The sequence below is a fragment of the Salvelinus alpinus genome, chromosome 31 (genome assembly GCF_045679555.1).
Source record: "Salvelinus alpinus chromosome 31, SLU_Salpinus.1, whole genome shotgun sequence".
Classification (NCBI taxonomy): Eukaryota; Metazoa; Chordata; class Actinopteri; order Salmoniformes; family Salmonidae; genus Salvelinus; species Salvelinus alpinus.
In genome coordinates this window covers 34,626,736-34,691,735 of record NC_092116.1, presented here as the reverse complement: position 1 = coordinate 34,691,735, position 65,000 = coordinate 34,626,736, and the positions used below count along the sequence as shown (strand labels likewise).

The 65,000-nt window shown below is 41.8% G+C and overlaps 2 protein-coding genes across 2 annotated transcripts in view; both read left to right on the top strand.

The window, feature by feature from the left end:
- LOC139561252 (lecithin retinol acyltransferase-like) overlaps window positions 1-14,710 on the top strand; it is a 28,058-nt gene extending 13,348 nt beyond the window's left edge. Inside the window, exon 5 of the mRNA XM_071378235.1 lies at window positions 14,143-14,710. Coding sequence (XP_071234336.1) covers window positions 14,143-14,298 — 156 coding nt within the window. The 3' untranslated portion in view covers window positions 14,299-14,710. The remainder of the gene's footprint in view (window positions 1-14,142) is intronic.
- A 1,192-nt stretch (window positions 14,711-15,902) lies between these two features.
- rbm46 (RNA binding motif protein 46) lies at window positions 15,903-43,351 on the top strand. The gene is made up of 15 exons (XM_071378833.1): window positions 15,903-16,094; window positions 17,720-17,764; window positions 17,857-17,992; window positions 18,090-18,193; window positions 18,758-18,810; window positions 21,393-21,522; window positions 23,948-24,050; window positions 26,129-26,210; window positions 26,635-26,759; window positions 26,960-27,093; window positions 37,864-37,938; window positions 38,215-38,313; window positions 39,355-39,476; window positions 40,538-40,640; window positions 40,944-43,351. Exons 1-15 carry the CDS (start codon window positions 15,950-15,952, stop codon window positions 41,147-41,149), a joined length of 1,662 nt encoding a protein of 553 aa, XP_071234934.1. The 5' UTR covers window positions 15,903-15,949; the 3' UTR covers window positions 41,150-43,351.
- Window positions 43,352-65,000: the final 21,649 nt, after the last annotated feature.

The following is a 65,000-nucleotide window of genomic DNA, read 5'->3' as shown; positions in this document are numbered from 1 at the left end:
CTGCGTGTGTGTGCGTGTGTGTGTGCGTGTGTGCGCGTGCGTGCGTGCGTCTGTGTGTGTGTGTGCGCATGCGTGCGTGTGCGTGCGTGTGTGTGCGTGCGTGCGTGTGTGTGCGTGCGTGTGCCTGTGTGTGTGTGTGTGTGTGCGTGCATTCTTGGGTCTAAATGACTGCATGGTAATAATCACCATAGCCAAACACATTGGCCAATTAAATGTTAAGCCTCTTGTGTGGTTACAATAGACTTTAGTTTGGCAATTTACTCTTTTTTAATTAAATCCATCTTATAAACAGAACATTCTGGACCAATTAATCCGATTTCTAGTCAGACAGAAAGTTTGTCTTTGTGAAATTAGTGTATAGTAACAGGTAAAGTAGTGTATAGTAACAGGTAGTGTATAGTAACAGGTAGTGAATAGTAACAGGTAGTGTATAGTAACAGGTAGTGAATAGTAACAGGTAGTGTATAGTAACAAGTAGTGTATAGTAACAGGTAGTGTATAGTAACAGGTAGTGTATAGTAACAGGTAGTGTATAGTAACAGGTAGTGTATAGTAACAAGTAGTGTATAGTAACAGGTAGTGTATAGTAACAAGTAGTGTATAGTAACAGGTAGTGTATAGTAAGTAACAAGTAGTGTATAGTAACAAGTAAAGTAGTGAATAGTAACAGGTAGTGTATAGTAACAGGTAGTGTATAGTAACAGGTAGTGTATAGTAACAGGTAGTGTATAGTAAGTAACAAGTAGTGTATAGTAACAAGTAAAGTAGTGTATAGTAACAGGTAGTGTATAGTAACAGGTAGTGTATAGTAACAGGTAGTGTATAGTAACAGGTAGTGTATAGTAACAGGTAGTGAATAGTAACAGGTAGTGTATAGTAACAAGTAGTGTATAGTAACAGGTAGTGTATAGTAACAGGTAGTGTATAGTAACAGGTAGTGTATAGTAACAAGTAGTGTATAGTAACAGGTAAAGTAGTGAATAGTAACAGGTAGTGTATAGTAACAGGTAGTGTATAGTAACAAGTAAAGTAGTGAATAGTAACAGGTAGTGTATAGTAACAGGTAGTGTATAGTAACAGGTAGTGTATAGTAACAGGTAGTGTATAGTAACAGGTAGTGTATAGTAACAGGTAGTGTATAGTAACAGGTAGTGTATAGTAACAGGTAGTGTATAGTAAGTAACAAGTAGTGTATAGTAACAAGTAAAGTAGTGAATAGTAACAGGTAGTGTATAGTAACAGGTAGTGTATAGTAACAGGTAGTGTATAGTAACAGGTAGTGTATAGTAAGTAACAAGTAGTGTATAGTAACAAGTAAAGTAGTGAATAGTAACAGGTAGTGTATAGTAACAGGTAGTGTATAGTAAGTAACAAGTAGTGTATAGTAACAGGTAGTGTATAGTAACAGGTAGTGTATAGTAACAGGTAGTGTATAGTAAGTAACAAGTAGTGTATAGTAACAAGTAAAGTAGTGAATAGTAACAGGTAGTGTATAGTAACAGGTAGTGTATAGTAACAAGTAAAGTAGTGAATAGTAACAGGTAGTGTATAGTAACAGGTAGTGTATAGTAACAGGTAGTGTATAGTAACAGGTAGTGTATAGTAACAGGTAGTGTATAGTAACAGGTAGTGTATAGTAACAGGTAGTGTATAGTAACAGGTAGTGTATAGTAAGTAACAAGTAGTGTATAGTAACAAGTAAAGTAGTGAATAGTAACAGGTAGTGTATAGTAACAGGTAGTGTATAGTAACAGGTAGTGTATAGTAACAAGTAAAGTAGTGAATAGTAACAGGTAGTGTATAGTAACAGGTAGTGTATAGTAACAGGTAGTGTATAGTAACAGGTAGTGTATAGTAAGTAACAAGTAGTGTATAGTAACAAGTAAAGTAGTGAATAGTAACAGGTAGTGTATAGTAACAGGTAGTGTATAGTAACAGGTAGTGTATAGTAACAGGTAGTGTATAGTAAGTAACAAGTAGTGTATAGTAACAAGTAAAGTAGTGAATAGTAACAGGTAGTGTATAGTAACAGGTAGTGAATAGTAACAGGTAGTGAATAGTAACAGGCAGTGTATAGTAACAGGTAGTGTATAGTAACAGGTAGTGTATAGTAACAGGTAGTGCATAGTAACAGGTAGTGTATAGTAAGTAACAAGTAGTGTATAGTAACAAGTAAAGTAGTGAATAGTAACAGGTAGTGTATAGTAACAGGTAGTGAATAGTAACAGGTAGTGTATAGTAACAGGTAGTGTATAGTAACAGGTAGTGCATAGTAACAGGTAGTGTATAGTAAGTAACAAGTAGTGTATAGTAACAGGTAGTGTATAGTAACAGGTAGTGAATAGTAACAGGTAGTGTATAGTAACAGGTAGTGCATAGTAACAGGTAGTGTATAGTAAGTAACAAGTAGTGTATAGTAACAAGTAAAGTAGTGAATAGTAACAGGTAGTGTATAGTAACAGGTAGTGAATAGTAACAGGTAGTGTATAGTAACAGGTAGTGTATAGTAACAGGTAGTGTATAGTAACAGGTAGTGCATAGTAACAGGTAGTGTATAGTAAGTAACAAGTAGTGTATAGTAACAAGTAAAGTAGTGAATAGTAACAGGTAGTGTATAGTAACAGGTAGTGTATAGTAACAGGTAGTGTATAGTAACAGGTAGTGTATAGTAACAGGTAGTGTATAGTAACAGGTAGTGCATAGTAACAGGTAGTGTATAGTAAGTAACAAGTAGTGTATAGTAACAAGTAAAGTAGTGAATAGTAACAGGTAGTGTATAGTAACAGGTAGTGAATAGTAACAGGTAGTGTATAGTAACAGGTAGTGTATAGTAACAGGTAGTGTATAGTAACAAGTAGTGTATAGTAAGTAACAAGTAGTGTATAGTAACAAGTAAAGTAGTGTATAGTAACAGGTAGTGTATAGTAACAGGTAGTGTATAGTAACAAGTAAAGTAGTGAATAGTAACAGGTAGTGTATAGTAACAGGTAGTGAATAGTAACAGGTAGTGTATAGTAACAGGTAGTGTATAGTAACAGGTAGTGTATAGTAACAGGTAGTGTATAGTAAGTAACAAGTAGTGTATAGTAACAAGTAAAGTAGTGAATAGTAACAGGTAGTGTATAGTAACAGGTAGTGAATAGTAACAGGTAGTGTATAGTAACAGGTAGTGTATAGTAACAGGTAGTGTATAGTAACAGGTAGTGTATAGTAAGTAACAAGTAGTGTATAGTAACAAGTAAAGTAGTGTATAGTAACAGGTAGTGTATAGTAACAGGTAGTGTATAGTAACAGGTAGTGTATAGTAACAGGTAGTGTATAGTAAGTAACAAGTAGTGTATAGTAACAAGTAAAGTAGTGTATAGTAACAGGTAGTGTATAGTAACAGGTAGTGTATAGTAACAGGTAGTGTATAGTAACAGGTAGTGTATAGTAAGTAACAAGTAGTGTATAGTAACAAGTAAAGTAGTGAATAGTAACAGGTAGTGAATAGTAACAGGTAGTGTATAGTAACAGGTAGTGTATAGTAACAAGTAGTGTATAGTAACAGGTAGTGTATAGTAACAAGTAGTGTATAGTAACAGGTAGTGTATAGTAACAAGTAGTGTATAGTAACAAGTAGTGTATAGTAACAGGTAAAGTAGTGAATAATAACAGGCAGTGTATAGTAACAGGTAGTGTATAGTAACAGGTAGTGTATAGTAACAGGTAGTGTATAGTAACAAGTAGTGTATAGTAACAAGTAGTGTATAGTAACAGGTAAAGTAGTGAATAATAACAGGCAGTGTATAGTAACAGGTAGTGTATAGTAACAGGTAGTGTATAGTAACAAGTAGTGTATAGTAACAAGCAGTGTATAGTAACAAGTAGTGTATAGTAACAAGTAGTGTATAGTAACAGGTAGTGTATAGTAACAAGTAGTGTATAGTAACAAGTAGTGTATAGTAACAGGTAAAGTAGTGAATAGTAACAGGCAGTGTATAGTAACAGGTAGTGTATAGTAACAGGTAGTGTATAGTAACAAGTAGTGTATAGTAACAGGTAGTGTATAGTAACAGGTAAAGTAGTGAATAGTAACAGGCAGTGTATAGTAACAAGTAGTGTATAGTAACAGGTAGTGTATAGTAACAAGTAAAGTAGTGTATAGTAACAGGTAGTGTATAGTAAGTAACAAGTAGTGTATAGTAACAAGTAAAGTAGTGAATAGTAACAGGTAGTGTATAGTAACAGGTAGTGTATAGTAACAAGTAGTGTATAGTAACAAGCAGTGTATAGTAACAAGTAGTGTATAGTAACAAGTAGTGTATAGTAACAGGTAGTGTATAGTAACAAGCAGTGTATAGTAACAAGTAGTGTATAGTAACAAGTAGTGTATAGTAACAGGTAGTGTATAGTAACAAGTAGTGTATAGTAACAGGTAGTGTATAGTAACAGGTAGTGTATAGTAACAAGTAGTGTATAGTAACAAGCAGTGTATAGTAACAAGTAGTGTATAGTAACAAGTAGTGTATAGTAACAGGTAGTGTATAGTAACAAGTAGTGTATAGTAACAAGTAGTGTATAGTAACAGGTAAAGTAGTGAATAGTAACAGGCAGTGTATAGTAACAGGTAGTGTATAGTAACAGGTAGTGTATAGTAACAAGTAGTGTATAGTAACAGGTAGTGTATAGTAACAGGTAAAGTAGTGAATAGTAACAGGCAGTGTATAGTAACAAGTAGTGTATAGTAACAGGTAGTGTATAGTAACAAGTAAAGTAGTGTATAGTAACAGGTAGTGTATAGTAAGTAACAAGTAGTGTATAGTAACAAGTAAAGTAGTGAATAGTAACAGGTAGTGTATAGTAACAGGTAGTGTATAGTAACAAGTAGTGTATAGTAACAGGTAGTGTATAGTAACAGGTAGTGTATAGTAACAGGTAGTGTATAGTAACAGGTAGTGTATAGTAACAGGTAGTGCATAGTAACAGGCAGTGTATAGTAAGTAACAAGTAGTGTATAGTAACAAGTAAAGTAGTGAATAGTAACAGGTAGTGTATAGTAACAGGTAGTGAATAGTAACAGGTAGTGTATAGTAACAGGTAGTGTATAGTAACAGGTAGTGTATAGTAACAGGTAGTGCATAGTAACAGGTAGTGCATAGTAACAGGTAGTGTATAGTAAGTAACAAGTAGTGTATAGTAACAAGTAAAGTAGTGAATAGTAACAGGTAGTGTATAGTAACAGGTAGTGTATAGTAACAGGTAGTGTATAGTAACAGGTAGTGTATAGTAACAGGTAGTGTATAGTAACAAGTAGTGTATAGTAAGTAACAAGTAGTGTATAGTAACAAGTAAAGTAGTGAATAGTAACAGGTAGTGTATAGTAACAGGTAGTGTATAGTAACAGGTAGTGCATAGTAACAGGTAGTGTATAGTAAGTAACAAGTAGTGTATAGTAACAAGTAAAGTAGTGAATAGTAACAGGTAGTGTATAGTAACAGGTAGTGTATAGTAACAAGTAGTGTATAGTAACAAGTAGTGTATAGTAACAGGTAGTGTATAGTAACAAGTAGTGTATAGTAACAGGTAGTGTATAGTAACAAGTAGTGTATAGTAACAAGTAGTGTATAGTAACAGGTAAAGTAGTGAATAATAACAGGCAGTGTATAGTAACAGGTAGTGTATAGTAACAGGTATTGTATAGTAACAAGTAGTGTATAGTAACAAGCAGTGTATAGTAACAAGTAGTGTATAGTAACAAGTAGTGTATAGTAACAGGTAGTGTATAGTAACAAGTAGTGTATAGTAACAAGTAGTGTATAGTAACAGGTAAAGTAGTGAATAGTAACAGGCAGTGTATAGTAACAGGTAGTGTATAGTAACAGGTAGTGTATAGTAACAAGTAGTGTATAGTAACAGGTAGTGTATAGTAACAGGTAAAGTAGTGAATAGTAACAGGCAGTGTATAGTAACAAGTAGTGTATAGTAACAGGTAGTGTATAGTAACAAGTAAAGTAGTGAATAGTAACAGGCAGTGTATAGTAACAAGTAGTGTATAGTAACAAGTAAAGTAGTGAATAGTAACAGGCAGTGTATAGTAACAAGTAGTGTATAGTAACAAGTAGTGTATAGTAACAAGTAGTGTATAGTAACAAGTAGTGTATAGTAACAAGTAGTGTATAGTAACAAGTAGTGTATAGTAACAAGTAGTGTATAGTAACAAGTAGTGTATAGTAACAGGTAGTGTATAGTAACAGGTAAAGTAGTGAATAGTAACAGGCAGTGTATAGTAACAAGTAGTGTATAGTAACAGGTAGTGTATAGTAACAAGTAAAGTAGTGAATAGTAACAGGCAGTGTATAGTAACAAGTAGTGTATAGTAACAAGCAGTGTATAGTAACAAGTAGTGTATAGTAACAAGTAAAGTAGTGAATAGTAACAGGCAGTGTATAGTAACAAGTAGTGTATAGTAACAAGTAGTGTATAGTAACAAGTAGTGTATAGTAACAAGTAGTGTATAGTAACAAGTAGTGTATAGTAACAAGTAGTGTATAGTAACAAGTAGTGTATAGTAACAGGTAGTGTATAGTAACAGGTAGTGTATAGTAACAAGTAGTGTATAGTAACAAGTAGTGTATAGTAACAAGTAGTGTATAGTAACAGGCAGTGTATAGTAACAGGTAGTGTATAGTAACAAGTAGTGTATAGTAACAAGTAGTGTATAGTAACAGGTAGTGCATAGTAACAGGTAGTGTATAGTAACAAGTAGTGTATAGTAACAAGTAGTGTATAGTAACAGGTAGTGCATAGTAACAGGTAGTGTATAGTAACAAGTAGTGTATAGTAACAAGTAGTGTATAGTAACAAGTAGTGTATAGTAACAAGCAGTGTATAGTAACAAGTAGTGTATAGTAACAAGTAAAGTAGTGTATAGTAACAGGCAGTGTATAGTAACAGGTAGTGTATAGTAACAAGTAAAGTAGTGAATAGTAACGGTAGTGTATAGTAACAGGTAGTGTATAGTAACATGTAGAGTAGTTTACATAGTTACATGTAAAGTAGTGTTTAGTAACAAGTAGTGTATAGTAACAGGTAGTGTATAGTAACAGGTAGTGTATAGTAACAAGTAGTGTATAGTAACAAGTAGTGTAAAGTAACAGGTAGTGTATAGTAACAAGTAGTGTATAGTAACAGGTAAAGTAGTTTACATAGTAACATGTAAAGCAGAATATAGTAACAAGTAAAGTAGTGTATAGTTACAAGTAAAGTAGTGTATAGTAACATTTAGTGTATAGTAACAAGTAAAGTTGTGTATAGTAACATTTAGTGTATAGTAACAAGTAAAGTAGTGTATAGTAACAAGTAAAGCAGTGTATAGTAACAGGTGGTGTATAGTAACAGGTAGTGTATAGTAACAAGTCAAGTAGTGTATAGTAACAAGTAGTGTATAGTAACAGGTAGTGTATAGTAACAGGTAGTGTAAAGTAACAGGTAGTGTATAGTAACAGGTAGTGTATATTAACAAGTAGTGTATAGTAACAAGTAGTGTATAGTAACAAGTAGTGTATAGTAACAGGCAGTGTATAGTAACAAGTAAAGTAGTTTACATAGTAACAATTAAAGTAGTGTATAGTAACAGGTAAAGTAGGGTATAGTAACAAGTAAAGTAGTGTATAGTGACAAGTAAAGTAGTGTATAGTAACAAGTAAAGTAGTGTATAGTAACAAGTAAAGTAGTGTAGATTAACAAGTAAAGTAGTTTACATAGTAACAAGTAAAGTAGTGTATAGTAACAGGTAGTGTATAGTAACAGGTAGTGTATATTAACAAGTAAAGTAGTGTATAGTAACTAGTAAAGTAGTGTATAGTAACAAGTAAAGTAGTGTATAGTGACAAGTAAAGTAGTGTATAGTAACAGGTAGTGTATAGTAACAAGTAAAGTAGTGAATAGTAACAGGCAGTGTATAGTAACAAGTAGTGTATAGTAACAAGCAGTGTATAGTAACAAGTAGTGTATAGTAACAAGTAAAGTAGTGAATAGTAACAGGCAGTGTATAGTAACAAGTAGTGTATAGTAACAAGTAGTGTATAGTAACAAGTAGTGTATAGTAACAGGTAGTGTATAGTAACAGGTAGTGTATAGTGACAAGTAGTGTATAGTAACAAGTAGTGTATAGTAACAAGTAGTGTATAGTAACAGGCAGTGTATAGTAACAGGTAGTGTATAGTAACAAGTAGTGTATAGTAACAAGTAGTGTATAGTAACAGGTAGTGCATAGTAACAGGTAGTGTATAGTAACAAGTAGTGTATAGTAACAAGTAGTGTATAGTAACAAGTAGTGTATAGTAACAAGCAGTGTATAGTAACAAGTAGTGTATAGTAACAAGTAAAGTAGTGTATAGTAACAGGCAGTGTATAGTAACAGGTAGTGTATAGTAACAAGTAAAGTAGTGTATAGTAACTGGCAGTGTATAGTAACAGGTAGTGTATAGTAACAAGTAAAGTAGTGTTTAGTAACAAGTAGTGTATAGTAACAGGTAGTGTATAGTAACAGGTAGTGTATAGTAACAAGTAGTGTATAGTAACAAGTAGTGTATAGTAACAGGTAGTGTATAGTAACAAGTAGTGTATAGTAACAGGTAAAGTAGTTTACATAGTAACATGTAAAGCAGAATATAGTAACAAGTAAAGTAGTGTATAGTAACAAGTAAAGTAGTGTATAGTAACATTTAGTGTATAGTAACAAGTAAAGTTGTGTATAGTAACATTTAGTGTATAGTAAGAAGTAAAGTAGTGTATAGTAACAAGTAAAGTAGTGTATAGTAACAAGTAAAGTAGTGTATAGTAACAGGTGGTGTATAGTAACAGGTAGTGTATAGTAACAAGTAAAGTAGTGTATAGTAACAAGTAGTGTATAGTAACAAGTAGTGTATAGTAACAAGTAGTGTATAGTAACAGGTAAAGTAGTTTACATAGTAACATGTAAAGCAGTGTATAGTAACAAGTAAAGTAGGGTATAGTAACAAGTACAGTAGTGTATAGTAACAAATAGTGTATAGTAACAAGTAGTGTATAGTAACAGGTAGTGTATAGTAACAAGTAAAGTAGTTTACATAGTAACATGTAAAGTAGTGTATAGTAACAAGTAAAGTAGGGTATAGTAACAAGTACAGTAGTGTATAGTAACAAGTAGTGTATAGTAACAGGTAGTGTATAGTAACAGGTAGTGTATAGTAACAAGTAAAGTAGTTTACATAGTAACAATTAAAGTAGTGTATAGTAACAAGTAAAGTAGTGTATAGTAACAAGTAAAGTAGTGTATAGTAACAAGTAAAATAGTGTATATTAACAAGTAAAGTAGTTTACATAGTAACAAGTAAAGTAGTGTATAGTAACAGGTAGTGTATAGTAACAGGTAGTGTATAGTAACAGGTAAAGTAGTGAATAGTAACAGGCAGTGTATAGTAACAGGTAGTGTATAGTAACAGGTAGTGTATAGTAACAGGTAGTGTATAGTAACAAGTAGTGTATAGTAACAAGCAGTGTATAGTAACAAGTAGTGTATAGTAACAAGTAGTGTATAGTAACAGGTAGTGTATAGTAACAAGTAGTGTATAGTAACAGGTAAAGTAGTGAATAGTAACAGGCAGTGTATAGTAACAGGTAGTGTATAGTAACAAGTAGTGTATAGTAACAGGTAGTGTATAGTAACAGGTAGTGTATAGTAACAAGTAAAGTAGTGAATAGTAACGGTAGTGTATAGTAACAGGTAGTGTATAGTAACAAGTAGAGTAGTTTACATAGTTACATGTAAAGTAGTGTTTAGTAACAAGTAGTGTATAGTAACAGGTAGTGTATAGTAACAGGTAGTGTATAGTAACAAGTAGTGTATAGTAACAAGTAGTGTAAAGTAACAGGTAGTGTATAGTAACAAGTAGTGTATAGTAACAGGTAAAGTAGTTTACATAGTAACATGTAAAGCAGAATATAGTAACAAGTAAAGTAGTGTATAGTTACAAGTAAAGTAGTGTATAGTAACATTTAGTGTATAGTAACAAGTAAAGTTGTGTATAGTAACATTTAGTGTATAGTAACAAGTAAAGTAGTGTATAGTAACAAGTAAAGTAGTGTATAGTAACAGGTGGTGTATAGTAACAGGTAGTGTATAGTAACAAGTAAAGTAGTGTATAGTAACAAGTAGTGTATAGTAACAGGTAGTGTATAGTAACAAGTAGTGTATAGTAACAAGTAGTGTATAGTAACAGGTAAAGTAGTGAATAGTAACAGGCAGTGTATAGTAACAGGTAGTGTATAGTAACAAGTAGTGTATAGTAACAGGTAGTGTATAGTAACAGGTAGTGTATAGTAACAAGTAGTGTATAGTAACAGGTAAAGTAGTGAATAGTAACAGGCAGTGTATAGTAACAGGTAGTGTATAGTAACAAGTAGTGTATAGTAACAGGTAGTGTATAGTAACAGGTAGTGTATAGTAACAAGTAAAGTAGTGAATAGTAACGGTAGTGTATAGTAACAGGTAGTGTATAGTAACAAGTAGAGTAGTTTACATAGTTACATGTAAAGTAGTGTTTAGTAACAAGTAGTGTATAGTAACAGGTAGTGTATAGTAACAGGTAGTGTATAGTAACAAGTAGTGTATAGTAACAAGTAGTGTAAAGTAACAGGTAGTGTATAGTAACAAGTAGTGTATAGTAACAGGTAAAGTAGTTTACATAGTAACATGTAAAGCAGAATATAGTAACAAGTAAAGTAGTGTATAGTTACAAGTAAAGTAGTGTATAGTAACATTTAGTGTATAGTAACAAGTAAAGTTGTGTATAGTAACATTTAGTGTATAGTAACAAGTAAAGTAGTGTATAGTAACAAGTAAAGTAGTGTATAGTAACAGGTGGTGTATAGTAACAGGTAGTGTATAGTAACAAGTAAAGTAGTGTATAGTAACAAGTAGTGTATAGTAACAGGTAGTGTATAGTAACAGGTAGTGTAAAGTAACAGGTAGTGTATAGTAACAGGTAGTGTATAGTAACAAGTAAAGTAGTTTACATAGTAACAATTAAAGTAGTGTATAGTAACAGGTAAAGTAGGGTATAGTAACAAGTAAAGTAGTGTATAGTGACAAGTAAAGTAGTGTATAGTAACAAGTAAAGTAGTGTATAGAAACAAGTAAAGTAGTGTATATTAACAAGTAAAGTAGTTTACATAGTAACAAGTAAAGTAGTGTATAGTAACAGGTAGTGTATAGTAACAGGTAGTGTATATTAACAAGTAAAGTAGTGTATAGTAACTAGTAAAGTAGTGTATAGTAACAAGTAAAGTAGTGTATAGTGACAAGTAAAGTAGTGTATAGTAACAGGTAGTGTATAGTAACAAGTAAAGTAGTGAATAGTAACAGGCAGTGTATAGTAACAAGTAGTGTATAGTAACAAGCAGTGTATAGTAACAAGTAGTGTATAGTAACAAGTAAAGTAGTGAATAGTAACAGGCAGTGTATAGTAATAAGTAGTGTATAGTAACAAGTAGTGTATAGTAACAAGTAGTGTATAGTAACAGGTAGTGTATAGTAACAGGTAGTGTATAGTAACAAGTAGTGTATAGTAACAAGTAGTGTATAGTAACAAGTAGTGTATAGTAACAGGCAGTGTATAGTAACAGGTAGTGTATAGTAACAAGTAGTGTATAGTAACAAGTAGTGTATAGTAACAGGTAGTGCATAGTAACAGGTAGTGTATAGTAACAAGTAGTGTATAGTAACAAGTAGTGTATAGTAACAAGTAGTGTATAGTAACAAGCAGTGTATAGTAACAAGTAGTGTATAGTAACAAGTAAAGTAGTGTATAGTAACAGGCAGTGTATAGTAACAGGTAGTGTATAGTAACAAGTAAAGTAGTGTATAGTAACAGGCAGTGTATAGTAACAGGTAGTGTATAGTAACAAGTAAAGTAGTTTACATAGTTACATGTAAAGTAGTGTTTAGTAACAAGTAGTGTATAGTAACAGGTAGTGTATAGTAACAGGTAGTGTATAGTAACAAGTAGTGTATAGTAACAAGTAGTGTATAGTAACAGGTAGTGTATAGTAACAAGTAGTGTATAGTAACAGGTAAAGTAGTTTCCATAGTAACATGTAAAGCAGAATATAGTAACAAGTAAAGTAGTGTATAGTAACAAGTAAAGTAGTGTATAGTAACATTTAGTGTATAGTAACAAGTAAAGTAGTGTATAGTAACAGGTAGTGTATAGTAACAAGTAGTGTATAGTAACAGGTAAAGTAGTTTACATAGTAACATGTAAAGCAGAATATAGTAACAAGTAAAGTAGTGTATAGTAACAAGTAAAGTAGTGTATAGTAACATTTAGTGTATAGTAACAAGTAAAGTTGTGTATAGTAACATTTAGTGTATAGTAAGAAGTAAAGTAGTGTATAGTAACAAGTAAAGTAGTGTATAGTAACAAGTAAAGTAGTGTATAGTAACAGGTGGTGTATAGTAACAGGTAGTGTATAGTAACAAGTAAAGTAGTGTATAGTAACAAGTAGTGTATAGTAACAAGTAGTGTATAGTAACAGGTAAAGTAGTTTACATAGTAACATGTAAAGCAGTGTATAGTAACAAGTAAAGTAGGGTATAGTAACAAGTACAGTAGTGTATAGTAACAAGTAGTGTATAGTAACAGGTAGTGTATAGTAACAGGTAGTGTATAGTAACAAGTAAAGTAGTTTACATAGTAACATGTAAAGTAGTGTATAGTAACAAGTAAAGTAGGGTATAGTAACAAGTACAGTAGTGTATAGTAACAAGTAGTGTATAGTAACAGGTAGTGTATAGTAACAGGTAGTGTATAGTAACAAGTAAAGTAGTTTACATAGTAACAATTAAAGTAGTGTATAGTAACAAGTAAAGTAGTGTATAGTAACAAGTAAAGTAGTGTATAGTAACAAGTAAAGTAGTGTATATTAACAAGTAAAGTAGTTTACATAGTAACAAGTAAAGTAGTGTATAGTAACAGGTAGTGTATAGTAACAGGTAGTGTATAGTAACAAGTAAAGTAGTGTATAGTAACTAGTAAAGTAGTGTATAGTAACAAGTAAAGTAGTGTATAGTGACAAGTAAAGTAGTGTATAGTAACAGGTAGTGTATAGTAACAAGTAAAGTAGTGAATATATATATATATATATACATATAAAATGAGTAAAGCAGTATGTAAACATTATTAAAGTGACCAGTGATTGCATGTCTATGTACATAGAGCAGCAGCCTCTTAAGTTGCAGGGTTGAGAAACCAGGTGGATCTACTGTGTGTGTGTGTGTGTGTGTGTGTGTGTGTGTGTGTGTGTGTGTGTGTGTGTGTGTGTGTGTGTGTGTGTGTGTGTGTGTGTGTGTGTGTGTGTGTGTGTGTGTGTGTGTGTGTGTGTGTGTGTGTGTGTGTGTGTGTGTGACCAACAGTTTAGTCTGATGGGATCTAAAAAAGAGATTCTGGAACCTATCTTCACCTGGTTACTAAAATGGAGGCTAGTCTGAACCTAGTCACCTTAACACACAGAGGTGAAGGGATGGATGGATGAATTTAAATGAATTCATTAATTTATAAACACATACACAGTCACAGGGACGACCATACTAAAGCTCTCACCAGAACAGTAGAACTCTAGAATCCTCAGTAGAATACGACAGATTGACCAACAAATGATGTGAAGTGATACTATGGCGCCCTCTAGCGGGCATATATATATATATTATAAAATACATGCAGTGTCCTGAAAATCAATATCCCCTTGGGCACACAGCTGTAGAAAATTAATAATGTATAAAATTCACATCTCTTCCTCTCTCCCCACATCTTTATTTAATCACTTCCTCTATCTCTCTCCCCCTTCTCTCTCCCTCCCCTCTATCACCCTCTCTCTCCCCCTTCTCTCTCCCTCCCCTCTATCACCCTCTCTCTCCCTTCCCTCTTTCTACATCACACCCCTCTCTCTCTCTCTCTCTCTCTCTCTCTCTCTCTCTCTCTCTCTCTCTCTCTCTCTCTCTCTCTCTCTCTCTCTCTCTCTCTCTCTCTCTCTCTCTCTCTCTCTCTCTCTCTCTCTCCCTCCCTCCCTCCCTCCCTCCCTCCCTCCCTCCCTCCCTCTCTCTCTCTCTCTCTCTCTCAGTTCTGTAAGACAGTGAAGAAGTTCATTCTGAGCCAGAGGAGTGCCAAGGTGACAGCGGTGTTAGGCCCAGTACTAGCACTCTATCTGGGGGTAGTGTCTCTCTACTCAGCCCTGGTCATTGTCCTGGTTCCCTTCATTATCTGGATGGCTTCCTAGACTCTTGGAGGAAAGGAAGTTAGGAGGAAAGGAAGGAAGGAATGAAGGAAGGAGGAAAGGAAGGAAGGAACAAAGGAAGGAAGAAGGTTAGAAGTAACGGCTGAAAAATACACATTCTTTGACAAAAATTCTTTGCAATCCGTTAAAGAAAATGGAGTTGAACTGGACACTGTACAAAGAAGCAGTGAATAGGGGAATGTAGCCTACAGGATGACCAGACAGACATAGGGTTTCTTCAATAACTATTAATAATAATTTGCCACTGCTTTATAAGGCCTAGTAATGATGCCAATACATGTGTTTACACCCTGTGTTTAATTTTAATTGATTAATTACATAAGTGTGAATGGTATACTATTTTGACCTGCATAACAGTGAATTATGTTACTATAAATACAATTTTTAAAAATGGTCACCGTTTTCTTCTTGTGATTATTTTATTTTCAGACGGACAAATGAAGTATTCATTTATAGCAAATCCATAGACGGATTTGGGTGCGTTCATAAATCACTCTGGCTGTCTACTCCGATTTCAGAGCGCAGAATAATTTATGAATTTACAAACGCGAAACACCAGTTGAATGTGGCTGGTGTAAGTATGCGTCGGCAAAAAAAGAAAAGAAAAAACGTAATTAAATTGTTTCCGTGCAGCACAGTTACAGTCACGAATTGCTCTAGATAACATGGTGCACAACACAGCCTAATCAACTCTGCTAGGGCGGGTAAAATGGTCAGTGGGCTGGTCTCTCATGTGTGTTTGAAGTAGCTCGCAAGATAGCCAACTTTATACCAGTAAGTTTGGGTGGCAGGTAAACCGAAAGGTTGCTGGATCGAATCCCTGAGCTGACAAAGTAAAAATCTGTCGTTTATTCCACTGAACATGGCAGTTAACCCCCTGTTCCTCAGGTAGACCGTCATTGTAAATAAAATGTTCTTAACTGGCATGCCTAGTTAAATAAATAAAAAATGATTTTTTACAAATGAACTCTGCTACTCCAGAGTTCATTTACGAACACACCCCAATTATCCCGCCTTTCGCACTCACAACACACGCTGATTGGCTGGATGTGGATGATCGCGGTCGCCTCTGACAACTAGAGGAAGAGAGGCCGGTTTTCTCTGAGGGGAATTTGATAACTGACTAACGTAGTTCATCACGGTAGCGAATATATAGACACTATAAATTTATCAAATCCACGGTTTAAAAAAAACAAAACTATAATACATATATTTACGACTGAGGTAAGCAGCTTTTTTTTGTTGACTTTTACTAATTAACCATCGAGCTAGCTATTTGATATCAACGTTATCTAGCTAGCGTTAATTCCCGCCTAGCTAGCTAAAGTAAGTTACAGTAATGTTAATTTAGCCGGTAAATTACTGTAGCTACTGTACTGTAGCTAGCAAAGTCCGCGGTTTATACGAATTTGTTCGCTATTAATACCGGTGTTAGTAACGTAACTAGCTATATATTTATGTTGTCAACTTAATAAATAAAAAAAATGCAAGTTAACTTGCCAGCTAGCTAAACCAAAGACGAGTGGAAAACATGAACAACTTCATTAACGTTAATTCACCGAACTATTTAACGGAATTGCCTAACGTTAGCCAGCCGTCTACACCACAGCCGAGCTTCCAACGTTAGCTAACCATGGACGGAGACGGCGGTAGTCTGATGGGGGAGGACGGGAGGATGGAGAGCCCGAACGAGGCTGCGCTGCTAGCGCTGATGGAGAGCACGGGATACAGCATGGTACAGGAGAATGGACAGAGGAAGTTCGGTGGCCCGCCTCCAGGTGTGGGATTAACGTTATGTTTGTGTGTGTGTGTGTGTGTGTGAGAGAGAGACAGTGTGTAAGTTAACAACTGTTGTTGAATTCAACTGGTATGTCAGAGAGAGAGAGAGAGAGAGAAGATAGTACCAATTGTGTGTGTAAAAGAGTACGGTTACATGCATACAATAACGCGATGAATGTGGACAGTCAGATTAATATAATAGTTTGATTTAAACCTTTGCAAGAAGAACGATTTCGGCCAAATATTCCTATTTACCTGGAATCATGTTATTTTTGGGAAGCATATTTCATTTAGAGTTGGTGTGTGAAAACTACTAAGACGCATAAATTCACTCAGTTGTTCAGAACTCACTGCACTCACGCTAAGGAGGGAGGCTCTCTCGGCTAGTGTTAGCACATGCGCAGATCATATATATAATACAAAGCTGAAAGGCCGACAATATTAGGCTGTCAGGAGTGGCTCCATATCTACTGATAGTTAGATGATGAGGAGGTGTAATGTTAGGCTGTCAGGGGTGGCTCCATATCTACTGATAGTTAGATGATGAGGAGGTGTAATGTTAGGCTGTCAGGGGTGGCTCCATATCTACTGATTGTTAGATGATGAGGAGGTGTAATGTTAGGAATCTGTCAGGAGTGGCTCCATATCTACTGATAGTTAGATGATGAGGAGGTGCAATGTTAGGAATCTGTCAGGAGTGGCTCCATATCTACTGATAGTTAGATGATGAGGAGGTGTGATGTTAGGAATCTGTCAGGAGTGGCTCCATATCTACTGATTGTTAGATGACGAGGAGGTGTAATGTTAAGAATCTGTCAGGAGTGGCTCCATATCTACTGATAGTTAGATGATGAGGAGGTGTGATGTTAGGAATCTGTCAGGAGTGGCTCCATATCTACTGATTGTTAGATGACGAGGAGGTGTAATGTTAAGAATCTGTCAGGAGTGGCTCCATATCTACTGATAGTTAGATGATGAGGAGGTGTAATGTTAGGCTGTCAGGAGTGGCTCCATATCTACTGATAGTTAGATGATGAGGAGGTGTGATGTTAAGAATCTGTCAGGAGTGGCTCCATATCTACTGATTGTTAGATGATGAGGAGGTGTGATGTTAGGAATCTGTCAGGAGTGGCTCCATATCTACTGACATTGAAGTGATGTAAACTTTTCACCTTCCCATTAATAATAGTAATTAGATTATGAATGATTAATACAGGCGCAATGAACTTCAACGATTTCTCTCTCTCATCATCCTCTCTCTCGCTCTCTCCTCTCATCATCCTCTCTCTCTCTGCCTCCTCTCTCTCTCTCCTCTCTTTCATCATTCCCTCTCTCCTCATTCCTCCTCTCTCTCTCTCTCCTCTCTTTCATCATTCTCTCTCTTTCCTCATCCTTCCTCCTCTCTCCTCTCATCATCCTCTCTCTGCCTTCTCTCTCTCCTCATTCCTCCTCTCTCTCTCTCTCCTCTCTTTTATCATTCTCTCTTTCCTCATCCTTCCTCCTCTCTCTCTCTCTCATCATTCTCTCTCTCCTCATTCCTTCTCTCTCTCTCCTCTCTTTCATCATTCTCTCTCTCTCCTCATCCTTCCTCTCCTCTCTCTTTCCCTTTCCTCCTTCTCCCCAGGTTGGGATGGCCCTCCTCCCCCACGAGGGTGTGAGGTGTTTGTAGGTAAGGAACCACATGTAATCTACTTACACACACATCAGTATAAGAGTATAATGACGATAAGAGAATCTTTTGTGGGTTTGGTATCTTAAAAGGTAAGATCCCTAGGGACATGTATGAGGATGAGTTGGTGCCAGTGTTTGAGAGAGCTGGGAGAATCTATGAGTTCAGACTGATGATGGAGTTTAGTGGAGAAAACCGGGGCTACGCTTTTGTCATGTACACTACCAGGTAGGGATTATCCCCCCCACCCCTCTCTCTATCTCGCTCTCTCTTCTCAACCCTCTCTTATCATTCTCCCCTCCGGTGTGTGTGTGTGTGATTACAGAGAGGCAGCTCAGAGATCCATCCATCTCCTAGACAACCATGAGATCAGACCAGGGAAGTTTATAGGAGTATGTGTCAGTCTGGACAACTGTAGATTGTTCATAGGTAGGAATGACTTCAACACTTATCACATCACAATATGGTTGCTATATGAATACATCTAATATTGCAAGACGATATATTGTGATAGTCAAGACTATACTCTATTTGAACTTAACAAATCAAAACTGTGCAGTTTCATCAGTTAGGCTGTATCAAGCTATTCAATTAAGTCTAAATGTATTAACTAAGCCTTATATATTTTTTTGCCATACTAACATTGTTTAATGAGAATGCAACTGTAATATGGTACATTTAAAAAAAAAAATGGAATTATCTAGTCATTAACGTCACAAACCCGATGATATTCGGAGAAGCATATCGTAGAAGAGGTCTGCCCAAATATCGCCTAACCCTACAACTCAACCATAAGATCAGATCAGGGGAAGTTTATAGGTGTGTGTCTGTGTCTGTCTGGACAACTGTAGCCTGTTCATAGGTATGAATGACTTCAACACAATCTTGTCTGAACTCGTATGTCTATTTCAGCAATGGAAAATATCACTCAAATGTGTTGTTTTATATTTTAGCCCATTTACTAATGATAGGAATGCCCTCCCCGCTCTACAGGGTCCATACCCAAAGACAAGACGAAGGAGGAAATAGTAGTGGAGATGAGGAAGGTTAGTGTGCTGACATCACGAGGAAGGTTAGTGGGCTGACATCATGAGGAAGGTTAGTGTGCTGACATCACGCGGAAGGTTAGTGGGCTGACTTCATGAGGAAGGTTAGTGGGCTGACATCACAAGGAAGGTTAGTGTGCTGCCATCACGAGGAAGGTTAGTGTGCTGACATCACGAGGAAGGTTAGTGTGCTGACATCACGAGGAAGGTTAGTGTGCTGACATCATGAGGAAGGTTAGTGTGCTGACATCATGAGGAAGGTTAGTGTGCTGACATCATGAGGAAGGTTAGTGAGCTGACATCATGAGGAAGGTTAGTGGGCTGACATCATGAGGAAGGTTAGTGGGCTGACATCACGAGGAAGGTTAGTGTGATGACATCATGAGGAAGGTTAGTGAACTGACATCATGAGGAAGGTTAGTGTGCTGACATCATGGGGAAGGTTAGTGGGCTGACATCATGAGGAATGTTAGTGGGCTGACATCATGAGGAAGGTTAGTGGGCTGACATCATGAGGAAGGTTAGTGGGCTGACATCATGAGGAAGGTTAGTGGGCTGACATCATGAGGAAGGTTAGTGTGATGACATCACGAGGAAGGTTAGTGGGCTGACATCACGAGGAAGGTTAGTGTGATGACATCACGAGGAAGGTTAGTGAACTGACATCATGAGGAAGGTTAGTGTGCTGACATCATGGGGAAGGTTAGTGGGCTGACATCATGAGGAAGGTTAGTGGGCTGACATCATGAGGAAGGTTAGTGGGCTGACATCATGAGGAAGGTTAGTGGGCTGACATCATGAGGAAGGTTAGTGTGATGACATCACGAGGAAGGTTAGTGTGCTGACATCACGAGGAAGGTTAGTGTGATGACATCACGAGGAAGGTTAGTGGGCTGACATCACGAGGAAGGTTAGTGTGATGACATCACGAGGAAGGTTAGTGAACTGACATCATGAGGAAGGTTAGTGTGCTGACATCATGGGGAAGGTTAGTGGGCTGACATCATGAGGAATGTTAGTGGGCTGACATCATGAGGAAGGTTAGTGGGCTGACATCATGAGGAAAGTTAGTGGGCTGACATCATGAGGAAGGTTAGTGTGATGACATCACGAGGAAGGTTAGTGTGCTGACATCACGAGGAAGGTTAGTGTGCTGACATCACGAGGAAGGTTAGTGTGATGACATCACGAGGAAGGTTAGTGTGCTGACATCACGAGGAAGGTTAGTGGGCTGACATCACGAGGAAGGTTAGTGTGATGACATCACGAGGAAGGTTAGTGGGCTGACATCACGAGGAAGGTTAGTGGGCTGACATCACGAGGAAGGTTAGTGGGCTGACATCACGAGGAAGGTTAGTGTGCTGACATCACGAGGAAGGTTAGTGGGCTGACATCACAAGGAAGGTTAGTGGGCTGACATCATGAGGAATGTTAGTGTGCTGACATCACGAGGAAGGTTAGTGGGCTGACATCATGAGGAAGGTTAGTGTGCTGACATCACAAGGAAGGTTAGTGGGCTGACATCATGAGGAAGGTTAGTGTGCTGACATCATGAGGAAGGTTAGTGTGCTGACATCATGAGGAAGGTTAGTGTGCTGACATCACGAGGAAGGTTAGTGGGCTGACATCATGAGGAAGGTTTGTGGGCTGACATCACGAGGAAGGTTAGTGTGCTGACATCATGAGGAAGGTTAGTGTGCTGACATCACGAGGACGGTTAGTGTGCTGACATCACGAGGAAGGTTAGTGTGCTGACATCATGAGGAAGGTTAGTGGGCTGACATCACAAGGAAGGTTAGCGGGCTGACATCACGAGGAAGGTTAGTGGCCTGACATCATGAGGAAGGTTAGTGTGCTGACATCATGAGGAAGGTTAGTGTGCTGACATCATGAGGAAGGTTAGTGGGCTGACATCACGAGGAAGGTTAGTGGGCTGACATCACGAGGAAGGTTAGTGGGCTGACATCACGAGGAAGGTTAGTGGGCTGACATCACGAGGAAGGTTAGTGTGCTGACATCATGAGGAGGGTAGTGGGCTGACATCACGAGGAAGGTTAGTGGGCTGACATCACGAGGAAGGTTAGTGTGATGACATCACGCGGAAGGTTAGTGGGCTCACATCATGAGGAAGGTTAGTGTGCTGACATCATGAGGAAGGTTAGTGTGATGACATCACGCGGAAGGTTAGTGGGCTGACATCACGAGGAAAGTTAGTGGGCTGACATCACGAGGAAGGTTAGTGTGATGACATCACGCGGAAGGTTAGTGTGATCACATCATGAGGAAGGTTAGTGTGCTGACATCATGAGGAAGGTTAGTGTGATGACATCACGCGGAAGGTTAGTGGGCTGACATCACGCGGAAGGTTAGTGGGCTGACATCACGCGGAAGGTTAGTGGGCTGACATCACGCGGAAGGTTAGTGGGCTGACATGGTCTCGTAATGAGGTAGGGAATTTCTCCTTGATCTAATGGTCAAGATGGTGGTTTCTCCTGTGGGAGACCATGGTTCAGATCATGCCCTTGACACGCACACTCATGACACACACTCACACTGTGTATCAATCGGTGTGTGTTGTCTAGGTAACAGAAGGAGTGGTAGATGTTATAGTGTACCCCAGCGCTACAGACAAGACTAAGAACAGAGGGTTTGCCTTCGTTGAGTACGACTCTCACAAAGCAGCTGCCATGGCACGGAGGAAACTAATACCAGGTATACACACACACACACACACACACACACACACACACACACACACACACACACACACACCAGCCATGGTAAGTCATACCAGATGTACTTGTCCAGGGCTACAATATAAATGTATGTTGTAGAGGACTGGAGTTGGGCTGTTGGGGGACTGGAGTTGGGCTGTTGGGGGACTGGAGTTGGGCTGATGGGGGACTGGAGTTGGGCTGTTGGGGGACTGGAGTTGGGCTGTTGGACTGGAGTTGGGCTGATGGGGGACTGGAGTTAGGCTGTTGGACTGGAGTTGGGCTGATGGGGGACTGGAGTTGGGCTGATGGGGGGCTGGAGTTGGGCTGTTGGGGGACTGGAGTTGGGCTGTTGGACTGGAGTTGGGCTGATGGGGGACTGGAGTTGGGTTGTTGGGGGACTGGAGTTGGGCTGTTGGGGGACTGGAGTTGGGCTGTTGGAGGACTGGAGTTGGGCTGTTGGGGGACTGGAGTTGGGCTGTTGGGGGACTGGAGTTGGGCTGTTGGAGGACTGGAGTTGGGCTGTTGGGGGACTAGAGGACTGGAGTTGGGCTGTTGGGGGACTAGAGTTGGGCTGTTGGGGGACTAGAGGACTGGAGTTGGGCTGTTGGAGGACTGGAGTTGGGCTGTTGGGGGACTAGAGGACTGGAGTTGGGCTGTTGGAGGACTGGAGTTGGGCTGTTGGGGGAGTAGAGGACTGGAGTTGAACTGGGAGTTTAGTCAGTTATAGTAGTAGCAGTACCTCGGAGTTACTGTAGAGGGGGCTAAAACTAAACAATTGATATCAAATTTTATTGGTCACATACACATGGTTAGCAGATGTTAATGCGAGTGTAGCAAAATGCTTGTGCTTCTAGTTCCAGCAATGCAGTAATATCTAACAAGTAATCTAACCTAACAATTTCACAACAACTACCTTATACACACAAATGTTAAGGGATGAATAAGAATATGTACATATAAATATATGGATGAGCGATGGTACAGAACGGCATAGGCAAGATGCAGTAAATGGTATCGAGTACAGTATATACATATGAGATGAGTAATGTAGGATATGTAAACATTATTAAAGTGTCTTTATTTAAAGTGACTAGTGAAGTCCATTTATTAAAGTGGCCAGAGATTTGAGTCAGTATGTTGGCAGCAAGCCTCTCTCTGTGTTAGTGATGGCTGTTTGACATTCTGATGGCCTTTGAGATAGATGCTGTTTTTCAGTCTCTCGGTCCCCAGCTTTGATGCACCTGTACTGACCTCACCTTCTGGATGATAGAGGGGTGAACAGGCAGTGGCTCGAGTGGATGTTGTCCTTGATTATCTTTTTGGCCTTCCTGGGACATCGGGTGGTGTAGGTGTCATGGATAGATTTATAGATGCCATAGCTAGGGCCCTATAAATCTGCATTGCTGGGAACGCAGTCGGTATCACGGAATACAGACATTAAAACAGAATTCAACGATATTCAACAATATATTGAACTTTTTTTTTCTTTTTTTTTTATCGTTAATTTGCCCAAGTTTATCATAAGACATGAACAAAAGACATCAGTGTTTTGTATTTTCCTTCAACTTTCAACGCGGCACCGTCATAGGATGCCACCTTCCCAACAAGTCAGTTCGTCAAATTTCTGCCCTGCTAGAGCTGCACCGGTCACCTGTAAGTGCTGTTATTGTGAAGTGGAAACGTCTAGGAGCAACAACGGCTCAGCCGCAAAGTGGTATGCCACACAAGCTCACAGAACGGGACCGCCGAGAGGGAATGCTCATGTCTGTGTGGTTGGTCTACCACTTTGTGTAGACGTTAGCGAGGATGCGAATGACAACCGTCTTCTGGTAGATACAAAGGTTTTCCCAAAAAACCTTCTCAATTAAATGTTCACTACAAAGTAACCTATGCCTAACTGGCAGAATGATATCATGTTATTAAATCACATTGTATTTGTCACATACACATGGTTAGCAGATGTTAATGCGAGTGTAGCGAAATGCTTGTGCTTCTAGTTCAGCATTCTCGCTAACGTCTACACAAAGTGGTAGACCAAATCACACAGACATGAGTCCCTCTCGACGGTCCCTTTTCCGTGAGCTTGTGTGGCCTACCACTTTGCGGCTTATAGTTTTTTTTGTATCAGTCCAGTGACCATTTGTTTTGCAAACTCTTCAATCACAACGGTCTCTGGCTGGTGAGCAGTTGAATTAAAGGGTACACTCGAAAATATAAGTTCCTTCCATTTTTCCCCAGACCTCAAAAGGGGTGTCCTGATGTAGTTTAAACATTGTAATGGACTTAGAACATCCAATTTTTCTGTTTTTCTATTTAGAAATGTTTGGTTTTGAGAGCGAAAACTTGAAAACGTAGGAAAAAATTGTAACTGAAAAAACTAAATGGAGAAAACTGATTGTTGGGGGGGGGGATATCTCCAGGTACGTTCCAGCTGTGGGGTCACACTATCCAGGTGGACTGGGCCGAACCAGAGAAGGATGTTGACGAGGAGACCATGCTACGTGTCAGAGTGCTCTACGTCAGGTGTGTGTGTGCGTGTGTGTGTGTGAGTATAATGGTCCTATTATGTATGTATAACCGATAGCGACAGGCAATAAATAGCCTGGCGGGTTGGAGCGATGGGCCAGTAACTGAGCTGACAAGGCAAAAATCTGTAATTCTGCCTGTGAGCAAGGCAGTTTAACCCACTGTTCCCCCCGGGGGCGCGGATAACGTGGATGTCGATTTAAGTCTCTGATTCAGAGAGGTGGGGTTAAATGCGGCAGACACCATTTCAGTTGAAGAACGCATTCAGATCTACAACTGACTAGGTATCTCCCTTTCCTCTCATATCTACCCACGCAGTCATAAATCCCCTTAGAAAGTCCGTCGGCTACGAGCATGTCTGTTTGTCTGTAAGCATACGCCGTAGCTTTTTAAATGCAGACGCGAAAACCTTCTCTGGTTTATAGTTAAGAACGTTGGAACTGACATTTTTAACTACCTGTAAAGGAATTGCGCTTCTGAAGCAGGAGTAACGTCCATCACTAGGCGACCAGGACTGTCATTCAAATAATCTCGAGCTCCCTGCACTCTCTCCTACAAAAGTACTTTGATATAGTTTGACTTACCAAGACATTTAGTTGAAAGAAAACATCTTCCACTAGGAATCGACTCCTAAGATTCAATATTTTTTGGAACGGAGGAGACTGATTAGTTGCCATACTTCCCGAGAACACAAACACATGCATCTTTCATAACGAGCTAGAGAGAGAGAGAGGAGAGGGGCACAGTATAGACAGGTCAGCCACCAGACAGACAGAACCGGGCACTGGGTCTATCTATCAGTATAGGTGGGTCAGCCACCAGACAGTCAGAACCGTGCACTGGGTCTATCTATCAGTATAGGCAGGTCAGCCACCAGACAGTCAGAACCGTGCACTGGGTCTATCTATCAGTATAGGCAGGTCAGCCACCAGTCAGAACCGTGCACTGGGTCTATCTATCAGTATAGGCAGGTCAGCCACCAGACAGACAGAACCGTGCACTGGGTCTATCTATCAGTATAGGTGGGTCAGCCACCAGACAGTCAGAACCGTGCACTGGGTCTATCTATCAGTATAGGCAGGTCAGCCACCAGACAGTCAGAACCGTGCACTGGGTCTATCTATCAGTATAGGCAGGTCAGCCACCAGACAGACAGAACCGTGCACTGGGTCTATCTATCAGTATAGGCAGGTCAGCCACCAGACAGTCAGAACCGTGCACTGGGTCTATCTATCAGTATAGGCAGGTCAGCCACCAGACAGACAGAACCGGGCACTGGGTCTATCTATCAGTATAGGCAGGTCAGCCACCAGACAGAACCGGGCACTGGGTCTATCTATCAGTATAGGCAGGTCAGCCACCAGACAGAACCGTGCACTGGGTCTATCTATCAGTATAGGCAGGTCAGCCACCAGACAGAACCGTGCACTGGGTCTATCTATCAGTATAGGCAGGTCAGCCACCAGACAGACAGAACCGGGCACTAGGTCTATCTATCAGTATAGGCAGGTCAGCCACCAGACAGACAGAACCGGGCACTGGGTCTATCTATCAGTATAGGTGGGTCAGCCACCAGACAGACAGAACCGGGCACTGGGTCTATCTATCAGTATAGGCAGGTCAGCCACCAGACAGTCAGAACCGTGCACTGGGTCTATCTATCAGTATAGGCAGGTCAGCCACCAGACAGAACCGTGCACTGGGTCTATCTATCAGTATAGGCAGGTCAGCCACCAGACAGACAGAACCGGGCACTGGGTCTATCTATCAGTATAGGCAGGTCAGCCACCAGACAGACAGAACCGGGCACTGGGTCTATCTATCAGTATAGGCAGGTCAGCCACCAGACAGACAGAACCGTGCACTAGGCCTATCAGTATAGGCAGGTCAGCCTATAATGATTTGTCTCAACGTTAAGGATCCCAATTTCGTTTTTTTAACGTTTAAACTTTTACACCCCTAGCATGTGTAATGTGCGTGTGTTGGGAAAGGGGGGGGGGGACCAACCAAAACGACTCCTCTTTATGTCCCTGTTGACAACTTGACAATAAAGTAAACTTTTTTTTTATTTTTAGAAACCTGATGATGACGACTACTGAAGATACACTGCGACAGGAGTTCTCTAGATTCAAACCTGGCACTGTGGAGAGAGTCAAGGTATTGGTGTCTGTGTCTGTGAATGTGTTACTGTGGAATTCTTGAAAGTAATTTTATTCATCAATATTTGTGGCCTTATTTTGGTCTCAAAACTGCCTTAAATTGACCTGTTTTTATCAGAATAAAGGCAGATACGGAGTTATCTCTGTAAAGGCCAATACAATCCTTCAGGCTACTTCAAACCCTTTGAGGGTGGATATCTTGGGATTGGGTTGAAAGCAACAACAAAAAATATTTATGTGGAATGCTAAATAAATTGGCAAAATATCAGTCCTCTCTTCCTTCTCTATACTCTTTTGAAAGGCCAAAAATAAATGTCTCTGTCATCCTCTTGCGATGTGAAAGCAAGACGACATTTTTCTGTCTGTTTTCTACAGTATTTTTCTGTCTGTTTTCCAATTAGTGTTTTTCTGTTCTCCCGTAGAAATTGACAGACTATGCGTTTGTCCACTACCACTCCCGTGAGGACGCAGTGACGGCTTTACACCTGATGAACGGAGCGCTGATCGACGGAGCCACCATCGAGGTCACCCTCGCCAAGCCTGTCAGGTAAAAACAAATCAAAACTTGATTTAAAATGCAACACACTTTTACAGTTAAACAGGCAACTGATAAAACACAAAGAGATGAAGAACCAATGGGATGTGCCCTTGAGCAAGGCGGCACTTAACCCCCATGTTGAACTGCTCGGCTCCAACCTCTGTTTTGTTTGTGTGAAAATGGATAAAGTAATCTTCTCCCTCCTTCAGTAAAGAGGGCGGGCGACGGTTCGGTAACCGTGGTTATGTCGGTAACAGTAACCTCGTGGGTCCCTACGGCGATGTGTCCTCCACCGGGAGTTTTCTCTTCCAGGGACGTGAGGATGGAGGCATGATGGGAGGAGGTAAATAAACCCCCATATGATTGACCTTGAATGAACTGACCACTTATAGAGGACATTTTACTGATATATTAGTAGCATTTACTAGAGAAATGTGAAGTTTGACCTTAAATAAGTCTGCTAATATGCGCAAATATCTACGGGACAATTGATAGCTACAAAATGCATAGTAGCAGCAGCAGTAGTAGAAGTAACAGTAACAGCGGCAGTAACAGTAGTAGTAGCAGTAGCAGTAGCAGTAGTAGTAGTAGTAGTAGTAGCAGTAGTAACAGTAGTAGTAGTAGTAGCAGTAGTAGTAGTAGTAGCAGTAGTAGTAGTAGTAGCAGTAGTAGTAGTAGTAGTAGTAGCAGTAGTAACAGTAGTAGTAGTAGTAGTAGTAGTAGTAGCAGTAGTAACAGTAGTAGTAGAGGTAGTAGTAGTAGTTGTAGTAGTAGCAGCAGTAACATCAGTAGTAGTAGTAGTAGTAACAGTAGTAGTAGCAGTAACAGTAGCAACAGCAGTAGTAGTAGTAGCAACAGTAGTAGTAGCAGTAGTATTAGTAGTAGTAGTTGTAGTAGTAGCAGCAGTAACATCAGTAGTAGTAGTAGTAGTAGTAACAGTAGTAACAGTAGTAGTAGTAGTAGTAGCAGTAGCAACAGTAGTAGTAGTAGTAGTAGCAGTAGTAACAGTAGTAGTAGTAGAGGTAGTAGTAACAGTAGTAGTAGTAGCAGTAGTAACAGTAGTAGTAGTAGAGGTAGTAGTAACAGTAGTAGTAGTAGCAGTAGTAACAGTAGTAGTAGTAGAGGTAGTAGTAGTAGCAGTAGTAACAGTAGTAGTAGTAGTAGTAGTAGTAGCAGTAGTAACAGTAGTAGTAGTAGTAGTAGCAGCAGTAACAGTAGTAGTAGTAGTAGTAGTAGTAGTAGTAGCAGTAGTAACAGTAGTAGCAGTAGTAGTAGTAGTAGTAGTAGCAGTAGTAGTAGTAGCAGTAATATCAGTAGTAGTAGTAGTAGTAGTAGTATCAGTAGTAGTAGTAGTAGTACTAGTAGTAGTAGTAGTAGTAGTAGCAGTAGTAGCAGTAGTAGTAGTAGTAGTAGTAGTAGCAGTAGTAGTAGTAGTAGTAGCAGTAGTAACAGTAGTAGTAGTAGTAGTAGTAGCAGTAATATCAGTAGTAGTAGTAGTAGTAGTAGTAGCAGTAGTAGTAGTAGTAGTAGTAGTAGTAGTAGCAGTAGTAACAGTAGTAGTAGTAGAGGTAGTAGTAGTAGCAGTAGTAACAGTAGTAGTAGTAACAGTAGTAGTAGTAGTAGTAGCAGCAGTAACAGTAGTAGTAGTAGTAGTAGTAGTAGCAGTAGTAACAGTAGTAGTAGTAGTAGCAGTAGTAGTAGTAGCAGTAGTAACAGTAGTAGTAGTAGTAGTAGCAGTAATATCAGTAGTAGTAGTAGTAGTAGTAGTAGTAGTAGTAGTAGTAGAGGTAGTAGTAGTAGCAGTAGTAACAGTAGTAGTAGTAACAGTAGTAGTAGTAGTAGTAGCAGCAGTAACAGTAGTAGTAGTAGTAGTAGTAGTAGTAGTAGCAGTAGTAACAGTAGTAGCAGTAGTAGTAGTAGTAGTAGTAGCAGTAGTAGTAGTAGCAGTAGTAACAGTAGTAGTAGTAGTAGTAGCAGTAATATCAGTAGTAGTAGTAGTAGTAGTAGTATCAGTAGTAGTAGTAGTAGTACTAGTAGTAGTAGTAGTAGTAGTAGCAGTAGTAGCAGTAGTAGTAGTAGTAGTAGTAGCAGTAGTAGTAGTAGTAGTAGCAGTAGTAACAGTAGTAGTAGTAGTAGTAGTAGCAGTAATATCAGTAGTAGTAGTAGTAGTAGTAGTAGTAGTAGCAGCAGTAGTAGTAGTAGTAGTAGTAGTAGTAGTAGTAGTAGTAGTAGTAGTAACAGTAGTAGTAGTAGTAGCAGTAGTAGTAGTAGCAGTAGTAACAGTAGTAGTAGTAGTAGCAGTAGTAGTAGTAGTAGTAGCAGCAGTAGTAACAGTAGTAGTAGAGGTAGTAGTAGTAGCAGCAGTAACATCAGTAGTAGTAGTAGTAGTAGCAGTAGTAGTAACAGTAGTAGTAGCAGTAACAGTAGCAACAGCAGTAGTAGTAGTAGCAACAGTAGTAGTAGCAGTAGTATTAGTAGTAGTAGTTGTAGTAGTAGCAGCAGTAACATCAGTAGTAGTAGTAGTAGTAGTAACAGTAGTAACAGTAGTAGTAGTAGTAGTAGCAGTAGCAACAGTAGTAGTAGTAGTAGTAGCAGTAGTAGTAGTAGTAGAGGTAGTAGTAACAGTAGTAGTAGTAGCAGTAGTAACAATAGTAGTAGTAGAGGTAGTAGTAACAGTAGCAGTAGTAACAGTAGTAGTAGTAGAGGTAGTAGTAGTAGCAGTAGTAACAGTAGTAGTAGTAGTAGTAGTAGTAGTAGTAGCAGTAGTAACAGTAGTAGTAGTAACAGTAGTAGTAGTAACAGTAGTAGTAGCAGTAGTAGCAGTAGTAGTAGTAGCAGTAGTAGTAGTAGTAGTAGCAGTAGTAACAGTAGTAGTAGTAGTAGTAGCAGTAATATCAGTAGTAGTAGTAGTAGTAGTAGTAGTAGTAGTAGTAGCAGTAGTAGTAGTAGTAGTAGTAGTAGTAGTAGTAGTAGTAGTAGTAACAGTAGTAGTAGTAGTAGCAGTAGTAGTAGTAGTAGTAGCAGTAGTAACAGTAGTAGTAGTAGTAGCAGTAGTAGTAGTAGTAGTAGCAGTAGTAACAGTAGTAGTAGAGGTAGTAGTAGTAGTTGTAGTAGTAGCAGCAGTAACATCAGTAGTAGTAGTAGTAACAGTAGTAGTAACAGTAGTAGTAGCAGTAACAGTAGCAACAGCAGTAGTAGTAGTTGTAGTAGTAGCAGCAGTAACATCAGTAGTAGTAGTAGTAACAGTAGTAACAGTAGTAGTAGTAGTAGTAGCAGTAGCAACAGTAGTAGTAGTAGTAGTAGCAGTAGTAACAGTAGTAGTAGTAGAGGTAGTAGTAGTAGCAGTAGTAACAGTAGTAGTAGTAGAGGTAGTAGTAACAGTAGTAGTAGTAGCAGTAGTAACAGTAGTAGTAGTAGAGGTAGTAGTAGTAGCAGTAGTAACAGTAGTAGTAGTAGAGGTAGTAGTAGTAGCAGTAGTAACAGTAGTAGTAGTAGTAGTAGTAGTAGTAGCAGTAGTAACAGTAGTAGTAGTAGTAGTAGCAGCAGTAACAGTAGTAGTAGTAGTAGTAGTAGTAGTAGTAGCAGTAGTAACAGTAGTAGCAGTAGTAGTAGTAGTAGTAGTAGCAGTAGTAGTAGTAGCAGTAATATCAGTAGTAGTAGTAGTAGTAGTAGTATCAGTAGTAGTAGTAGTAGTACTAGTAGTAGTAGTAGTAGTAGTAGCAGTAGTAGCAGTAGTAGTAGTAGTAGCAGTAGTAGTAGTAGCAGTAGTAACAGTAGTAGTAGTAGTAGTAGTAGCAGTAATATCAGTAGTAGTAGTAGTAGTAGTAGTAGCAGTAGTAGTAGTAGTAGTAGTAGTAGTAGCAGTAATATCAGTAGTAGTAGTAGTAGCAGTAGTAGTAGTAGTAGTAGCAGTAGTAACAGTAGTAGTAGTAGTAGTAGTAGCAGTAATATCAGTAGTAGTAGTAGTAGTAGTAGTAGTAGTAGTAGCAGCAGTAGTAGTAGTAGTAGTAGTAGTAGTAGTAGTAGTAGTAGTAGTAGTAACAGTAGTAGTAGTAGTAGCAGTAGTAGTAGTAGCAGTAGTAACAGTAGTAGTAGTAGTAGCAGTAGTAGTAGTAGTAGTAGCAGCAGTAGTAACAGTAGTAGTAGAGGTAGTAGTAGTAGCAGCAGTAACATCAGTAGTAGTAGTAGTAGTAGCAGTAGTAGTAACAGTAGTAGTAGCAGTAACAGTAGCAACAGCAGTAGTAGTAGTAGCAACAGTAGTAGTAGCAGTAGTATTAGTAGTAGTAGTTGTAGTAGTAGCAGCAGTAACATCAGTAGTAGTAGTAGTAGTAGTAACAGTAGTAACAGTAGTAGTAGTAGTAGTAGCAGTAGCAACAGTAGTAGTAGTAGTAGTAGCAGTAGTAGTAGTAGTAGAGGTAGTAGTAACAGTAGTAGTAGTAGCAGTAGTAACAATAGTAGTAGTAGAGGTAGTAGTAACAGTAGCAGTAGTAACAGTAGTAGTAGTAGAGGTAGTAGTAGTAGCAGTAGTAACAGTAGTAGTAGTAGTAGTAGTAGTAGTAGTAGCAGTAGTAACAGTAGTAGTAGTAACAGTAGTAGTAGTAACAGTAGTAGTAGCAGTAGTAGCAGTAGTAGTAGTAGTAGTAGTAGCAGTAGTAGTAGTAGTAGTAGCAGTAGTAACAGTAGTAGTAGTAGTAGTAGCAGTAATATCAGTAGTAGTAGTAGTAGTAGTAGTAGTAGTAGTAGTAGCAGTAGTAGTAGTAGTAGTAGTAGTAGTAGTAGTAGTAGTAGTAGTAACAGTAGTAGTAGTAGTAGCAGTAGTAGTAGTAGTAGTAGCAGTAGTAACAGTAGTAGTAGTAGTAGCAGTAGTAGTAGTAGTAGTAGCAGTAGTAACAGTAGTAGTAGAGGTAGTAGTAGTAGTTGTAGTAGTAGCAGCAGTAACATCAGTAGTAGTAGTAGTAACAGTAGTAGTAACAGTAGTAGTAGCAGTAACAGTAGCAACAGCAGTAGTAGTAGTTGTAGTAGTAGCAGCAGTAACATCAGTAGTAGTAGTAGTAACAGTAGTAACAGTAGTAGTAGTAGTAGTAGCAGTAGCAACAGTAGTAGTAGTAGTAGTAGCAGTAGTAACAGTAGTAGTAGTAGAGGTAGTAGTAGTAGCAGTAGTAACAGTAGTAGTAGTAGAGGTAGTAGTAACAGTAGTAGTAGTAGCAGTAGTAACAGTAGTAGTAGTAGAGGTAGTAGTAGTAGCAGTAGTAACAGTAGTAGTAGTAGAGGTAGTAGTAGTAGCAGTAGTAACAGTAGTAGTAGTAGTAGTAGTAGTAGTAGCAGTAGTAACAGTAGTAGTAGTAGTAGTAGCAGCAGTAACAGTAGTAGTAGTAGTAGTAGTAGTAGTAGTAGCAGTAGTAACAGTAGTAGCAGTAGTAGTAGTAGTAGTAGTAGCAGTAGTAGTAGTAGCAGTAATATCAGTAGTAGTAGTAGTAGTAGTAGTATCAGTAGTAGTAGTAGTAGTACTAGTAGTAGTAGTAGTAGTAGTAGCAGTAGTAGCAGTAGTAGTAGTAGTAGCAGTAGTAGTAGTAGCAGTAGTAACAGTAGTAGTAGTAGTAGTAGTAGCAGTAATATCAGTAGTAGTAGTAGTAGTAGTAGTAGTAGTAGCAGTAGTAGTAGTAGTAGTAGTAGTAGTAGTAGCAGTAGTAACAGTAGTAGTAGTAGAGGTAGTAGTAGTAGCAGTAGTAACAGTAGTAGTAGTAACAGTAGTAGTAGTAGTAGTAGCAGCAGTAACAGTAGTAGTAGTAGTAGTAGTAGTAGCAGTAGTAACAGTAGTAGTAGTAGTAGCAGTAGTAGTAGTAGCAGTAGTAACAGTAGTAGTAGTAGTAGTAGCAGTAATATCAGTAGTAGTAGTAGTAGTAGTAGTAGTAGTAGTAGCAGCAGTAACAGTAGTAGTAGTAGTAGTAGTAGTAGTAGTAGCAGTAGTAACAGTAGTAGCAGTAGTAGTAGTAGTAGTAGTAGCAGTAGTAGTAGTAGCAGTAGTAACAGTAGTAGTAGTAGTAGTAGCAGTAATATCAGTAGTAGTAGTAGTAGTAGTAGTATCAGTAGTAGTAGTAGTAGTACTAGTAGTAGTAGTAGTAGTAGTAGTAGCAGTAGTAGCAGTAGTAGTAGTAGTAGTAGTAGCAGTAGTAGTAGTAGTAGTAGCAGTAGTAACAGTAGTAGTAGTAGTAGTAGTAGCAGTAATATCAGTAGTAGTAGTAGTAGTAGTAGTAGTAGTAGCAGCAGTAGTAGTAGTAGTAGTAGTAGTAGTAGTAGTAGTAGTAGTAACAGTAGTAGTAGTAGTAGCAGTAGTAGTAGTAGCAGTAGTAACAGTAGTAGTAGTAGTAGCAGTAGTAGTAGTAGTAGTAGCAGCAGTAGTAACAGTAGTAGTAGAGGTAGTAGTAGTAGCAGCAGTAACATCAGTAGTAGTAGTAGTAGTAGCAGTAGTAGTAACAGTAGTAGTAGCAGTAACAGTAGCAACAGCAGTAGTAGTAGTAGCAACAGTAGTAGTAGCAGTAGTATTAGTAGTAGTAGTTGTAGTAGTAGCAGCAGTAACATCAGTAGTAGTAGTAGTAGTAGTAACAGTAGTAACAGTAGTAGTAGTAGTAGTAGCAGTAGCAACAGTAGTAGTAGTAGTAGTAGCAGTAGTAGTAGTAGTAGAGGTAGTAGTAACAGTAGTAGTAGTAGCAGTAGTAACAATAGTAGTAGTAGAGGTAGTAGTAACAGTAGCAGTAGTAACAGTAGTAGTAGTAGAGGTAGTAGTAGTAGCAGTAGTAACAGTAGTAGTAGTAGTAGTAGTAGTAGTAGTAGCAGTAGTAACAGTAGTAGTAGTAACAGTAGTAGTAGTAACAGTAGTAGTAGCAGTAGTAGCAGTAGTAGTAGTAGTAGTAGTAGCAGTAGTAGTAGTAGTAGTAGCAGTAGTAACAGTAGTAGTAGTAGTAGTAGCAGTAATATCAGTAGTAGTAGTAGTAGTAGTAGTAGTAGTAGTAGTAGCAGTAGTAGTAGTAGTAGTAGTAGTAGTAGTAGTAGTAGTAGTAGTAGTAGTAACAGTAGTAGTAGTAGTAGCAGTAGTAGTAGTAGCAGTAGTAACAGTAGTAGTAGTAGTAGCAGTAGTAGTAGTAGTAGTAGCAGTAGTAACAGTAGTAGTAGAGGTAGTAGTAGTAGTTGTAGTAGTAGCAGCAGTAACATCAGTAGTAGTAGTAGTAGTAACAGTAGTAGTAACAGTAGTAGTAGCAGTAACAGTAGCAACAGCAGTAGTAGTAGTTGTAGTAGTAGCAGCAGTAACATCAGTAGTAGTAGTAGTAACAGTAGTAACAGTAGTAGTAGTAGTAGTAGCAGTAGCAACAGTAGTAGTAGTAGTAGTAGCAGTAGTAACAGTAGTAGTAGTAGAGGTAGTAGTAGTAGCAGTAGTAACAGTAGTAGTAGTAGAGGTAGTAGTAACAGTAGTAGTAGTAGCAGTAGTAACAGTAGTAGTAGTAGAGGTAGTAGTAGTAGCAGTAGTAACAGTAGTAGTAGTAGAGGTAGTAGTAGTAGCAGTAGTAACAGTAGTAGTAGTAACAGTAGTAGTAGTAGTAGTAGCAGTAGTAACAGTAGTAGTAGTAGTAGTAGTAGTAGTAGTAGTAGTAGCAGTAGTAACAGTAGTAGCAGTAGTAGTAGTAGTAGTAGTAACAGTAGTAGCAGTAGTAGTAGTAGCAGTAGTAACAGTAGTAGTAGTAGTAGTAGTAGCAGTAATATCAGTAGTAGTAGTAGTAGTAGTAGTAGCAGTAGTAGTAGTACTAGTAGTAGTAGTAGTAGTAGTAGTAGTAGCAGTAGTAACAGTAGTAGTAGCAGTAGTAGTAGTAGCAGTAGTAACAGTAATAGTAGTAGTAGTAGTAGCAGTAATATCAGTAGTAGTAGTAGTAGTAACAGTAGTAGTAGTAGTAGCAGTAATATCAGTAGTAGTAGTAGCAGTAGTAACAGTAGTAATAGTAGCAGCAGTAATATCAGTAGTAGTAGTAGTAGTAGCAACCAGGGATGCAAGCTAGTCACCTTTCGGCTAAATTCGCCGTTTTGAATCCAAAATAGGTGACCTACGTGATTCGTGTAAATCCGATGAGAAAAGTTGACAGGGGGGGGGGGGGGGGGGGGCTTTGCATGACTACTGGCTGGTAGCAAACGAGTGATGCGCGTTGGGAGCCGTACTGGCTGCTGTATCCGAGGCTCAGCCAGTCGTTCACATAACAACAGAATGCAGCACTCGACTGAACAGAGAAGAGATTGGTTAGTTTACAGCATCAGCGCGCTCTGGAAAGACAGCAGGAGGAGTTGTACGGTAGTTTACCAGTTAACTTACAGCAGCACGTCCCCTGAACGATAACTAAGAGGTAGGTGAGAAGCCTGGAACGTTATACGACTCCTTGCCGTTCCTCAAGTTATAACGTGTTAGTTGTTTACTGGACCCTGGCGATCTGTGTGACATGTTGACTAGCTAACGAACTAACTACTATCTGTGAACTCATGTTTTCCCTTTACAGTATGTGGTTCATTTTCAGAATGAGAGAATTAGGTGAAAGTGAGATGTTGCTTGTTAAACAAGTGTAGCTGTAGCTGGGCCTGGCTTAAGCTGGATGCCACTATAGAGGTGAAAGGAACACCACACACTTTCCCTCTTTCTCACTTTTTCAATACAAGTGGATAAAAAGGGGTATGCCAGGTGTCCTCTCTGCCTGAAAGAGATCAATTATGCCAACAAAGGTTATCATGCTCTGCTGGCACATTGTAGAACAGATGTCCACAGGCAGAAAGTGTACAATGCAGTGTAGCCCAAAGATATTGCTTTTGTTGTGTTGAACTTTGACAGTGACACGCGTGAGTGAGGGGGGATTATTATTATTTTTTTACTCAGTGAATGTTATTTTTGCACTCATGTAGTAGCCTTACGCACTTGATCTATGTCTACTATAGTGGCCACTATAATGTTTGTTTCATTCTATTTCTACTTAAGAGTCCCCCCCCCCCCCCCCCCCACTCCATGTGCAATATTTAGATGTGTGGTCACAAGCCTTCTATTATAAAGGATGTCATGGTAACAAGCGTTCTATTATAAAGGATGTCATGGTAACAAGTGTTCTATTATAAAGGATGTCATGGTAACAAGCGTTCTATTATAAAGGATGTCATGGTAACTAGCGTTCTATTATAAAGGATGTCATGGTAACAAGCGTTCTATTATAAAGGATGTCATGCTAACAAGCGTTCTATTATAAAGGATGTCATGGTAACAAGCGTTCTATTATTAAGGATGTCATGGTAACAAGTGTTCTATTATTAAGGATGTCATGGTAACAAGCGTTCTATTATAAAGGCTGTCATGGTAACAAGCGTTCTATTATTAAGGATGTCATGGTAACAAGCGTTCTATTATAAAGGCTGTCATGGTAACAAGCGTTCTATTATAAAGGATGTCATGGTAACAAGCGTTCTATTATAAAGAATGTCATGGTAACAAGTGTTCTATTATAAAGGATGTCATGGTAACAAGCGTTCTATTATAAAGGATGTCATGGTAACAAGCGTTCTATTATAAAGGATGTCATGGTAACAAGCGTTCTATTATTAAGGCTGTCATGGTAACAAGCGTTCTATTATTAAGGCTGTCATGGTAACAAGCGTTCTATTATTAAGGCTGTCATGGTAACAAGCGTTCTATTATTAAGGCTGTCATGGTAACAAGTGTTCTATTAGTAAGGCTGTCATGGTAACAAGCGTTCTATTATTAAGGCTGTCATGGTAACAAGCGTTCTATTATTAAGGCTGTCATGGTAACAAGCGTTCTATTATTAAGGCTGTCATGGTAACAAGCGTTCTATTATTAAGGCTGTCATGGTAACAAGCGTTCTATTATTAAGGATGTCATGGTAACAAGCATTCTATTATTAAGGCTGTCATGGTAACAAGCGTTCTATTATTAAGGCTGTCATGGTAACAAGTGTTCTATTATTAAGGCTGTCATGGTAACAAGCATTCTATTATTAAGGCTGTCATGGCTAACTGCTATATTAGTGTATTGTTTCTTTCTCAAGACTTGAGTGTCATTTGCAGTAAAGTCAAGGCAACAAATAACATTGGATTGCTTTCTATACATTTTTTTTAGCTGTGAGTTAGGTTCACATGAAGCACTTTTTATTTGACACACACACAGACTGATCATGTAGATCATATTCTTTGTTGTTTAATTAGTTAGAACCTGCATTTCCCCCTAAAAGGGACTTTTCAGTGCAAAAAAAAAAAACTGTAAACCTTTTTGGGCCCTCACCAGGTTGCATCCCTGAGCAACAGTAGTAGTAGTAGTAGAGGTAGCAACAGTAGTAGTAGTAGAGGTAGCAACAGTAGTAGTAGTAGTAGTAGTAGAGGTAGCAGCAGTAGTAGTAGTAGTAGTAGTAGTAGTAGCAGCAGTAGTAGCAGCAGTAGTAGTAGTAGTAGTAGTAGTAGTAGTGGTAGTAGTAGTAGTAGTAGAAACAGCGGTAGTAGTAGTAGTAGTAGAAACAGCAGTAGTAGTAGTAGTAGTAGAAACAGCAGTAGTAGCAGCAGTAGTAGTAGTAGCAGTAGTAGTAGTAGTAGTAACAGTAGTAGTAGTAGTAGTAGTAGTAGTAGCAGCAGTAGTAGTAGTAGTAGCAGCAGTAGTAGTGGTAGTAGTAGAAACGGTAGTCATAGTAGTAGTAGTAGTAGTAGTAGTAGCAGCAGTAGTAGTAGTAGTAGTAGTATTAGTAGTAGCAGCAGCAGTAGTAGTTGTAGTAGTAGCAACAGTAGTTGTAGTTGAAACGGTAGTAATAGTGTTAGAAACAGTAGTAGTAGTAGAAGTAGTAGTAGTAGTAGAAACGGTAGTAATAGTAGTAGTAGTAGTAGAAACGGTAGTAATAGTAGTAGTAGTAGCAGCAGTAGTAGTAGTAGTAGTAGCAGTAGTAGTAGTAGTAGTAGCAACAGTAGTAGTAGTAGAAACGGTAGTAATAGTAGTAGTAGTAGCAGCAGCAGTAATAGTAGTTGTAGCAGTAATTTCAAGAAGTACCTGTGGTGCACATTAATGTTATAAACGTATTGGTGTATGTAGGAGGAGGAGGGATGGAGGTAGGGACTCCTCTACGACCTCTCAGCCTGCCACCTCGCCTGGGGAGTCTCTACGTTGGAACAGGTCAGTGTGTCTGGGAAGGGAGCGTGTGGTGGGGTGGGAGTGTGTGTAATATATGATGATGATGATGGTCTGTCTGTAGGAACAGGTTGTGTGTAATATATGATGATGATGATGATGATGATGAAGGTGGTCTGTCTGTAGGAACATGTTGTGTGTAATATATGATGATGATGGTCTGTCTGTAGGAACAGGTTGTGTGTAATATATGATGATGATGATGATGATGAAGGTGGTCTGTCTGTAGGAACATGTTGTGTGTAATATATGATGATGAAGATGGTCTGTCTGTAGGAACAGGGGATGTGGAGAGGTGTGTGTATCCCATCTTCGCTGGCTCCAGTCTCTCCCCCGCCAGCCTGCTGTCACTCAAACCAGGTACGTTCAATACGGATGATGATGAAGATTAGGGTTGCAAAATTTTGGTTAAAAAATCCCACGATTTCTAGAAATCCCTTTTTCAAAGATTCCCAGAATCAGGAAATCCATTTTTGTATTTTTTAGAAAACCTGCTGATGATGATATTATATTACGATATTGTGATATTATGATATTGTGATATTATTACTGTAATAATACTATATATTATATATGTTGTTACTAGGTCCAATTTAGTTCAGCGATGACTCTACTAGAGTACTACTGCCTAAAGAACAGCTGGGCTCTACCTGAATACTATCTCTACTACTATATAATATACTGTAATAATACTATATATTATATATGTTGTTACTAGGTCAGTTTAGTTCAGCGGTGACTCTACTAGAGTACTACTGCCTAAAGAACAGCTGGGCACTACTTGAGTACTGCCTCTACTACTAATAATACTATATAATATACTGTAATAATACTATATATTATATATGTTGTTACTAGGTCAGTTTAGTTCAGCGGTGACTCTACTAGAGTACTACTGTCTAAAGAACAGCTGGGCTCTACCTGAGTACTACTTCTACTACTAATAATACTATATAATATACTGTAATAATACTATATATTATATATGTTGTTACTAGGTCCAATTTAGTTCAGCGATGACTCTACTAGAGTACTACTGCCTAAAGAACAGCTGGGCTCTACCTGAATACTATCTCTACTACTATATAATATACTGTAATAATACTATATATTATATATGTTGTTACTAGGTCAGTTTAGTTCAGCGGTGACTCTACTAGAGTACTACTGCCTAAAGAACAGCTGGGCACTACTTGAGTACTGCCTCTACTACTAATAATACTATATAATATACTGTAATAATACTATATATTATATATGTTGTTACTAGGTCAGTTTAGTTCAGCGGTGACTCTACTAGAGTACTACTGCCTAAAGAACAGCTGGGCTCTACCTGAATACTATCTCTACTACTATATAATATACTGTAATAATACTATATATTATATATGTTGTTACTAGGTCAGTTTAGTTCAGCGGTGACTCTACTAGAGTACTACTGCCTAAAGAACAGCTGGGCTCTACCTGAGTACTATCTCTACTCCACACCGGGACAAGAGGGCAAGCTAATGCTCATATACAAGGTGGGTATATGTCTCATTATTTAATTCATTTGTTGGTAATTAGTACCTCCGTTCATTTATTCATTCATTATTTTCACCACTTTTACTACTACTACATACCATTTAACAAACAAACACTTATACAAAGACCTAGTCTGGCTGACGCGTGACTACACAACAAGCTGTGAAAGACTTTTGAGAGCTGGTGTCAGCCAGACTAACAGAGACTGTTTCCATACTTCAATGGATGTACCTCATCATACGGAGACCTGAGAAGTAGTCTGCTAAGGCAGCCACCCAAGTTGCAGCCAAACACTGGGATCGTACACTACTTTAGACCAGGACCCTTCTATTGATGTACCTCATCATACGGAGACCTAGTCTGCAAAGGACAGCCACCCAAGTTGCAGCCAAACACTGGGATCGTACACTACTTTAGACCAGGACCCTTCTATTGATGTACCTCATCATACGGAGACCTAGTCTGCAAAGGCAGCCACCCAAGTTGCAGCCAAACACTGGGATCGTACACTACTTTAGACCAGGACCCTTCTATTGATGTACCTCATCATACGGAGACCTAGTCTGCAAAGGCAGCCACCCAAGTTGCAGCCAAACACTGGGATCGTACTGTATCTCTGAACCATGTTCTGATTTACCTACATGTCTAAAATGGTTGACATATATACATGTTTTGGGTGGGGCATCCTTTTAATTCTCTGTCTGTGTGTGTGTCTATGTGTGTCTATGTGTGTGTGTCTGTGTGTGTGTGTGTGTGTGTGTGTGTGTGTGTGTGTGTGTGTGTCTATGTGTGTCTATGTGTGTCTATGTGTGTCTATGTGTGTCTATGTGTGTGTGTCTATGTGTGTGTGTCTATATGTGTGTGTGTGTGTCTATGTGTCTATGTGTGTGTCAATGTGTGTGTCTATGTGTGTGTGTCTATATGTGTGTGTGTGTCTATATGTGTCTATGTCTATGTGTGTCTATGTGTGTGTGTCTATATATGTGTGTGTGTCTATGTGTGTGTCAATGTGTGTGTCTATGTGTGTGTGTGTCTATGTGTGTGTGTGTGTGTCTGTTAGGTCGTGATCTTGTCGACGAGGAGTAGCTTCATGCCAGACAAGGTGTGTACGGTGTTGGAGGACGCTAAGGAGCTGGCAGCCCAGAATGCACTCTGGAACCTGGGTTAGTTAAACGCACGCTTACACGGTGACTCACAACCGGTGGAACCCTTTAAATGTGGCCCGCGGTGGATTTAGGTGGATTAACATTTTATTATTTTGGATTTTTTTTTAAACGACTTCAGATTCCACTTTAACGTTTATACCTGGTTAAAAGTATGTCGAAATTATTATGGACCTATATCATTTAAAATACCTACCCTCTATGGAATTCCCAAATGTTGCCTACCCCTGTGTTAGATCAATTGACCGATTATTATTATTATTTAAATGTATTTTCTCTCTACTCCATCCCTTCCTTTCTCAGACTGTTCCTTCCTCAACGGTAGTTCCCCCGGTTCGCTCTCTCCTCCTCTTCCTCCCGTCTCCTACGGTTCTCTCTCTCCTCCTCCTGTCTCCAACAGCCCCGGGCTCCTCTCATACGCCTGTACCAGAGCCTTCCCCTACCCTCTCTCTCCCACCACTCCACAGAGACTCTATATCCCCTCTAACCAGAACCCTGCCTTCTTCTGATCGCCCCTCCATCGTCACTCGCTGTGGGAGAGGAGGGAACAGAGGAGGGAGGGTGGAGGTGGACCACCTCTCCTATGTGCCTAAGTTAGTTTACTGAGCCATTTTGGATGTTTCGGTTGGTTTCGTTTTTTGGGCTGTTTGTTTTTTTTCAAAAGACGGCCATTTTGTAATTCATATGTTCAGTTGACTCAGGGAGGGCTGCATTCATTCTGCCCACAGTGTTACTCTATGCAGCCAACGTACATGCCAAGTGGGATCCTTCGGACGTCCAACTGACGTCAACCCCATTTAAGAAGTTGACATTTAAAAGGGTTACGGTAAGGGTTAAGAAGAGGGTTACGGTAAGGGTGGGGGTTAAAGGGTAGGGTTGTTCCAAGGACCCCACATAGCATCTATCCAAACGCCATAGATAAATAAGGTAAACAAGGGAATTATAGATCAAACTGAAGAAAACTTCATCTACTTTAGTGCTTATTTCATATCTTGGCAATAATGATACTTGAATAGTATTGACTTTGGACCATATTTATTTATAAAACATGATTTAAATATTTTATTGACTTTAAATGTACTGTATTTGTTTTTTTTTGTTTTTTTTGTCATCCGCCTATTATGCTTTATCGCAGTATATTTAGGTTCTAATGTATCGTTATAATGCTCAAATATTCAAGCAATGTCAAAATTCTGTCTGAAAAAAAATCTACTTCTATTTTGTTATTCCATTAATTATTTATTTATTAGCAGCTGGTGATTTTGAACAACAAAGTGAAATCAAGTGGGCAGATCATATCTGAATGGATAAGCAATGTATAAAGACGATCCAAAATGGCTCCGCCGCGTAATATATTTATTGACATTTAAATATTGAATACTACTATTATTATTATTATTAACATTATAAAACATATCGATCATCAACAAGACAGCGTTGCCTCTCCTAAATATTCACTTTTTTATTTTGTAGTCTTTTTTTTTTAGGTCATTTAGAGTTTTTGTCCCCCCCCCAAAAAAGTAATTTAATTAAAGGGATACTGTGGGATTTTTGCATCGAGGCCCTTTATCCACTTCCTCACAGTCAGATGAACCATTTTTTATGTCTCTGCGTCTAGTATGAAGGACACTAGAGGTAGTAGTTTTGCGAGCCAATGCTAACTAGCGTGCTAGCATATACCCATAGGCTTCCAGTCGTTGCGCTAGCGCTAGTTAGCAACTTTCTCCAAACTGCATGCAGAGTCAGTAGATAAAGGGTCTCGTTGCAAAAATAAAATCCAGAAGTATCCTTTTAAATGAACAAAACTGACATGTACTGTACCGGTGATACCGGTCTATATTGTCTCTCCAGTTGGTTTAGTTGACCGCCGGTAACACACACACACACACACCGGTAAATATATTCAGGAAGTTCTATAATGTTTCTCCAGCAGTTGTTTTGTTGATATGGTGTTTACCCTGGGCTGTTATGTTTTCCTGTTGTTCTCATGAGGTGCTCAGTTTTGTGGTTGCGTCCTAAATGGCACCCTATTCCCTATATACTACACTCCTTTAGACCAGAGCCCTATTCCCTATATACTACACTACTATAGACCAGAGCCCTATTCCCTATATAGTACACTACTATAGACCAGAGCCCTATTACCTATATAGTGCACTACTTTAGACCAGAGCCCTATTCCCTATATAGTACACTACTATAGACCAGAGCCCTATTACCTATATAGTGCACTACTTTAGACCAGAGCCCTATTCCCTATATAGTGCACTACTTTAGTCCAGAGCCCTATTCCCTATATAGTGCACTACTTTAGTCCAGAGCCCTATTCCCTATATAGTACACTACTTTAGTCCAGGACCCTATTCCCTATATAGTGCACTACTTTAGAACAGAGCCCTATTCATAGGGAATAGGGTGCCAGCCCTGGTCTAAAGTAGTGCACTATATAGGGAATAGGGTGCCAGCCCTGGTCTAAAGTAGTGCACTATATAGGGAATAGGGTGCCAGCCCTGGTTAATAGTAGTGCACTATATAGGGAATAGGGTGCCAGCCCTGGTTAATAGTAGTGTACTATATAGGGAATAGGGTGCCAGTCCTGGTCTAAAGTAGTGCACTATATAGGGAATAGGGTGCCATTTGGGATGTATATTTTATTCTCATACACACTGTTCACTAGGAACATTTTAACTGGTTACTGAGATCATGTTGAATTTAATAAACAAATTAAATACAGTGTGTCTTGACTGTGTAGTGTGTGTGACTGACTGTGTAGTGTGTATATGTGTGTGTGACTGACTGTAGTGTAGTGTGTGTGACTGACTGTAGTGTGTGTGACTGACTGTAGTGTGTGTGTGTCTTGACTGTGTAGTGTGTGTGTGACTGACTGTGTAGTGTGTATATGTGTGTATGACTGACTGTAGTGTAGTGTGTGTGACTGACTGTAGTGTGTGTGTGTGTGTGTGTCTTGACTGTGTAGTGTGTGTGTGACTGACTGTGTAGTGTGTATATGTGTGTGTGACTGACTGTAGTGTAGTGTGTGTGACTGACTAGTGTGTGTGTGTGTGTGTCTTGACTGTGTAGTGTGTGTGTGACTGACTGTAGTGTGTATGTGTGTGTGACTGACTGTAGTGTGTGTGTGACTGACTGTAGTGTGTGTGTGTGTCTTGACTGTGTAGTGTGTGTGTGACTGACTGTAGTGTGTGTGTGTGTCTTGACTGTGTAGTGTGTGTGTGACTGACTGTGTAGTGTGTATGTGTGTGTGACTGACTGTAGTGTGTGTGTGTGTGTGACTGACTGTAGTGTGTGTGTGTCTTGACTGTGTAGTGTGTGTGTGACTGACTGTGTAGTGTGTGTGTGACTGACTGTAGTGTAGTGTGTGTGTGTGTGTGTCTTGACTGTGTAGTGTGTGTGTGACTGACTGTGTAGTGTGTATGTGTGTGTGAGACTGTAGTGTGTGTGTGACTGACTGTAGTGTAGTGTGTGTGTGTCTTGACTGTGTAGTGTGTGTGTGACTGACTGTGTAGTGTGTGTGTGACTGACTGTGTAGTGTGTCTTGTGTTTGTGTAGTGTTTATGTGTGTGTGTGACTGACTGACTGTGTAGTGTGTTAGATCAAATCAAACGCTATTTGTCACGTGCTTCGTAAAACAACAGATGTAGACAGTGACATGCTTACGGACGGGTCCTTTTCCAACAAAGCACAGTTAAGATTAAACATAAAATAAACATTGTGACACAAGGAAATAAATACACAGTGAATAACAAATAACAATAACATGATTATATACAGGAAGTACCAGGTGATAACATGGTTATATACAGGGAGTACCAGGTGATAACATGGTTATATACAGGGTGTACCAGGTGATAACATGATTATATACAGGGAGTACCAGGTGATAACATGGTTATATACAGGAAGTACCAGGTGATAACATGGTTATATACAGGAAGTACCAGGTGATAACATGGTTATATACAGGGAGTACCAGGTGATAACATGGTTATATACAGGGAGTACCAGGTGATAACATGGTTATATACAGGAAGTACCAGGTGATAACATGGTTATATACAGGAAGTACCAGGTGATAACATGGTTATATACAGGGTGTACCAGGTGATAACATGGTTATATACAGGAAGTACCAGGTGATAACATGGTTATATACAGGGTGTACCAGGTGATAACATGGTTATATACAGGAAGTACCAGGTGATAACATGGTTATATACAGGGAGTACCAGGTGATAACATGGTTATATACAGGGAGTACCAGGTGATAACATGGTTATATACAGGAAGTACCAGGTGATAACATGGTTATATACAGGAAGTACCAGGTGATAACATGGTTATATACAGGGTGTACCAGGTGATAACATGGTTATATACAGGAAGTACCAGGTGATAACATGGTTATATACAGGGAATACCAGGTGATAACATGGTTATATACAGGGAATACCAGGTGATAACATGGTTATATACAGGGAGTACCAGGTGATAACATGGTTATATACAGGGAATACCAGGTGATAACGTGGTTATATACAGGGTGTTCTGGAGGCGAAAGAAATGCACACCTGTTTAGGAGAGGTGGAGAACACCTGTTTAGGCGAGGTGCTGGCTAGCAGAGGAGAACACCTGTTTAGGAGAGGTGCTGGCTAGCTGAGGAGAACACCTGTTTAGGAGAGGTGCTGGCTAGCAGAGGAGAACACCTGTTTAGGAGAGGTGCTGGCTAGCAGAGGAGAACACCTGTTTAGGAGAGGTGCTGGCTAGCAGAGGAGAACACCTGTTTAGGAGAGGTGCTGGCTAGCTGAGTAGAACACCTGTTTAGGAGAGGTGCTGGCTAGCAGAGGAGAACACCTGTTTAGGAGAGGGGCTGGCTAGCTGAGTAGAACACCTGTTTAGGAGAGGTGCTGGCTAGCAGAGGAGAACACCTGTTTAGGAGAGGTGCTGGCTAGCTGAGTAGAACACCTGTTTAGGAGAGGTGCTGGCTAGCTGAGGAGAACACCTGTTTAGGAGAGGTGCTGGCTAGCAGAGGAGAACACCTGTTTAGGCGAGGTGCTGGCTAGCAGAGGAGAACACCTGTTTAGGAGAGGTGCTGGCTAGCAGAGGAGAACACCTGTTTAGGAGAGGTGCTGGCTAGCAGAGGAGAACACCTGTTTAGGAGAGGTGCTGGCTAGCAGAGGAGAACACCTGTTTAGGAGAGGTGCTGGCTAGCAGAGGAGAACACCTGTTTAGGAGAGGTGCTGGCTAGCAGAGGAGAACACCTGTTTAGGAGAGGTGCTGGCTAGCTGAGTAGAACACCTGTTTAGGAGAGGTGCTGGCTAGCAGAGGAGAACACCTGTTTAGGAGAGGTGCTGGCTAGCTGAGTAGAACACCTGTTTAGGAGAGGTGCTGGCTAGCAGAGTAGAACACCTGTTTAGGAGAGGTGCTGGCTAGCTGAGGAGAACACCTGTTTAGGAGAGGTGCTGGCTAGCTGAGGAGAACACCTGTTTAGGAGAGGTGCTGGCTAGCAGAGGAGAACACCTGTTTAGGAGAGGTGCTGGCTAGCAGAGTAGAACACCTGTTTAGGAGAGGTGCTGGCTAGCAGAGGAGAACACCTGTTTAGGAGAGGTGCTGGCTAGCTGAGTAGAACACCTGTTTAGGAGAGGTGCTGGCTAGCTGAGGAGAACACCTGTTTAGGAGAGGTGCTGGCTAGCGGAGGAGAACACCTGTTTAGGAGAGGTGCTGGCTAGCGGAGGAGAACACCTGTTTAGGAGAGGTGCTGGCTAGCGGAGTAGAACACCTGTTTAGGAGAGGTGCTGGCTAGCGGAGGAGAACACCTGTTTAGGAGAGGTGCTGGCTGGCAGAGTAGAACACTTGAAAAATTAAAAGGAGAGCTGCACACTCTAGGAGCTCAGATGCAATAATTTAATAACCAACGTTTTGACGGAGCACCAGTACCGAGTCGATGTGCAGGGGAACAAGGTAATTGAGGTAGCTTTTTACATATAGGTCCAGGGTAAAGTAACTAGGCAACAGGATAGATGATTGACAGTAGCAGCAGCGTATGTGATGAGTCAAAATAATTAGTGCAAAAAAAGGTAAAAGCAGATAGTTAAATAAATAGCTACCCAGACTAACTATTTAACTAACTATATAGCAGTCTTATGGCTTGGGGGGGGAAGAAGCTGTTCAGGATCCTGTTGGTTCCAGTCTTGGTGCATCTGTACCGCTTGCCGTGTGGTAGCAGAGAGAACAGTCTATGGTGACTTGTGTGGCTGGAGTCTGACAGTTTTTAGGGCTTTCATCTGACACCCACAGTAAGAGATTCAGGAGAGTGATGCTCTGTGGGTTACTGAGGAGACAGTATGAGATTCAGGAGAGTGATGCTCTATGTGAGGAGACAGTATGAGATTCAGGAGGGTGATGCTCTATGTGAGGAGACAGTATGAGATTCAGGAGGGTGATGCTCTATGGGTTACTGAGGAGACAGTATGAGATTCAGGAGAGTGATGCTCTGTGGGTTACTGAGGAGACAGTATGAGATTCAGGAGAGTGATGCTCTATGTGGGGAGACAGTATGAGATTCAGGAGGGTGATGCTCTATGTGAGGAGACAGTATGAGATTCAGGAGAGTGATGCTCTATGGATTACTGAGGAGACAGTATGAGATTCAGGAGAGTGATGCTCTATGTGAGGAGACAGTATGAGATTCAGGAGAGTGATGCTCTATGTGAGGAGACAGTAAGAGATTCAGGAGGGTGATGCTCTATGGATTACTGAGGAGACAGTATGAGATTCAGGAGAGTGATGCTCTATGTGAGGAGACAGTATGAGATTCAGGAGAGTGATGCTCTATGTGAGGAGACAGTATGAGATTCAGGAGAGTGATGCTCTATGTGAGGAGACAGTATGAGATTCAGGAGGGTGATGCTCTATGGATTACTGAGGAGACAGTATGAGATTCAGGAGAGTGATGCTCTATGTGAGGAGACAGTATGAGATTCAGGAGAGTGATGCTCTATGTGAGGAGACAGTATGAGATTCGGGAGAGTGATGCTCTATGTGAGGAGACAGTATGAGATTCAGGAGAGTGGTGTGTAGTGTGAGCATGCCACAAGTACACTCCAGGTCTGAGTTCCTCAGTCCGTCTCTACCTCCTAAAATATAATATAATAAATATAATCTCTCCATATCCACCATACAAACTCTAAAAGAAGATAGGCCTTCGTAGCAAATGTAATTATCACACACACACACACACACACACACACAGTCTATCCACACAGCAACACAGTAGCAGACTCATGGTGAGATAAATGCATAATCAGAGACAGTCTGAAACAGCAGCAGTGTAAAATCCCTGAGGAAGCCAGGCTAGTAGAAAAGCCATATTGCAACCTATGTTGTGATAATTACGTTGTTTTCTCTATAACACATTAGTTCATACGCCACCGTAATATACAATAAGACCTGCGACAACAGTCACACAGTGGCGGAATAAATTCAACTCCCCATACGTTTGTTTCATCACAAAACCGGACTGCAACATTTAACTGGCTTAATTTGCCGGACCCCAGGAAGAGTAGCTGCTGCCTTGGCAACAGCTAATGGGGATCCATAATAACCATCTGTCCGGTGAATTCCACAAATCAAATATTGCACATAACAAACAGTTATCCTCACCTGCGGCATGGTCAAGGAATTACAGCCAAGTCAGCACGAAGACAACAGGAGCACTGACTCCTGAAACATTTAGACATCATTAAATCAGCTAGTTCAATACACTGACAACAAACTCAACAATAAATATATACGGTGCATTAGGAAAGTATTCAGACCCCTTTGACTTTTTCAACATTGTTATGTTACAGCCTTAATCTAAAATGGATTCAATAGTTTTTTCCCCTCATCAATCTACACACAATACCACATAATGACATCACAATACCCCATAATGACATCACAATGCCCAATGATGACAAAACAAAAACAGGTTTTTAGAAAGGTTTGTACATTCATGAAAAAATTAACTAAATATCACATTTACATAAGTATTCAGACCCTTTACTCAGTACTTTGTTGAAGCACCTTTGGCAACGATTACAGCCTCGAGTCTTCTTGGGTATGACGCTACAAGCTTGGTACACCTATATTTGGGGAGTTTCTCCCATTCTTCTCTGCAGATCCTCTCAAGCTCTGTCAGGTTGGATGGGGAGCGTTGCTGCACAGCTATTTTCAGGTTTCTCCAGAGATGTTCGATTGGGTTCAAGTCCGAGCTCTGGCTGGGTCACTCAAGGACATTCAAAGACTTGTCCCGAAGCCACTCCTGCGTTGTCTTGGCTGTGTGTTTAGGGTCGTTGTGCTGTTGGAAGGTGAACCTTCGCCCCAGTCTGAGGTCCTGAGCGCTCTGGAGCAGGTTTTCATCAAGGCTCCCCCTGTACTTTGCTCCGTTCATCTTTCCCTCAATCCTGACTAGTCTCCCAGCCCCTGCCGCTGAAAAACAGCCCCACAGCATGATGCTGCCACCACCATGCTTCACCGTAGGGATGGTGCCAGGCTTCCTCCAGATGTGACACTTGGTATTCAGGCCAACGAGTTCAATCTTGGTTTCATCAGACCAGAGAATCTTGTTTCTCATATGTCTGAGAGTCCTTTAGGTGCCTGTTGGGAAACTCCAAGCGGGCTGTCCTGTGCCTTTTACTGAGGAATGGCTTCCGTTTGGCCGCTCTACCATAAAGGCCTGATTGGAGGAGTGGCTTCCGTCTGGCCACTCTACCATAAAGGCCTGATTGGAGGAGTGGCTTCCGTCTGGCCACTCTACCATAAAGGCCTGATTGGAGGAGTGGCTTCCGTCTGGCCACTCTACCATAAAGGCCTGATTGGAGGAGTGGCTTCCGTCTGGCCACTCTACCATAAAGGCCTGATTGGTGGAGTGGCTTCTGTCTGGCCACTCTACCATAAAGTCCTGATTGGAGGAGTGGCTTCCGTCTGGCCACTCTACCATAAAGGCCTGATTGGAGGAGTGGCTTCCGTCTGGCCACTCTACCATAAAGGCCTGATTGGAGGAGTGGCTTCCGTCTGGCCACTCTACCATAAAGGCCTGATTGGAGGAGTGGCTTCCGTCTGGCCACTCTACCATAAAGGCCTGATTGGTGGAGTGGCTTCTGTCTGGCCACTCTACCATAAAGTCCTGATTGGAGGAGTGGCTTCTGTCTGGCCACTCTACCATAAAGGCCTGATTGGAGGAGTGGCTTCCGTCTGGCCACTCTACCATAAAGGCCTGATTGGTGGAGTGGCTTCTGTCTGGCCACTCTACCATAAAGGCCTGATTGGTGGAGTGCTGCAGAGATGGTTTTCCTTCTGTAAGGTTCTTTCATATCCACAGACAAACTCTCCATCGGTTTCATTCGACCTCATGACTTGGTTTTTGCTATTCCATGCACTGTCTACGGTCTACTGCGGGACCTTTATTCTAGACAGGTGTGTTCCTTTCCAAATCATGTCCAATCAATTGAATTTACCGCAGGTGGACTCCAATCAAGTTGTAGAAACATCTCAAGGATGATCAATGGAAACAGGATGCACCTGAGCTCAATGTCGAGTCTCATAGCAAATGTAAATAAGTTATCTTTAAAAAAATTATAATAAAAATAATCTTAAATAAATTAGCAAATATTATGGTGTGTTGTGTGTAGATTGATAAGGAAAAACATTAATTTAATCAATTTCAGAATAAGGCTTTTAACGTAACAACATGTGGATAAAGGGAAGGGGTGTGAATACTTTCCGAATGCACTGTATGCATAGTTTAGTACACTGAGAACAAACTTAAAGATACCAATCAATGTTGCTGACTATGTGGCTGGCCACGGTACTGATTTCTCTCTGTGTGCGTGTGCGTGTGTGTGTGAGACTCACCCTTCAGTGTACAATACTAGTTGAACTCCAATCCTCTTCTCTTTCATGTTGACAAAGCGATCTATTGTTCTGTCATACACTACACTTTTAGTTTCTGTTGTCATAGGCTACCTAGCTAAAAATGCTTTGCTAGCCTGACTTCCTCACATGGGCGACAATGAACCGGCTACGTTAGCTAGCTAGTTAACGTTAGCCTACTAGGCTACGTATTGAACTTCAGTCGTCTCTGGCCGGTGACACAACATATTCATTTATGGTTAGGTCTGAATCGCCGTCATAATCATTGGCCTGTACAGAGAAATAAGCCAAAACCACAAGTCCAATTTCCAGTTTCTCCATCCATGGCTTAAGCAAAGGGCTAATTTAGCAAGGTAGCTACTGAAGGACGTCAACACAAGCAGACCAAAAACAGGTACGTTTTTCTGAAAATGCTGTTTTTTTTATTTTATTGAATATTTAAAACACACGATAAACTTGCAGTGAAGCAGCTCAACGACTGCATCACATTAGTCATCTAACAGACTCCCATCTAACAGACTCCCATCTAACAGACTCCCATCTAACAGACTCCCATCTAACAGACTCCCATCTAACAGACTCCCATCCAGAGCGACACACAGAGTGACCAGGGTCAACGCCCTGCTCAAGGGCACGTCGACAGATCTCCCACAAGGTCAAAAACGGACCTGAACCAGCGACTTATCAGCCACCTGCCCTCCAAGATCCCCCCCCCACAGTTCCCCAAGAGGTGCCCCTCAACAATCTGAGACCCCCCCCCCCCCCACACAGTTCCCCAAGAGCTGCCCCTCATCCATCTGAGACCCCCCCCCCCCCCCCGCACACAGTTCCCCAAGAGCTGCCCCTCAACCATCTGAGACCTGATACCCCCCCCCCCCCCCACACACACAGTTCCCCAAGAGCTGCCCCTCATCCATCTGAGACCCCCCCCCCCCCCCCCGCACACAGTTCCCCAAGAGCTGCCCCTCAACCATCTGAGACCCCCACCCCCCCCCGGCATCCCTCGGGGCCTTTTGCTACCTGGACAACCCACAGTTGAGCTCAGCTTAACGCTGATTGGCAACAACAACAAATATATATAAAACATTTCCTGGCATCAATCAAACCAATGCTAAGCCGACAATATGTTATACTCTTTGAGTCCAGACAGCATCAGATACATGAGCTACATATAGACAGATGGGTTTCCCTCGCTGACATCACCCTCCGCTCGGATCATTTAGTCGGTGAGATTCAGCCACTTGCAAATTGACGGAAAATGATTATGGTAAACACAGAGCGAGATGAAAGATAAATGGCTTTAATAGTTTTTTTAATGTATTTATTGGGCAAATAGTTTGGGGAAAGCCTGTGGCTTCCCTTGGCATCCACGAATACACGCCACTTCTCTAAACAGTCCACTTTTAATAGCACTTTTAAAATAACATTTGGTGATGTTGGTGTTTCAATAATAGAACATTTGTTTAATTTAGGTTGACTCCTCTTGACTTCGTCTGAAACCTAAATGGAGTTTCCTTTCACCTTGCCAGAAGACACACACAGATATATACATGTCTTGTTATTTATTTCAGTTTAGGAGCCTGAAATGGAGTCCCTCTCCGGGGCGAAGACTGAAATGGAGTCCCTCTCCGGGGCGAAGACTGAAATGGAGTCCTGCTCCGGGGCGAAGACTGAAATGGAGTCCTTTGTTCTGTGTGAAACCAGTATGTTTAGGAGCCTGTGGGTCATTGGACTACTATGTACAGGTCTGGACATTATGGAACCATTTATTTAAGAGGACCACAATGGAAATACGTTTATAGACTTGTTTTGTGTTGGCCTCAATTATTTTTTAAATGCATATACCACGTGTTGTGTTTTAAGTGATCAAATCTTGTCAGGGTCAAATATGTGAGTATGACAATGTGTCTCAGTAAGACCAAAATAACGGTGTTCCAAAAAAGGTCCAGTTGCCAGGACCACAAATACAAATTCCATCTAGACACCGTTGCCCTAGAGCATACAAGAAACTATACCTCGGCCTAAACATCAGCGCCACAGGTAACTTCCACAAAGCTGTGAACGATCTGAGAGACAAGACAAGAAGGGCCTTCTATGTCATCAAAAGGAACATAAATTTCAACATACCAATTAGGATCTGGCTACAAATACTTGAATCAGTCATAGAGCCCATTGCCCTTCATGGTTGTGATATCTGGGGTCCGCTCACCAACTAAGAATTCACAAAATGGGACAAACACCAAATTGAGACTCTGCATGCAGAATTCTGCAAAAATATCCTCTGTGTACAACGTAAAACACCAAATAATGCATGCAGAGCAGAATTAGGCCGATACCCACTAATTATCAAAACCCATAAAAGAGACGTTAAATTCTACAACCACCTAAAAGGAAGCGATTCCCAAACCTTCCATAACAAAGCCATCACCTACAGAGAGATGAACCTGGAGAAGAGTCCCCTAAGCAAGCTGGTCCTGGGGCTCTGTTCACAAACACAAACAGACCCCGCAGAGCCCCAGGACAACAGCACAATTAGACCCAACCAAATCATGAGAAAACAAAAAGAAAATTACTTGACACATTGGAAAGAATTAACAAAAAAACAGAGCAAACTAGAATGCTATTTGGCCCTAAACAGAGAGTACACAGTGGCAGAATACCTGACCACTGTGACTGACCCAAACTTAAGGAAAGCTTTGACTATGTACAGACTCAGTGAGCATAGCCTTGCTGTTGAGAAAGGCCACCGTAGACAGACCTGGCTCTCAAGAGAAGACAGGATATGTGCACACTGCCCACAAAATGAGGTGGAAACTGAGCTGCTCTTCCTAACTTCCTGCCAAATCTATGACCATATTAGAGACACATATTTCCCTCAGATTACACAGATCCACAAAGAATTCGAAAACAAATCCAATTCTAATAAACTCCCTTATCTACTGGGTGAAATTCCACAGTGTTCCATCACAGCAGCAAGATTTGTGACCTGTTGCCACAAGAAAAGGTCAACCAGTGAAGAACAAACACCATTGTAAATACAACCTATATTTATGTTTATTTATTTTACCTTTTGTACTTTAAGTATTTGCACATCATTACAACACTGTATATAGACATAATATGACATTTGAAATGTCTTTATTCTTTTGGAACTTTTGTGAGTGTAATGTTTACTGTTCAATTTTATTGTTTATTTCACTTTTGTTTATTATATATTTCCCTTTTTTTAGCAATGTAAATATATTTTCCCCATGCCAATAAAGCACATTGAATTGAATTGAGAGGGGGGGGCAGACAGAGACAGGGGAGGAGAAAGGGGGGGGGGGGCAAACAGAGACAGGGGAGGAGAGAGGGGGGGGGCAAACAGAGACAGGGGAGGAGAGAGACGGGGGGGGGCAGACAGAGACAGGGGAGGAGAGAGAGGGGGGGGGCAGACAGAGACAGGGAAGGAGAGAGGGGGGGGCAGACAGAGACAGGGGAGGAGAGAGAGGGGGGGGGCAGACAGAGACAGGGAAGGAGAGAGACGGGGGGGCAGACAGAGACAGGGGAGGAGAGAGAGGGGGGGGGGACAGAGACAGGGGAGAAGAGAGAGGGGGGGGGCAGACAGAGACAGGGGAGGAGAGAGAGGGGGGGGCAGACAGAGACAGGGAAGGAGAGAGACGGGGGGGCAGACAGAGACAGGGGAGGAGAGAGAGGGGGGGGCAGACAGAGACAGGGGAGGAGAGAGAGGGGGGGCAGACAGAGTCAGGGAAGGAGAGAGACGGGGGGGCAGACAGAGACAGGGGAGGAGAGAGAGGGGGGGGAACAGAGACAGGGGAGGAGAGAGGGGGGGGCAGACAGAGACAGGGGAGGAGAGAGAGGGGGGGGCAGACAGAGACAGGGGAGGAGAGAGAGAGGGGGGGGCAGACAGAGACAGGGGAGGAGAGAGAGGGGGGGGGAAGACAGAGACAGGGGAGGAGAGAGAGGGGGGGGCAAACAGAGACAGGGGAGGAGAGAGACGGGGGGGGGCAGACAGAGACAGGGTAGCAGAGAGAGTGGGGGGGCAACAGAGACAGGGGAGGAGAGAGAGGGGGGGGCAAACAGAGACAGGGGAGGAGAGAGAGGGGGGGGCAAACAGAGACAGGGGAGGAGAGAGAGGGGGGGGCAAACAGAGACAGGGGAGGAGAGAGAGGGGGGGGCAAACAGAGACAGGGGAGGAGAGAGAGGGGGTGGCAGACAGAGACAGGGGAGGAGAGAGAGGGGGGGGGAAACAGAGACAGGGGAGGAGAGAGAGGGGGGGGCAAACAGAGACAGGGGAGGAGAGAGAGGGGGGGGGCAAACAGAGACAGGGGAGGAGAGAGAGGGGGGGGCAAACAGAGACAGGGGAGGAGAGAGAGGGGGGGGGCAGACAGAGACAGGGAAGGAGAGAGGGGGGGGCAGACAGAGACAGGGGAGGAGAGAGAGGGGGGGCAGACAGAGACAGGGAAGGAGAGAGACGGGGGGGCAGACAGAGACAGGGGAGGAGAGAGAGGGGGGGGGGACAGAGACAGGGGAGAAGAGAGAGGGGGGGGGGCAGACAGAGACAGGGGAGGAGAGAGAGGGGGGGGCAGACAGAGACAGGGAAGGAGAGAGACGGGGGGGCAGACAGAGACAGGGGAGGAGAGAGAGGGGGGGGCAGACAGAGACAGGGGAGGAGAGAGAGGGGGGGGCAGACAGAGTCAGGGAAGGAGAGAGACGGGGGGGCAGACAGAGACAGGGGAGGAGAGAGAGGGGGGGGAACAGAGACAGGGGAGGAGAGAGGGGGGGGGCAGACAGAGACAGGGGAGGAGAGAGAGGGGGGGGGCAGACAGAGACAGGGGAGGAGAGAGAGAGGGGGGGGCAGACAGAGACAGGGGAGGAGAGAGAGGGGGGGGAAGACAGAGACAGGGGAGGAGAGAGAGGGGGGGGCAAACAGAGACAGGGGAGGAGAGAGACGGGGGGGGGCAGACAGAGACAGGGTAGCAGAGAGAGTGGGGGGGCAACAGAGACAGGGGAGGAGAGAGAGGGGGGGGCAAACAGAGACAGGGGAGGAGAGAGGGGGGGGCAAACAGAGACAGGGGAGGAGAGAGAGGGGGGGGCAAACAGAGACAGGGGAGGAGAGAGAGGGGGGGCAAACAGAGACAGGGGAGGAGAGAGAGGGGGTGGCAGACAGAGACAGGGGAGGAGAGAGAGGGGGGGAAACAGAGACAGGGGAGGAGAGAGAGGGGGGGGCAAACAGAGACAGGGGAGGAGAGAGAGGGGGGGGGCAAACAGAGACAGGGGAGGAGAGAGAGGGGGGGGCAAACAGAGACAGGGGAGGAGAGAGAGGGGGTGGCAGACAGAGACAGGGTAGCAGACAGTAGAGGAAAGAGAGTAATGAGTAGATAGTCTATCTAAAAATATATATATTCCTTTTGCCTCAAGGTATAGACTGCCTTCAATAATTCAAACTTTCTACTGAACTATAGCTTGATGACCTGTAACATTTCTCCTCCAATCAATGAAAAGCTGCGCAGACCAAGAACATTTCTCCTCCAATCATAAAACCCCCACAACACAGTGTTAGTGGAAGCTGCGTACTTTAGAGAGTTACTGTACGTCTTCCTTCACCGACATGGGGGCAACTCCCAATAGCAATTGGGAAGTCAAAAGGACAGTGAAACTTCAGCTACGAACTATATGACCGTGTGTCCTAAATGGCAACCCTATTTCCTATATAGTGTCTCTACTTTTGACCAGAGCCCCTAATAGGGAATAAGGTTTCCGTTTGGGACGTAGACTACGATAAGAATCACTGCGGCAGTTGTTTCATCATGATCGACTCCAACGGAAATCACCTTGGAAAAATACATCTGAAAGTTACACATTTCCTCTCCTCCCGTTTCCATGGAGATGTCTTTGTGACACGCGCCCGCTGCCCTAAGACAGAAAGAAAGAAGATGAGAGAGAGAGAAAGGGAGAGAGAGAGAGAATTGAGAGAGAAAGGGAGAGAATTGAGAGAGAGAGAGAGAGAGAGAGAGAATTGAGAGAGAGAGAAAGGGAGAGAGAGAGAAAGGGAGAGGGAGAAAGTGAGAGAGAGAGAGAAAGGGAGAGGGAGAAAGTGAGAGAGAGAGAGAAAGGAAAAGAGAGAGAGAAACTGGGAGAGAGCGAGAGGGGGAAAAGTGTGAAGAAGTGGAGAGTTGTCTTCATAATGGGCTGTGTTCTGTCCTGTTCGCTGAGAGTTTTTGAATGAAGAGCACCCATTGGGTAAAAGGTAGAAAGCCAGGTTGGATGGTGGGACCGAGAGCCTAGAGGAAGATGCATTAGGGGATAAAAGGGTTTCTAGCTGTGACTACATGATGTGAGGGCTGAAGGGTGTGTGTGTCTCTCTGTCTTTGTCTGTGTGTGTGTGTCTCTCGGTCTTTGTGTGTGTGTGCTGAGGTGTGTGTGTGTGTCTCTCTCTGTCTTTGTCTGTGTGTGTGTCTCTCTCTGTCTTTGTCTGTGTGTGTGTGTGTGTGTGTGCTGAGGTGTGTCTGTGTGTGTGTCTCTCTGTCTTTGTCTGTGTGTGTGTCTCTCTCTGTCGTTGTCTGTGTGTGTGTGTCTCTCGGTCTTTGTGTGTGTGTGTCTCTCTCTCTCTTTGTGTGTGTGTCTGATGAGGTGTGTGTGTGTCTCTCTCTGTCTTTGTGTGTGTGTGTGTGTGTGTGTGTCTCTCTCTCTGTCTTTGTGTGTGTGTGTGTGTCTCTCTCTCTGTCTTTGTGTGTGTGTGTGTGTGTGTGTGTGTGTGTGTCTCTCTGTCTTTGTGTGTGTGTGTGTCTCTCTGTCTGTGTGTGTGTGTGTCTCTCTCTGTCTTTGTGTGTGTGTGTGTGTGTGTGTCTCTCTCTCTGTCTTTGTGTGTGTGTGTGTGATGAGGTATGTGTGTGCTGAGGTGTGTGTGTGTCTCTCTCTGTCTTTGTGTGTCTGATGAAGTGTGTGTGTGTCTCTCTCTGTCTGTGTGTGTGTGTGTGATGAGGTGTGTGTGTGTGTCTCTCTGTCTGTGTGTGTGTGTCTGATGAGGTGAGGGCTGAAGTGTTTGAGTGCTGGTGGAAGACGATGGCTGGTGCCATGTGTTGTTAATTGCTGCGGATGGCTGCCAAGAGACCGAAGAACACCCTCAGTTTGAATCAGAGCTTTCAGAAAAGAGTAAACAGTGGAAAATGCTTCGTTTTCCCCATTCTCTTTGTAAACGTAGAGATCGCAAAAAATAGTCCCTTTTACCTGAACTAGGGGAGACTACGCTATGCAAAACTTCTACTTGTCAGGAGTCACACACACACACACACACACACACACACACACACACACACACACACACACACACACACACACACACACACACACACACACACACACACACACACACACACACACACACACACACACACACACACACATACACACACACACACATACACACACACACACACACACACGCCACCAGTCTCCTTGGGAGCGTCATCTGAAGCCTCCTATGAAGTTGCCATGGAGCATGGAGCAGCCAGATAAAGACAATGGCTTTGACACATGACCAAATATCTCCTATCATCTGTCACGTTACAGTGAAATCTCTCGTCCCAAAAAAACGACGTTCTGAGTACTCTAGTTGTCGGACAATTTTTTTTTTAAATTACCTTTTTTTTCTCCCCAATTTCGTCGTATCCAATTGGTAGTTACAGTCTTGTCCCATCGCTGTAAACTCCCGTACGGACTCGGGAGAGAGCCGTGCGTCCTCCGAAACACGACCCAACCAATGACACAATGTCCGCTTAACCCGGAAGCAGATTGAAAAAATACTAATGACGTATGAGAACTCTATGGTTGAATCCCAAATCTCACCATATTCCCTATATAGTGCACTACTTTTGACCAGAGTTCTAGGGCACCGTATTCCCTATATAGTGCACTACTTTTGACCAGAGATATAGAGAGAGAGAGAGGACTTCTGACTGTGTAGATAGTTAGAGAGAGAGAGACGGACTCGGGAGAGAGCCGTGCGTCCTCCGAAACACGACCCAACCAATGACACAATGTCCGCTTAACCCGGAAGCAGATTGAAAAAATACTACTGACGTATGAGAACTCTATGGTTGAATCCCAAATCTCACCATATTCCCTATATATATTCCCTACACAGGAGCAACAGATCAATAGACACCCCACCCAGACCAGCGAGACACCCTCCAAGACCTCCAGGACCCCCCCCTGGACCTACACACCCCCCCCACATCAACCATGCCCACACCCAATTTAGGCCCCCTCAGATCAGACCCATGCCACTCCTGCCCACCCCATGCACCCCACCCCCGCAAAGAGGGCATCAACATGGAAGTCACACATACGCCCAGGTAGTGAGCGGGCAAACAGGCCCAACCCCCACTCTTACACTCGCCCAAGCCAACGGCATGTACCAGATGCTCAGCAGGCTCTGCTCACACTTACTGGCCTGAGGCCAAACCCCGACCAACAACATTGGACACTTTATGGAACAAAAAGCCTTCACTATATCATCCTGGAATATCCAAGGCCTGAGGTCATCTGCCTTTGGCCTAAAGAGCAGGAACCCGGACTTCACCAAAGAAATCGGTAATGCAGACATTGTCATCCTGCAAGAAACATGGTATAGAGGAGACGGACCCACTGGTGTCCCTCTAGATTACAGAGAGCTGGTAGTCCCATCCACCAAACTACCAGGTGTGAAACAGGGAAGGGACTCAGGGGGAATGCTAATTTGGTATAGAGCAGACCTAACTCACTCCATTAAATTAATCAAAACAGGAACATTTTACATTTGGCTAGAAATTCAAAAGGAAATTATCTTAACAGAGAAAAATGTCCTCCTGTGTGCTACCTATATCCCCCCACTAGAATCCCCATACTTTAATGAAGACAGCTTCTCCATCCTGGAGGGGGAAATCAATCATTTCCAGGCCCAGGGACATGTATTAGTCTGTGGCGACCTAAATGCCAGAACTGGACAGGAACCTGACACCCTCAGCACACAGGGGGACAAACACCTACCTGGAGGTGACAGCATTCCCTCCCCCATATGCCCACCTAGGCACAACTATGACAACATAACCAACAAAAACGGGTCACAACTCCTGCAGCTCTGTCGCACGCTGGGTATGTACATAGTCAATGGTAGGCTTCGAGGGGACTCCTATGGTAGGTTCACCTATAGCTCATCTCTTGGCAGTAGCACTGTAGACTACTTTATCACTGACCTCAACCCAGAGTCTCTCAGAGCGTTCAGTCAGCCCACTGACACCCCTATCAGACCACAGCAAAATCACAGTCTACTTGAACAGAGCAATACTCAATCATGAGGCATCAAAGCCAAAGGAACTGAGTAACATTAAGAAATGCTATAGATGGAAGGAATGCAGTTTGGAAACCTACCAAAAAACAATTAGGCAACAGCAAATTCAATCCCTTTTAGACAACTTCCTGGGTAAAACGTTCCACTGCAATAGTGAAGGTGTAAACTTGGCAGTAGAAAATCTTAACAGTGTATTTGACCTCTCAGCTTCCCTATCAAATCTAAAAATCTCAAATAGAAAACCGAAGAAAATGAACAACAATGACAAATGGTTTGATAAAGAATGCAAAAATCTAAGAAATAAATTGAGAAACCTGTCCAACCAAAAACATAGAGACCCGGAAAACCTGAGTCTACGCCTTCACTATGGTGAATCACTAAAACAATACAGAAATACACTACGGAAAAAGAAGGAACAGCACGTCAGAAATCAGCTCAATGTAATTGAAGAATCCATAGACTCTAACCAATTCTGGGAAAATTGGAAAACACTAAACAAACAACAACACGAAGAATTATCTATCCAAAATGGAGATGTATGGGTAAACCACTTCTCCAATCTTTTTGGCTCTATAACAAAGAATAAAGAGCAAAAACATATACATGATCAAATACAAATCCTAGAATCAACTATTAAAGACTACCAGAACCCACTGGATTCTCCAATTACCTTGAATGAGTTACAGGACAAAATAAAAACCCTCCAACCCAAAAAGGCCTGTGGTGTTGATGGTATCCTTAATGAAATGATCAAATATACAGACAACAAATTCCAATTGGCTATATTAAAACTCTTTAACATCGTCCTTAGCTCTGGCATCTTCCCCAATATTTGGAACCAAGGACTGATCACCCCAATCCACAAAAGTGGAGACAAATTTGACCCCAATAACTACCGTGGAATATGCGTCAACAGTAACCTTGGGAAAATACTCTGCATTATCATTAACAGCAGACTCGTACATTTCCTCAATGAAAACAATGTACTGAGCAAATGTCAAATTGGCTTTTTACCAAATTACCGTACAACAGACCATGTATTCACCCTACACACCCTAATTGACAACCAAACAAACCAAAACAAAGGCAAAGTCTTCTCATGCTTTGTTGATTTCAAAAAAGCCTTCGACTCAATTTGGCATGAGGGTCTGCTATACAAATTGATGGAAAGTGGTGTTGGGGGTAAAACATACGACATCATAAAATCCATGTACACAAACAACAAGTGTGCGGTTAAAATTGGCAAAAAACACACACATTTCTTCACACAGGGTCGTGGGGTGAGACAGGGATGCAGCTTAAGCCCCACCCTCTTCAACATATATATCAACGAATTGGCGCGGGCACTAGAACAGTCTGCAGCACCCGGTCTCACCCTACTAGAATCCGAAGTCAAATGTCTACTGTTTGCTGATGATCTGGTGCTTCTGTCACCAACCAAGGAGGGCCTACAGCACCACCTAGATCTTCTGCACAGATTCTGTCAGACCTGGGCCCTGACAGTAAATCTCAGTAAGACCAAAATAATGGTGTTCCAAAAAAGGTCCAGTCGCCAGGACCACAAATTCCATCTAGACACCGTTGCCCTAGAGCACACAAAAAACTATACATACCTCGGCCTAAACATCAGCACCACAGGTAGCTTCCACAGAGCTGTGAACGATCTGAGAGACAAGGCAAGAAGGGCATTCTATGCCATCAAAAGGAACATAAATTTCAACATACCAATTAGGATCTGGCTAAAAATACTTGAGTCAGTCATAGAGCCCATTGCCCTTTATGGTTGTGAGGTCTGGGGTCCGCTCACCAACCAAGATTTCACAAAATGGGACAAACACCAAATTGATACTCTGCATGCAGAATTCTGCAAAAATATCCTCCGTGTACAACGTAGAACACCAAATAATGCATGCAGAGCAGAATTAGGCTGATACCCACTAATTATCAAAATCCAGAAAAGAGCCGTTAAATTCTACAACCACCTAAAAGGAAGCGATTCCCAAACCTTCCATAACAAAGCCATCACCTACAGAGAGATGAACCTGGAGAAGAGTCCCCTAAGCAAGCTGGTCCTAGGGCTCTGTTCACAAACACAAACACACCCCACAGAGCCCCAGGACAACAGCACAATTAGACCCAACCAAATCATGAGAAAACAAAAAGATAATTACTTGACACATTGGAAAGAATTAACAAAAAAACAGAGCAAACTAGAATGCTATTTGGCCCCAAACAGAGAGTATACAGTGGCAGAATACCTAACCACTGTGACTGACCCAAACTTAAGGAAAGCTTTGACTATGTACAGACTCAGTGAGCATAGCCTTGCTATTGAGAAAGGCCGCCGTAGGCAGACATGGCTCTCAAGAGAAGACAGGCTATGTGCTCACTGCCCACAAAATGAGGTGGAAACTGAGCTGCACTTCCTAACCTCCTGCCCAATGTATGACCATATTAGAGAGACATATTTCCCTCAGATTACACAGATCCACAAAGAATTCGAAAACAAATCCAATTTTGATAAACTCCCATATCTACTGGGTGAAATTCCACAGTGTGCCATCACAGCAGCAAGATTTGTGACCTGTTGCCACAAGAAAATGGCAACCAGTGAAGAACAAACACCATTGTAAATACAACCCATATTTATGTTTATTTATTTTAACTTGTGTGCTTTAACCATTTGTACATTGTTACAACACTGCATATATATAATATGACATTTGTAATGTCTTTATTGTTTTGAAACTTCTGTATGTGTAATGTTTACTGTTCATTTTTATTGTTTATTTGACTTTTGTATATTATCTACCTCACTTGCTTTGGCAATGTTAACACATGTTTCCCATGCCAATAAAGCCCCTTGAATTGAATTGAATTGAGAGAGGACTTCTGACTGTTTAGATAGTTAAAGAGAGAGCCCCTTGAATTGAATTGAATTGAGAGAGAGAGGACTTCTGACTGTTTAGATAGTTAGAGAGAGAGAGAGAGGACTTCTGACTGTTTAGGTAGTTAGAGATAGAGAGAGGACTTCTGACTGTTTAGGTAGTTAGAGAGAGAGAGAGAGGACTTCTGACTGTTTAGGTAGTTAGAGAGAGAGAGAGAGGACTTCTGACTGTTTAGATAGTTAGTGTCACGTTCCTGACCTGTTTTCCTTTGTCATGTATTTGTTTTAGTTGGTCAGGGCGTGAGTTGGGTGGGTTGGTCTAGGTTTGATTTTCTATGTTGGGATTTTGTGTTCGGCCTGGTATGATTCTCAATCAGAGACAGCTGTGAATCGTTGTCCCTGATTGAGAATCATACTAAGGCAGCCAGGGTTTCACTTGTGTTTTGGTGGGTGTTTGTTCCTGTGTCAGTGTTTGGGCCACACAGGACTGTTTCAGGTTAGTCACGTTTGTTGGTTGTTGTATTTTGTAGTGTTTGTTGTTTTCCCATTAAAATATGAATACTTACCAATCCGCATCTTGGTCCGATCCATGCTCCTCCTCGTCTGAGGAGGAGAACGACTACGACAGCCGTTACAGTTAGAGAGAGAGAGAGAGGACTTCTGACTGTTTAGGTAGTTAGAGAGAGAGAGAGAGGACTTCTAACAGGACCAAGCGGATTGGAGAAGGAAGGCAAGTACAACAGCAATGGGGAAAAGAGGAATGGACTTGGGAGGAAATCCTAGACGGTAAAGGACCCTGGGCAGAGCCAGTGGAGTGTCGCCGCCCCAAAGCGGAGCTGGAGGCAGCGAAAGCGGAGAGGAGGTTTTATGAGGCGAAAGCAAGGCAGAGCGGCTGGAAGCCCGAGAGGCTCACCCAAAAATTTCTTGGGGGGGGGCTAAAGGGGAGTGTGGCGAAGCCGGGTTGGATACCCGAGCCAACTCCCCGGGCTTACCGTGGAGTGAGAGGGCGTCGTACTGGTCAGACACCGTGTTATGCGGTGGAGCGCACGGTGTCCCCAGTACGCGTGCTTAGCCCAGTGCGGGCTATTCCACCTTGCCGCACTGGGAGGGCTAGGTCGGGCATCGAGCCGGGTGCCATGAAGCCGGCCCAACATATCTGGCCTCCAGTACGTCTCCTCGGGCCGGCGTACATGGCACCAGCCTTACAGGTGGTGTCCCCGGTTCGCCTGCATAGCCCAGTGCGGGCTATTCCACCTCGCCGCACTGGCAGGGCTACGGGGACCATTCAACCTGGGAAGGTTGGGGAGGCTCGGTGCTCAAGAGCGCGTGTCCTCCTTCACGGTCCGGTATATCCGGCGCCACCTTCCCGCCCCAGTCCAGTACCTCCAGTTCCAGCACCCCGCACTCGCCTTATGGTGCGTGGCCCCAGCCCAGTACCACCAGTGCCTACACCACGCACCAGGCCTACTGTGCGCCTCAGCAGGTCAGAGTCGGCCGTCTGCCCAACGGCGCCTGAACTGCCCGTCTGCCCAACGGCGCCTGAACTGCCCGTCTGCCCAACGGCGCCTGAACTGCCCGTCTGCCCAACGCTGTCTGAACTGTCCGTCTGCCAAGCGCCGCATGAACTGCCCGTCTGTATTGAGCCTTCAAAGCCGCCCGTCTGCCATGAGCCTGCAAAGCCGCCCGTCTGCCATGAGCCTATAGAGCCGTCCGCCAGACAGGAGCCGCTAGAGCCTTCCGCCAGACAGGAGCCGCCAGAGCCTTCCGCCAGACAGGAGCCGCCAGAGCCTTCCGCCAGACAGGAGCCGCCAGAGCCTTCCGCCAGACAGGAGCAGCCAAAGCCTTCCGCCAGACCGGATCAGCCAGAGCCTTCCGCCAGACAGGATCAGCCAGAGCCTTCCGCCAGACAGGATCAGCCAGAGCCTTCCGCCAGACAGGATCAGCCAGAGCCTTCCGCCAGACAGGATCAGCCAGAGCCTTCCGCCAGACAGGATCAGCCAGAGCCTTCCGCCAGCCATGAACAGCCAGATCCGTCAGCCAGCCATGAGCAGCCAGATCCGTCAGCCAGCCATGAGCAGCCAGATCCGTCAGCCAGCCATGAGCAGCCAGATCCGTCAGCCAGCCATGAGCAGCCAGATCCTTCAGCCAGCCATGAGCAGCCAGAGCCGTCAGCCAGCCATGAGCCGTCCAGCCAGGATCCGCCAGAGCCGTT

Bases quoted from the DNA above. Each gene is read 5' to 3' on its own strand.
- rbm46 (XM_071378833.1), top strand. From the start codon at position 15,950: ATGGACGGAGACGGCGGTAGTCTGATGGGGGAGGACGGGAGGATGGAG. The intron at 18,811-21,392 runs GTTAGTGTGCTG...TGTGTTGTCTAG, and splicing joins TAGTAGTGGAGATGAGGAAG to GTAACAGAAGGAGTGGTAGA. The intron at 21,523-23,947 runs GTATACACACAC...GGATATCTCCAG, and splicing joins ACGGAGGAAACTAATACCAG to GTACGTTCCAGCTGTGGGGT.